Genomic DNA, 72,089 nt, shown 5'->3' on the forward strand with positions numbered 1-72,089 from the left:
GGCTGCGGCAAACGTGTTGCATTTTCGATTCTAATTGGCAACCACGAAATGCGTGGGTGCTATCTATGATCGTGTGATAGCGACTGGCGCCAAAGTTGCGACAAGCAGTGGTTTCATTTTCGCTGCGTGCCTTCTGACTGTGCAATAGCGAGCCAGGTTTATTCAGCAGCAGATGCGGTGCTCAGCAGTTTCATTTCAACTCTGGACGCAGGCCACGCGTGTGCCTTCGGAATTGCGTGGGCGCTATGATCGTGCCTTTAGCAACAACGGTCTCATCCAGAGCGGATGCAGTACTCAGTAGCTTCATATTGACTTCGGGCAGTGCACACGCAATGTCACACAACTCAAACATGGTTGAACCTGTTGAAGATGAAAAGCATCAGCAGTTATCCGCATGCGGGCATAAAACTTGCTTGCTAGATTGTGATCAACTAAGGATCAGTTGCTGGTCATTTTTCCAGTGAAAAATTGATCGTCACGTGCATACAGTGGTGTTGGTGGTGGTGGTACATAATAAGGGATGAGTTCAAGCACATTTCGGCTTAAAACCCTTGGGTCTTTAGCCGCGGTCACATTGTGAACGAAGTCGCGAATGGCGAAAATTGCGGCTTTTACACTGCTCTTATGCAAAATAAGGACTGGAATTGCGCATTCATCAAAAAAATGAAAATGCATTGATGTATAATAGACACTTGTTTATTGTTTTCTTGATACTTTCGATAATTTGGCATTTGGTTTATTTGGACATTTTTTCCAGTCCCGTGAAATCCGAATTAACGAGCTTTTACTGTGTATATACTCACATACACATATGCATGCACTCACATTTGGGGGTGTTTCCCCTCTTCCCAAAATGAAATCCTGGCTATGCCCCCCGCCATTGTCGTATCTCTTTACCGCCCCCCCCCCCCATTTTTTAATTAGCTTTACCCCCCCCCCCCTTAATTTATCATATGTGATACAAGAATCTGTAGTTATGCCTTGTTCTGTGGAAAAGATTTGTTTCATCACAGAAAAACAAATTCCATAGCAAAAAGAAATGTTTGCACCCTTTGTTAGCACTATTATAGGCAATAAACAGGTCAGAAAATAAAAATTCCAGTGGTCGTATGGATAAAAATAGCACGGGGCCTGCCTTCTTGCAAGAGCTAATAACAGCAGCAGTTACAAATAATTTTCAGACACATCGGAAGCAGTTTCTTTTTTCTCTGCTTTTTTGGAAGACAATGCAAATTAAAAGCTAACATAAAGCCAAGGACTATAATTGGTTTTGTCTAGATTTTGAAGATCTCAGTTAGTCGATCAAGGATGTTGTCATCAGATTTTAAAAAAATATTGTACTGGTTAGAGCTGGGATAAATATTAAATGCTATACTCAACTGCATGCTGTGTCATATATTATACATGACAACTTTGACTCATTAAGTCACAACCAAGCATTTCCTTACAAAAGTCAAGTTTATTTAGACATATCTAGTTCAAACATGTAAAGGCTGTGTGATACATCAGCCATTTGGCTAATGCATATGATTTATCAACAGTGCATGTAGAGCAAGTGTCAGTGAGTGCAGGAGATCTGCATTTGTGGACTATAATTTTGAGTGAAGTGTTTGCTAACGATGTCCAAGGAAGTGTGATTATGTGCAGTACCTGTTGCAAATTCTTTTTAGGGCACCGACTATCGATGCGTGAGGAGCCCTCAGCTGGTGCTGTACATTTTCTGTGTAGTACACACATACTTTTCTTGCCATAGGGCAAACCTGTCCTACCTGGAATCTCTAGGTGTTTTCAGTTGACGGTAAGTGTAGGAACGGAATGCACTCATGATACTGCCTTTTGCTTATGAACCTTAGTATGCTGGCTTTCCTAATGCCTTCTATCATGTAGCAATAGCTTGTTCACAACTGTGGCTCCCTTGGCACCAGCGCTGTAACATCTTGCTCTGTTCAACCATTGGCTTTTTCCATTTAAGTCAATAAAACCAGGTACATCACTGAAAACCAATGCTGATGTACAGAAAATGACAAGCATCTGTGAGAGGACTGCTGTTCGGAAGAAAGAAGATCCTTGAAAAAGCATTAGTCTAAGGTTGGTCAGTGCTACGAAAAATAATCTTCCAAGTAATGTAATTGAAGATTAGCTCAGGTAAGACTACCCATCTTATTTGTGTTTGTACAAAGCAAGTAGGTCTTTCCACAGCTCTTGGCATAAAAAGATTACAAAACCTTTGATAAAAACTGAGCAACAAACTGAAAACAGATCAGGAAAAGGTATACAAGGTATACATTCTGCCTATAATATTAGCTGGTGTTTTGTGTGACTGTGTGGATCTTGTTCTGGTCAGTAGGTACATTCTTATGCTCTGCTTTATAAAAATCTCATTCACCTCTGTAGATGAATTTTGTACATGCTATCCATCTTGCGTATAAATTATCATAAACACACTTTAGGGGAAAATTGTCATGATATTTTATATGCAGAATTGTCTGTGCACCATAATCTTTCCAACACATTCCTGTTTGCCATTCCCAGTTTCAAATGCACACCACTGTACACCGCTTCACTGCTGACACAGCTCATTTTTCCAGCAGTACTCTGCTCAAGTTACTTGACTGCAAGAGCAAAGCTGGAGCTGCAGTTACAACAGAACAAGATGCTAAGGAAAGTGCTCTGAAACTTTTAACACAAGATGATGCCAAAGGTTTCAGATATCTAGCTTATGCAAAGTCGTTAATATGGATATCTACAGCCAAGAATATTTGAGTCCACTTTCAACAGTCCTGCCTGGGTGGAACTGTTGTCTAGCACACACTTCTTCATAGCTCAGCAACTTCTGCATGAAGCTTATGGAAGGTCACCCATATACAGCAACCAGCCAACACAGTAGTTTGGATAAATAGAATGAAAAGAACTGACACAGTAACATGACCATCTGGCCTCAGTTTGTTGGGTTGTGGAATTGGAAGTTAGCCAGGGAGCATTCTACGTGCTCAGAATGGCAGTAATCGTGGTGTTCAAGCCAGTTTCAGGCAACAATGTCACTTGCCTTGCTTGCGAGACATTTCAACATCAAGGGCATGGTGCATGACTGCGGCAGCTTGCACATGGCTGTCATTGGTGAATTCAAGAGCAGTCAAAGGTGGTTGATGTAAAAGGAAATAAAGTTTAATAATACTGTTGCAGTACTGAAAAACCTTGACCATATTCAGCCTATATGGCATACCTGATTACTGATTGCATAGGTGCTAGTTAGCCATACAAGAACAGAGTTTCCTTTAAAGATGCGAGAGAGAAACTTGTGTAAACATAAAAGAATAATAAGGCCGCTGAAGGTTTCAAACTATGGTATAATGCAAAAAGACAAAAAAAATGTGGTTCGAGTACCTGCCCCATTGGGCCCTTCATAAACTAGTGTCATCTCTTGCGAGCAGAGGTAGGTTCAAAAACGAGGTATATTAAGCTAAGAATGGGAAGTACCTTATCAGTAACATTTGTCCTCTTTCGTGGGTGGTATGTAGTGTTTACCCATAATTTTATATGTTCATTGCAAGATCATGCATACAGAATGAAAGGAGGGGAGGTGCTCCTGTTCAGAGATCCTGAATGACCCTAAAGTGGTTTCACAAATGTGTTTGTATATCACTACTCGCCAAGTAAGAATAGTATGTAGCCACTTAGAGAGGCGAGCTTTAATATTTTGACAGTGGGATAGATGGGGCGCTTGTGCAGTTAAGAGCTTTTCTTAACCCTTTGTGGTCTGAAACCCTTTCCCACCTTCCAGTCCGTTCTGGTCCGAGAGTAAATGACTCAAAGCTCAAGTAGAAGACGTTTACTTACTCTTTTACAGGTGATGCATAATGTAGTGAGAAAACGCATGCGTGAATCAACCACGAAAGAACTTGTCCTGCAGTGCCCGACCACGCACTGTTGCGGCCATGTTTTGTTGTCTGGCAGGGGCCGACAAGTACTGTCTTCTAACCTTGTCCAACATGTATTTATCTGAGCTTTTCAAATGCATGCACCTTCTTCCATTCATCGATTGGCATATTTGCACAAGTTTTTTCAAAATTGAAAGCACAATGGAAGCATCACATTTATCTACGCTCTTGTGACGTGGTAGGACTTTAGCTGCACTTGGGGCATAACAACTGGGCGTTTGTCTGGCCGAGTGGATGCACTGTTGTTCTGCCTATCGAACCGGTTCTCTCGACATAGATTTTGGAAGAATTTGCTTGAGGGAAGCTCGCCTCTCAGGCACCCTACTTACCATTTGACACTTATTGCCATCTGGTGCAAGGCTGCACATAGGTAATTGAGAGTGGTGCCACACCTTATAGCAGTGCCATTGAGACTAGGACACCCATCATATGATTGTAAGAGTTGCCAGTGAACACATTTCTTTGAAGGCACACATGTTCTGGGAAAGTATAAAAGTGATCTATGTATATTAATGTGTGAACTATATGCATTAAGGAAGGTGGCAGTCATGTGCACCCTGTAAAGACAACACCCTTTTCAGTGAAAAAAAGACTGGCTTTTTTTGTAGGGGATTAGCGAGAGAGACAACATGTCAGTTCATTTCCAGCTTCATTCTCTCTCGTGGTGCAGTGGACACCACACGCACTCTTTTATCTGTTTCCTTCTCTCTTATCACTGCAACGTGGAGTAGATGGTGCTGCTTAAAAAGTTGAACACCCCAGATGTCACATGCAGAATAAAGTGTTTGGTTTGTTTCAGTGGATATATGCATACTTTACACACAAAATGAGTAGAGATGTATATGTGCTCTGAGGGCACTTCCTTTAGTTTCATGTGCTTGGCATTTTTTTTTAAACTAAAGTCAACTGAAAACTAGTTTTTGTTCTCTTCTGCTATGTTTAAAGCACTGGAGAAACCAATAATACCAAGTTTTCAAATAGCCCAGCTTTCTGCATTAACTGCCTGCAGACCAATCCTTTAGCAAGTGTTTCTACATGATGTATTTGCCCTATTCTCCCCAGAAAATGGAGAAGATGCTACTTGGCTTGAATATTAATGGCAATATATATTCAAATGAGAGCTGCTGTGCAGGATAAGCTTGCACATATTACTTCAAAAGCTATTAATGGTGGTGCTCAGGGAACCTGCAATCTATTTGCAACCAGCCATGTAGGACATTGCAAAAGAAGTGTATTACACATTGTCAGACCAGCATAAGCAATGGTGTGCATTTTTGCAAGTACTGCTGTGGTTCACCTTGCATCACACAGCTTTATTGGTTCTTTGGAGGTGTAATGAAAACTAGCTGCGCATAAGTGTTATTGTTTGTACATGCAACAAGCAGTATCATTTTGAAAGTTTATTGCGAAAGCTTGCATTTTGCAGGAACACTGATAGTCAAGCTGCAACAAAATTATTTTTTCAACCACACTTCCCTTCTGAAAGCTTTAGATACTCCTCGAATGTTGCGTACTTCCTCTAAGTTCTCATTACTGTGAAAACATCTAGCATTATATTACTGAATTTAAAGCACTTGCCTAATATTTAACCTGCCTTGTTAAAGGGACACTAAAGAGAAACAATGAATTGGTTTAGATTGATAAAGTGTGCTCGGAGAACTCTTGTGTAATTTATTTCACCACCATAGGTTTATTATTAGAGGAGAAAACCCAAGTTCAAAGTTTCATTTTTAAATTTCGCGCCGAACTTTGTAATTCGTGACGTTAAAGACTTCAATGAGCATTTAACGTATTTTGGCGCCACTGGCTCGACGAAATTTCCACGAACTCGTTATGTCAAGTCTCTGGCCCTCTCAGAGGACAATGTACTTCGATTTAACCGATTAGGAACTACGTAGGCCCAAGCAGGCGCCGTCAAAAATATGTGACGTCACTGCAAATGGTGCGGGAATTCCAAGGTGGCGTCGCCACCTGTATTTACTTTTTGCGCGTTTTCTCGCTTATTAAGCGTCTTCGCGCAGAAAGCGTGGTGTTTTTGGTATCGTGGAAGACTACTTTACTAATGCGAGAAAAATCGTTTTGCTCTTTAGTGTCCCTTTAAATTAGCTACATCTATGCCATATAATATGGCACTTAGTCTGATCACATGTTTCTTTTCTGAAAAGATGTTTGCTCCACATAACTGTTATAATTGTGAATGAATAAACCGTAGTAGTATGCGGTCTACCAAGAAACATAAATGCAAGTTCAGAAGTGTTTCTTATTTTTCATATTGTTGGGCTGTCAGTCTGTCATGTCAGGAAGAAAGTTTTAGTGTGTGACAGTGATAACACCAGATATTACAAAAGTGCAGACAGCTGGGCTTGTTGGTTGCACATAATCCGAATTACAGCGTGAAAAAGCACAGGACACACACAAAGGAAAAGCACACAGCACTGACTCTCAACAATTTTTTATTGTGAAAGCAAATGCACCGCCTGTATATGCCAAGTTCACACAAGATAGCCACTCCCATTGTACCGCGTCACGGGTCATAGCACAGATAGGCACCCACAGCACACCAAGACAAACTACGAAAATCGACTATGTAGGTATTCCATTTCCTTGAGCGATAATGCAATTGACGGGATGCTGACACAGTGCTGACGCATTTTTTTCACAATAAAAAAATTGTTGAGTCAGCGCTGTGTGCATTCCCTTCCTGTGGTTTTTCGCGCTGTTATTTGGACCAGATATTAATTTCTTCTCATTACGTGACTTCAGAAAAAAAAGCGCTTGCACTATGCTTGCTTTTATGTTATGCTGCTTATTTCTGCTGCTTATTAGGAGGTATGTTGGGCTACTTCCTCCACCCCATTCCTACAGGTACAGAACTGAGTAATACAAGGCACTTTTTTTTCTCCTCAGTCTTTATGCTGCTATAGTTGGATGCAACTTTAGAAGTCTGCGGCATTTCCTTCTCAAAGGCGGATGCATACAAGCCTGCACTAATCGTTGTGAACTCCAGACTAACGTCATGAGCCGGACGGCCGGTGACCCCACCTTCAGAGACCATAGCCGAGTGCATGAGCGGGACTATTTCTTTAGTCACAGAGGTGATCGGCTGCCACGCTTCGGTCATTTGGGTGGAACCTATCCGGACTTCTAAAGTTGTATCCGACTGTAGATGTGTAAGGCCCACAATACTTAGCATTAGTCTCACATTTATAGCAGCATGCTGACATGTTTTTATGTGCTGTTGGAGATTTTACCATATTGTCTCTGTTATTCTTGTCAGAAGTTATTGGGATAGCAACTTGATCGATGTGAATATGTTAAAGGAAAATTTGTTTTATACTATTGCCGAGAAAATAGGTTCTTTGTCAGGAATGCTGGGCTCTTACAGTTGGTTGATAAATCTTTGTGCTGAGAATGTGATTGCAGATTCTTACAGTTGTTTTTCTTTTCTATGTACATTTGGTTGCCATATGTTGTAAATTAGTGACATTAAATTATTAGATATCAGTGCACACACACAAAAAAGAAGCCACTACTACATAAAGTGCTCAAATGACCATATTGCTGTACAGCTAGCACCTGTAGTTATTTCCTGCATTTATTAGTGCTTAAGCGAGTTATCAGTCTGTTCGTAGGGCTTATGAAATTGAAGGCATAGTGCAGATTCCACTTGACTAGAAGTCAGTGTCACAGAAATGTGCAGCTCTCCATGCAAAATTTCTTATATATGTCTGTTTTCATGCATTGTAAGCATATACAGTATTTGTTGTAATGATTTGTAATTTGTTTCATTTTTACCTCTCTCTTCTCTTGCCACATCGTTAACGTTTTATGTATCAACTTTATCTTATGTTGATTGAGCCGTGAAGAAAATTTGATTTTTTTTCAAGCAATATTTTTTGTTATTATTACTGTGGTTGCTATTTTTGGCAGGCATTCTGAGGGCACCTTGGTTGCCCAGAATTAAATATTTGAGAATTAAGACAATCTGTGAAGTCACAGACAAAATTTTATACTGTGTTGTTGCATTCCACACTCGTTGGCAGCTTCCATCTGACGTATTATTGCTTCAAAATTTTCTACAGAGCGTATAACTAGCACTTTTGCCAGCATAATTATACTGTCTTGTTCTCCAGCTCCTTGAGCTCTTTTTATAAAAACAATTAATAATTGTAGCATTAGTCCACTTGCTCATAGGCTGTAATCCTTGGTGAATAGGATAATGTCACGAAACAGTCAATGTTTAGGAGCAAGTCAAAACTTACAGCAATTGAAACGTACAATATATGTCTAGGCATATCAGGACATACAGACCTTGAACAAAGTTTCATATCTTGCAAATATACTTCTAGGTATTATGTTTGTTGCTTTACCTTTTATAAATGGAATAGGAACACAATTTAAAGCATTAATAGTGGCTTGTCTAGGTTCATAGGACCATGCATTTAACTATGCAAGTAGTGTGGATCTTAGACACTTACTGCTTTACAGTTAGAAGAACCAACCATTACGAGTGCAACAGCAGATGTACCAGTGATGATGCGGTTTATATGTTTTTCCTTTGCTTTGAGTCACCTGTAAATGTATAGTTGCAGGTCCCCAACTTACACTCTGTTGAAGTAGTGACATAGTGTTAGTGTGTCTTGGATCTGTTTGCGTAGCGAACAGTCTCTTAATCTGGATGTTTTTGTGAAGTGGCCTTTGTCAGTGATACAGGGGCTCAGTAAAAAAAAAAAAGCCAGTTTTGCTCATTATGCAAGAATTTTATTACACATCATATAACAAAATCTACACTGGTTGCTGCACTGAGTAAAAACAATTTCGTTGGCACATATGTGCAGTCTCCTTTTTTGTTTCTAGTATATTAGTGAAACAAATTATCAAGGAACATGAGGGTTATCTTTAATGGAGATCAAAATTTACAAAACTGTTTTGCATAACAGAAAAAAATGCACAAAAAGCACGATTTGCTGGGCTTTGACATAAAAAATGCAAAGATGGAATGAAAGCAACTCCATCAGTACTGCAACTTTTCAGACTAGTGTGCTTGTACCACAACAGAAGCCAATAAAACTAATGATGTCAATAGTTGTTTACTTGATGTGTTTGAATTTTTAACATACCGCAGCATCTAATTAAAGCATGAAATATGTAAAGCCCCCCCCCCCCCCCCAAAAAAAAAAAAGTGGCTAGCACAAGTGCTGCTGAAAAGATTGAATTTTAGTGCCATTCTGAAATACTGGCTGCTGCCTTAAAGGGGTCATGAACCACTTTTCCAAGTAATGATCTAATGACCTCAGTATCGGAGTTTACTGCCTCCCGAATCGATTGCCACAAAAATTTCTCGAATCCGTCAAGAAGGAGCGGAGTTACGGGGGTTTGGCGCACGCTCTCAGCGCTTTCTCTCTTTTCTCGTGCCGACGAGCGCACTGGAAGCTAGACAGGGAGGGATGGCACGGGAGAAAGAAGTTACGTCAGCGCGCGTCATGAAACGCGATCGCTCTCCCACTGTGATTCGATATGCGCGAGTGCGGCTACCGTATAAAGTTAGCAGACTAAGGAGTGCGGCGCGGGCAAGTGGCGGCACCCCGTGGCAAGCACATCTCATCCGGCTATCGGCCAATAAGCAAGCTATGTCTCTTGCGACGTAAACTGGCAGATCCGCGACGTCAATGTGCAGGCGCCCCGCCCACCAACGAAAGTGAGAACCGGCCTCTGTTTGAAAAGAGGGCACCTGAGGAAACGGCAACCTCGCGCTCCTCTTGTGGCCTTTACGCGGCGCGCACGACTGTAATATTTTGCAGAGCAGTTCATAGCCGTGTCAGCTTTCCGCAGGGTGTGTTTTTTCAACAAGCCCAAGGGGTGCTTCATGACCCCTTTAAGAATGCATGCATGATGTAAACGCAAATTCAGACGTGTTTGTTTGGGGCTCATGGCACGTGACAGTGAAGACTCATGCGGGAGAACATCACAAGCTGACACAAGAACTGTGAGGTATGAAACAAGCATACTTTTACATGACCAACCAGAGCTTCAGTTTCTTTCATGCGCTTTGCAATGACCTTGGGAAAAAAAAACATCTTCGAAATACTGCTTACAAAGCACACTCAGCACAAATTATGAATCTGTGTTTTGTACATGTGAAACAAAGTGATGCAGCGTTGCATAGTTTCAAATGATGAGGCATTCATGCTGCACTTAACCTACTGTAAGACAACAGTCTGAAGTTAGAAAGGTGAGAAGTATGGTACTGATTGATGCCCCCTGAGTGTGACTACCTAATCTGCTGCATGGCGGTGAAAGATGATTAATGGTCATGAGTCACTGGAACATTTATTCTGCCCAAAGACTGTCGCAGAGGACCCTCAAGCACACTGCTCTGCAGTAATGTCTGCAAATGAGGCCCCTTTTGTTGTTGTTTTTTTGTTGTTGTTTTTGGCAGCAGGGTGGCAAGTTTCGCAGGTATATGCTACCACTGCCTGTCCAGACTGTCTTTCTCCTAAATAAATATAACAATGTCACAGCATATAAAAGCCTTGTTCCCCCCTGCCTGCAGGTAGCAGAGATGTAGCACAACAACAGCCATTACAGCTAAACACTCTTACATATACACACATTTCATGCACACACTTCCACATACACTTGCACACACACACACACATGCACACTTACATACACACATTAAAGTATTGTACTTGGAACATGCAGACGAAGCCTAACGATGCCAATGGGAACAGCCATAAGCATCGGTTGACTTGTGAAAACTGCACCAGCTGGCAATGCTCAAAGCTTTGCACAGACGATCGGTTTTGAGTCTTTACGAACTTTGCCAAAGTACTAAAGATGGCTTTTTTTTTCCAGTCCATTCGTCTCAGTTGGGCTGCTGTTTGTCGGAGAATGCATTCCACTGTGTTCAGTGAACGCGTTTGCTGTACAACACACAATTGGTCCCTAGGTTCAATATATTAGGCTACTACGCGTGCACTGTCCTTGTAGAGATGCAGTCTGAGTGTTGAGCGGCCCAAAATTGCTGCAGGCTTGCTTGCAGAGGCTGGCAACCTGAAAGAGACACTTGGCAGTCTATGTACACTGACTACAGGATCCCGGGCACCACTGGCACGCACTCCCGGCACGGTTATATTGCACCAGCAATGTGCAGATGGCATGGTGGCACTGTCCTCACGTAGAGTTTGCGTTGTCGGCAGCAGAAGTGTCTACCACATTGTTTCTGTTTGCCTTCTCCTTGGCACTGTAAGAATTGTCACTGTAGTCAACATGTTGGTAGGTGTGCCTGTCTGGGTCCTCGATAGGTACCTCTTCATCTTGCTCATCATCAAAGTCCATCAGCTCCTTTGAATAGGGACACTGGAGGCACCTTTCGGAAAAAAAGAGTACACTGTGTCAGATGCCAGTAAATCTCTTATGCACATATGTGAGCTTTGTGTGTCAGGGTACTTGCATTTATACAAGAAAGGTCTGACTAGACTACTAATACAGCTAGTACAAGCACTACCAGTTCAATCAAGAATTGTGCCCCAGACGTGTCACCGAATTGAATACTCAACAATGCTTGCAGCTCAAAAGTGCGGCTGATATGCTCAAGCCAAAATTCTGCACCTGCCAATCTTTACTTATAGTGCTCAAAAGTGGCCTGATTGAGTAGTTGTACTAGCCCTTCACTGGTTACAGGACATAGTACCAGCTTATTTGTTTCTTCCCATTTGTTAAAATGTATATTTAATGTAAATTCTGCAGGGGTCCTGAGCCACTTTTCCAAGCAATCAGCGAATGACCTCTCTATCAGAGTTTATTGCCTCACGAATCGATTGCCGCAAAAATGTCTTAAATCCATCAATAACGAGCAGAGTTACAGGGATTTGTGTCACATTTTAAGCACTTTCTCTTTTCTCTCATCCCGATGAGTGCTGGAACCTATACAGGGAGGGATGGCATGATGGAAAGAAGTTACGTCAGCGTGCATCATGACCTCGAGCGTGCGTGATGAAACGCGATCACTCTTTCCCGTTGTGATTCCCGAGCACACTGTGTGGCTGTGTAACGTTAGCAGACTATTGTGTGCGGGGGCGCGAGCACATGGTGGCACCCCGTGACATGAAGCGCATCTGATCCAAACACTGCTCTTGATTTATGTTGGCTATTGGCCGGTAGTATGCTATCTGCTGTTCAACATCAAACAGCAGGCGTTGGCAGCTCCAGAGAGAGTCAGCCCAGATCTCGGTATGAAAAGAGAGCCCCTGGGAAAATGGCAACTTCACGCTCCGCTTCTAAACTCTCCTTGCCATGCACGACTGCAAGATTTGGTTGAGCTGTTCATAGCAGTGTCTGCTTTCCACAGGATGCGCTTTTTCAAAACCAAACCCAAGGGGTGGTACAGGGTCAAGCTCATCTAAGGTGAACACCTCATTAGTGTTGAAGACCTTATAAAAGCTGATGTTTAATGTATAATCCGGAAAATGATCATTTTGTTTATTGACACCATGGTTAGTCATCGTATAATGGACATTTCCTTCTTGAAGTAGAATAAATGTTCTATAGTAGGATACAACTTTAGAAGTCTGCGGCGTTTCCTCCTCAAAGGCGAATGCACACAAGCATTCACCAATGGGCACACACTCCAGACTGACGTCTTGAAACAGGTGGCCCGTGACCCGCCTTCGGAGAAAATTGCCGAGTGCATGAGTGGGACTATTTCTTTAGTCGCGGAGGCGATCGGCTGTCGCGCTTCGGTCATCTGGGCGGGGCCTCTCCGGACTTCTTAAATTGTAACCAACTGTAGTTTCACCAGCTTGAATACTAATAAGGTGTTCACCGTAGACATGGCCGACCTTGTACATGACATTTAACTTTTAACTGCTGTTGTATGAATGTTCAAGTCACTGCTGACACTCCAAGGATACAGAAGTTGAGGAGGTTTTATCATCATAATTTTTTCATGGCCAAGTGACTGTTATGCTTATATCTGGAGTGACCTCTAAACTTGTTACATGTATGATACATGTTAATATTACTGAAGAATATCCAGAAACCAATGTTCAGGGTATTGTGGTATAAACTGTTTTAAGCTTAAAAAAGTCATTTTTACAACCATCATCAGAGACTCCAAACCTTGTCAATAGCTCATACATAACTGCTTAAATATTTGCCAACAACATTCTAGTTGCTGAGAAACACAATTTACAAAACCATGAAACGGTAACCAGATGGCTGGTGTACTTCATGAGTGCTGGAATTCAACAGCTTGCCAAATGAACTTTCTTGTTTATCAATGGGCATGACAATAGCAATTCGCAGAAGCATTAATCACAGACAAGCATACCCAGAGTGGTAGAATTATCAGCTTGAGTATAACAACTTATTTAGCCTCAACTTCTAACCACAATGATCTCGTTTCTGCTGCATCAGAATGAAAACACACCCAGGTAAGGAGACTCTGGGGCGTGCAAAATAAAAGCCAGCCTTGAAATTGAAAGCCTTCCAATATGAAGTCCCTCATAGTCTGTCACAGCCTTTGGACATAGAACAGTCATAGAACGGAGAAAGCATTGAAAATGCTTTTTTTCAGTAATCTTCTCGTCCAATGTCACGGCGCCTCTTTTTTTGGTCTAGATGATGAGAATGCCATCTGTGGCTGTTACATGCTGAGAATTTGGAGCAGTTACTTTCCCATCTGTGGGCTGTCTTATTAATGTTCGTTGTCTGTTCGCTGTCTTATTAACATACAAGACCCGGCATGACAGCTTTTTTTTTCCTGATTCAAGTAATAGAGCAGGATATGAGCATACTTAGAGACTAATGCAGCATTTGTAGTTTAGCATAAATGCAGTGAAAACATTGACTGGGCGAGCAAGCTGTAGAATTCTACAGAAAGCGTGTTTGATGAAACTGCACCTCAAAATATTTTTTTGTGTGTGTGCGCTTTCCTTCCTTTACAATGCACACTAAATCACATTGGACCCAAAGATTATTTGGAAATAGGCTCAATGCAAATTGCTGGTTAATTTTCTCAGTGGTTACTTAAAATACCCTCACCACACAACCTGCATTATTATCCTTAAAAAATAAGTATTGCCAAGCATTCAAAGCACACCGAGATATTATTAAAAAAAATGTGAGCCCCTTCTGCCATTGCACATTTTGAAAGCCAGTACCAAGCTAAGTACACCCATGAGCAAAAGTATACGGACCACGGAAACACAATTCAAAATTGCTGTCTACGCCGTTTAGTCGCGAGCCCTCTGCTGTCAAGAGCATTGCTTTGTCGGAATAGCTGTCAAGAGCATCACTCATGGAATTTGTCAGAGAAATGCTCTCGAAGCAGACGGCTCGCCACTAGACGGCGCAGACGGCAAAGGTATACGAACGGCAATGGTCCGCATACTTTTGCCTACAGGTGTACATGCAGTGACAAGTAAGAATTAATGACGTTGCATTTGTTGCATTATTTATTATGCTTACATATACTGCAGCCCTATTTAGGGCTGTAGTAGGAATGGGAACATTATATAATGCTAGTAAGACAAAGAAAAAAAAAGAAAATACTACTAATGTTAAAACAAATACACACAAGAGAACAATAATAGAAATGAAGTAGTTTACATGTCACTAAAACGCTCTTAAACTGCAACTATAAAATCTTTTAGTGGTAAGGAGCGAATGTTACCAGGGAGGGAATTCTAAAGCTCTACTGACCATTGAAAAAAACTGAATTCAAGTGTATTAAATTACATCATCACAAATAAATGAAACAGAAGCACAAGCTTCAGAAAGCACTTATTAGAAATATAAGCAAGAAAAAGAAAACAACAGAATGGGATATTTAAGCCATGTCATTTATTGAACCTGCTGCCCTTATATCCAGAAAAATAACACTAACCTGCTTTCATTAATTCCATAATTGATGCACATGCTTCCAACACACTGGCAGCAACCATCGTGGAACCACCTGTAGCTTGAAGCTCCCATGGAGAGGCACGACTCTCTGCACTTGTTCAGTGACATGCACTGTGACATGAATGCCACAGTGCAGTTCACCTGTACATCCTCCTCTTCAACTACTTCTGATGTATTCCCATTTGACACCACTGTAAGAAAATATAAATACACAAATCAAGACCTCAAGCACAACTGGTAGCAAGCTTGATGTAATGCTCAGTTTCTCTGTTTTTATTGAAGGTTACTGGTCACCAGTAGTCTGAAAAAGATACCTTATGTTAAAGAACGTATTTCCATCAATTTTATTGCACAGTGTGTCACATACAAAAATGAAGGGTAAAGGTTTCAAATTACTGCAATTTAAACAACTAGCGAAGTTCTGTTTTTAGGTTGGCAAACATTTATCACAGATGCAAGAACAGCACTGTATGGTTTGTTTTTAGCAAAATGGGGGTTAAATTTTTTTATGCTTTCTATCACAACAGGATATGCTTGCCCCAATGATGGAAAAAAACAGTCTTGTATTGTGGTAAATACATGCATTTATTATGTAATCATTCATTATGAAATGTAGCAGGACACGGGTAAATGGTACTGGCCAGAGGCCCTGCAACACTTTTCCATGTAGCCATGGGATGGCTTCATTAAAGTAACTTATTGCCTCACGAATCGAACACCGCAAAAATTTTTATAATCCGTCCAGTACGAGTGAAGTTACAAAGATTTGTCGCACGTTGTAATTGCTTTCTCTCTTCTCTCACCCCGACGAAAGCGCTGGAAGCTAAGCGGGAAGGGGGGGCACGGAGGAAGAAGGTACGTCACGCGCGCCTCCTAACCTTGAGCACATTCTTTTTTTCCTTCGAACACGTGGTGTATTGTCAGTGCTATTGCACGTGGGCGAGTGGCGGCCTCTCGCGGCGGCCGCAATAACTACCAAGCACGCCATGTTCAAATTGGCCAATCGCGTGGAACCTGCCTGTGACGCCGTAAGCATAATTTTTTGTCGAAAGAAGAGGAAGCGCTTTTTAGCTGGCTGCGAATTTATTGTAAATCCCAGGCCGCGTGCTGCGCTATAATGTTTGGCTCGTGTGTTCTCGAGAGCCTTGACTACCGATCAGCAGCGTTTTCTGACCATGCTGAAAAAGTGTTGCAGGGCCCCTTTAAGCTTGCTCATGACTTATTTTTAAATTTAATGCCACATGTACAGTTTTCAGTGACCTGAAGCTAATGAAATTGCAATATGACATCTGTAGCTTCAAAGAAGACGAAAAGAAAATCAACAAAAGGGTCACAATTTACTATTTTTGTTTTACATTGTTCATTTTCATATAGCACTGCTCCACAACAAAAAACATTGGTATCAAGAATGTGCACTTAATGGCTGCACGAGTTGTTGAAACTTTCTGAGCCATTAATGACATCATATCCTGCTACAAATACATTTGACTGTGTGACAGCAACCTAGAGCCAAGGTGTGAGGCATTGTTGTAATTTTCTTTACCAATGTATGTCTGTGTCTTGGGCATGAGACATGCACTACACCACACATCCTAATGAAGGTGTCACATCAACAGTTTGCCAATGCCCAACTTTCTGTTCTATTGTAAATAAATGTCAAATGCATTACTGTTGTCTTGCAGAAAAGAGTGCAACGCTTTTCTAGACCTGTGGTCAGAAAATGTCACTTATCTCATAGGTCACATAAAATTATAAAGCACAGGCAATTTGCCTAGTTTTCATAGCAAACAAGTTCTGAAAAATTTTATTGCTTAGTGTGCTAGATCCTGCTCAAAAGGAAATTTCAAACAATGACTCGTTAAGTATGTTGTTCCCAATTTAACAATTTCTTTGAGAATGTGCCTTTATGGTCAGGCTAGTGCTACTCTGCCATTGGCTTTGATTCCCTAAAAATCGCACTTTCTTACAATTTTGCTAGCTCTTGTCAGAGGGCACAGTGGAGCACCTGATGTAATTGTATTGCTTCACAATAAGTCAACTAGAATCTGGGGGCGGCACCCACGAGAAGTGAGATCCTTTGCTAAGGGTGGAGGCTTCATGCTTCACTGCATGCAAAGCATGAAGTAGAGTCATTTTTGCTGGATTTTTAATGAAGCCAGGATTTTCCTCCTGTGGGAGCACCTATGATGAAAGAGGCCCTTCAGGGATGAATGGTGGGGGTCAGGTTAATATTTCAGAGGGACAGCTCCCCTCGTTCCCCTCTGGCGACACCTCTGCTGGATAGCCTGGTGAATAATGAGAAAGATAATTGGATAGGCACTACACAAGAAAAACTAAATAACATGTTTCCGGTGAAAGCTCGCCATGTTGCTTGCTGTGCTTCAAACATTTCTCCTGCATCAGGATTACTACCTCTACACACTCCATAAAAGTAAGTACAATCACATCACATTTCTCTGAAACACTTCTTGTAACATGAAATAAGTATGCGTTGTTGTAAGCAGGCTTGGTCATACTGCTTTTCAGATCACCTGGTCAAATTATTGTTCCAGAGAGCTTGTTTTCTGAACCAATAATTTCAGTGATTGTTTAGAAGAAACATAACTTACCAGCTTTCAGCTTGATATCTTTGTCATGCACAGGGCTGTACAATGCTGCATGTACAGGAAATGTGTAAGACCGCCATCTCAAGGAACGGTCAGCTTCCTCTGTAAGGAGGGCAAATAACCCATGCGTCGGGTCTGGCAGATCCTCGATGTTGGACTTATGACTTAGAGAGATGGTTTCATTTTGTCGCGGGCACATCTCTACAAGAAAAAAAAATACACATAATGAAACGCTGCAGTCTCTGGCAAAGCGAAATTCCTATCTATAGGAGCAGGATTTCTGTGTGTTCTGATTTAGCAAAGATGACGGAATATCCAGTGGCTTAAAAAAATGTAATTCTGATTATGAAGCACACTGCAGTGGGGGACTCTCATGGTGTCTAACGTGCACCCAAATATAAGTACTACATGGGTGTCTTTGCACTTTGCCCCCATCAAAATGCAGCTGCCATGGCTGGGAATCGAACACAACCTCGATATTAGCAGCACAATGCCATGGCCACTAAGCCACCACGGCAGGTGGCTAAAATTTGACTGGGGCACTCCACTACAGTAACTAATAAATGAGGAGTGTAAATTGGGACATACACAGTCAAATAAGACAGGACAGCGTGGGCCCCATCTACTTTGCCTGTGTACGTCCCAATTCCTGCCCCTCATTCAATAGCCGTGTTTGACCCAACTAGCCCAGCAACAAGTACTCCTACTACAGCAACCCTCAAAGCAGATGGCACAGCTTTGTGACATAAATGTTGCGCATGAGAGGGCTTACAAGAATAAGGTTGCGTTTGGTTTCTTTTGGAAGTTTTTTGAAAAGGAAATGAAAAAAAAAAAACTTAGGCATGATATGATCATATGTTTTAGTACACTTGCAAAAGATTATCCTATATATCAAGTACAAATTATTAATACTTGTGATGATGGACATGCACTGGTTCATAGAGTTAACGTGTACTCACTTATTCCTGGCAAAAATAGTAAAAGTAGGCAAGGGAAAGAGAGGCTGAAAGGGCTTACTACATGCTGTTTCTAAGACAGTGTGTTAGCAGTATAACGAAAAGCTTTTATGACATCCGATTTAAAATTCTACAGCCACAAGACGTTCTTTACAATGATTACATTTACACACACACATATATATATATATATATAGGAAAAAGGTATACGCTTCGGTCTCCGATCGAACCCTCGACAAATAGGTATACGCTCCTAAAAAACTGTTCATTTGTCGACGGTTCGATCGATCGGAGACCGAAGCGTATACCTTTTTCCTATATATATAATATAGGAAAAAGGTATACGCTTCGGTCTCCGATCGAACCGTTGACAAATAAACTCTTTTAGGAGCGTATGCCTTTTTCCTATTTATTTTACAGCAACCGAAGACAGACTCTTCATAATATATATATATTATATATATATATATATATATATATATATATATATATATATATATATATATATATATATATATATATATATATATATATATATATATTTGAGGCTATTTTTTATACTCATAGAGCTCATCACGACTTGCTTTGCAAAACTGTTTGTTTTAAATCAAGGAAGAATCTGCACAAACAGATTGTGCAGGCTGGGTCGCCCTATACCGCGACAACACAGCAGTGTTTAATGACATTTTGGAAATATTACCGTGATGTTTAAGAAGTACACCCAAATTTAACCTGATCATCTGAGCATTCCATCAGCAAACTTCCCAGCCTTAGTTTGGCGTTGTAGATACGATGAGTATGAAGAACCTGCTACGACTCTAGTACCTTAAATTCTCACTTATTAAACAAAACATGTGGCTTACAAAGCAAGGTACTTCGCAGAAGTCTTCAGGATAAGCCGAGTGCCAATTTCTTTACTGTTAGAGCCCTCTAATATAAAGTCTTTCTTAAGAAGAAGACCAAGTTCAGTCGATTAATACTTAAGCAAACCACATTGAGCTGGTTGTGCATAATTGTAAGATTATAAATGACTACGAATTTATATACTAGATGCCATTCCTTGCCCTCCTACTTTTCCCAGCTTGGGTGGGGGGTGGACAGAAAAGTGGTGAAGTGGCCCTTCACTCCTCCCCTCCGGTTCCTCCAAGTAAATAGCCTATACGTAAACTGTGTAAGCTCAAATTTTCCTTGAAGAAATGTGGGCGATTATAACGTTAAACTACCCCGCATTGTTTCCTTCCATATAGGTCGTTAGCTGTTAATGATTGGTCGAAATTTTCTGGGTCATGCTCACAGCACCTTCTCGTAAAACGACGCAACACATGATGCGTAAGTGATCCACCGCGTAATTACCACGTACGCATGACTGCGTAAAAAATAATAATAATGAACTATTTTCAATACGGCGTATTGTTTGTCATTGGTTCTTTGCTATTCGTCAAAAATTTTCAATGTCCCATAAAATCGCCTTCAATCGTTACGCAATGTCACAAGTCTGCGAAAACTCGCGGCGTTGAAATGAAGTGTGCATAATAAGCAGCTTACTGTGCTGCTGCTGAACAATAACTCTTTTTTTTTGGAATAGCCAGACAATGTCTCTTTATGAACATAATTTAAGAAGGCTGCCCGCCAATCACATTGGCAGCGGCTGCTTATAGCAGCGGGCGAGATGGACTCATATGTGTATGATAGATACTTTCAGTTGTAGTATAACGATGCTGAGCTGTTTTTGCACGTGTACAACTTTCTGTGAACTCATCGCTGCAGAGAGGTAGAGAGAGAAATGAACATTATTAGGAACAGACACAATCCTTTGCAGGTGGGCAGTCTTCTTAGTCCAGAAAACCGTGGACGCTGATCATCTCCCTGGTGAGGAGATCAAGTTACGGGACAAACTTGAAAGCTAGGCTCCTCAATGTACTTGTTAATTGTTGTAATGCCTTGTTACAAGCCGCCACGATAGCTGCAGGCTACCATATGATAAGCCAAGTGAAGCAGGCTAATCGGAGACTAAAGTGGGAATCTATTTTAGATGTCCTGGCTAGGCACAGCTAAAATACTGGACACTTCTGCACACTCATCAACTCACAGAAGCTTGAATACAGAGCAGTCGCGATGCTGTTCGTTTTCAAAGAAACTGAATTTCCTGAAAAAGGAGAGCGTTTGATCGGGCTATAAAACGTTTACTGGTTCCCGCCCATATTCGCGTCGCGGATTACCTAAATTTCAGGCCAGGCAGGACACGTTAAAATCATGACAGATTGCTGTAATGTTATAGAGCCCCTGCTGAGCGATAGCCTCCTCTGCAATGCTCGAGCGCAAGACGCACAAGCGTGGAATAGGCAGCCCGCACCGCAGGTAGCCTACAGTGCGTGGTCATGACACACGGAGGACAGTCTTCACCGCAGAATCGGACAAATTTTATTACAACATTGCGTTATTGCTGCGTTCAAGTAAAGCTTTGCCTGACTTGTTAGTTTCCCAGACTGCAGCCGACAATGACCACTGTCGAAAGAGGGGGGGCTCCGCCCCCCCAACATTTCTCAGTGGGGGGGCTAGCGCCCCCCTTGCCCCCCCGGTAGATACGCCTATGTTTGAAAGGTATGTGCCATAGAGAAATGAAAATATTCACATAATGGTTGCCTTCACATGAGTGGCTTGGTGGTGTTGCTTCAGGTGCATCCGAAAAAGGGTCATTCCATGCCAAACGTCCCAGCCATTTTGGCAACTATCTCAAATCTATTGAAAAAAAATTGTGCCGATTTATTACGTTGAAAACAGTGAATTGCTAGAATATTTAGGAGAGAAAAAAATTTTTGGTCTTGTGGGTGCCTTCCAAATTTACCAGAATGTCATCTGGGTGTTGTTTGTAAGAAAATTTATTCTGAGAGTATTGTTTCTTGTTTTAATACCAAATTTGGTTTACATATTAAGCAAAGGTGTTTGTGTAAGCTGTTTAAAGCTCAATAATATTAGTAAAATTTTTCTGCCATATACGCCTCCAGGAATTTCGCCAAAATGTTCTATGTTTGCATTTTTTCCATTGCGATATTGCGCCTTGTATGAATATACGAGTAATGAATACTCACTCTACAGAAGGTATATTTTGCGATAAAAATATTTTCAGACCCCTGGAGTTTCTAAACATTACGTGAAAAAATCACGAATTTCAGAAAATCGTCGTTTTGGTGCACATTGAGACGCGATTTATACCACGTGGTGCTCCAACTAAAAATCGGCTTTATACCTCAATCGAAAGCATCTAAAGAGTTCTTATATGGCAAGTTTTATCATTACAATTTTCGTTTTAAGGAAGAAAATAATTTTTGGTGTTCCCCATTGACGGCAATTGGGAATATCAATGAGGAAGCTCCCATGTGACCAAATGGGGAGATAGCCATCAATGGGGAACATCAAAAATTATTTTCTTCCTTAAAACGAAAATTGTAATGATAAAACTTGCCATATAAGAAGAACTCTTTAGTTGCTTTCGATTGAGGTATAAAGCTGATTTTTAGTTGGAGCACCACGTGGTGTAAATCGCGTCTCAATGTGCACCAAAACGACGATTTTCTGAAATTCGTGATTTTTTCACGTAATGTTTAGAAACTCGAGGGGTCTGAAAATATTTTTATCGCAAAATATACCTTCTGTAGAGTAAGTATTCATTACTCGTATATTCATACAAGGCGCAATATCGCAATGGAAAAAAATGCAAACATAGAACATTTTGGCGAAATTCCTGGAGGCGTATATGGCAGAAAAATTTTACTAATATTATTGAGCTTTAAACAGCTTACACAAACACCTTTGCTTAATATGTAAACCAAATTTGGTATTAAAACAAGAAACAATACTCTCAGAATAAATTTTCTTACAAACAACAGCCAGGTGACATTCTGGTAAATTTGGAAGGCACCCACAAGGCCAAAAAATTTTTTCCCTCATAAATATTCTAGCAATTCACTCTTTTCAACGTAATAAATCGGCACGATTTTTTTTCAGTACATTTGAGATAGTTGCCAAAATGGCTGGGACGTTTGGCGTGGAATGACCCAAAAGTGGATTAGGAATACAATTTGGTGATGGTATTTGAGTTCTTTTGAAATCAGTTTTGTCCTAAAGTAAACATGAATCAAGAAACAATTTATGGGGATATGAAAATTGCAAGAAAGCTCTAGAGAGCTGGTATTTCACATTAAAACTGTAAATGCTGGTAGGTATGCTCTTAATACTGCCATGCAAATAAGGATCATAATGCTATAAAGCCTAACAGGAAAGGTGCAATGCTGAGGTTGCCATGTTTAGTTTCATTTTGATGTTGTGCTGCATGTGAATCTTGAAACAAAGATGCATGTTCCTATTTACTTGCCAGTAACGGTGGTCATTGGCAATAAAGAGGAACATGTGTGTGTGTAAAGGCACAGCTGCACTCCTCCTCTGCAGAATTTGTGAAATTGCCTTCATGTTCTTGAGATTCCCAAACTTACTTCATTATGCTCCCTCCCCCATACACCTTCCTAATGATTTTAGCACAACCACAAGTGAGGAACACAGTTTAGGAAGCACTATCTGAAAATACTGAATTAAAGGCACACTAAAACTTGTTTGGCAGAAGCATATTTGATGTTGACTATACAACATGACTATACAACATGTGGAAAACAGAAAAACTATGTGGGTCTGTGGACCACATTGAACTCACCTACACAAGAGCAGCATTCAGTGTAAAGATAGTCAAGGCAGTAGAAACAGTCTCTGTTGCAGGTGACGTTGAGTTTGTCACACTTGCACGATTGTGTCAACATGCACTTGCTCACTATGGATGCACATATGGCTTCATTGCAGGCCAGGCTCAGGCTCAAGGCACACGCCACGGCCACTGCCAAAGGCAGCAGCACCTGCTTCAACATTTTGCTCTGCAATGTACAAAAGGTGAGCTGTAAGAGCATGTACAAATGAAATATGCAGTCTGCACATTAAGCAGTGATATGATTTCTTACATTGGAAAACATTGCAGCATATAAGGTGACACAATAGAGTTCATCTCTAAGTTCACAGCTAAGTTCAGATGGCTCATAATATCAATGGCACCATGATGTGATAGACAAGACAGTGCAGGAACAAAACTGAAGTCGACTTCATCTGAAGATTACATTAGTTTCTATTTTGTTGATTTGGTAAAAAGTATAGTGTTTTCGTAGGTGTAGGCAACCACGAGGTAATCATGGTGGTAATACTTGTTGCAAGCACATGTTTTGCTTTTTAGGGACCAACTTGGAAGTGGTGTACCATGGTGCTTTTACTGTCTCTTTCTGTGTCCTCGTCTTATGTAATGCACAAACATTTTCACTCCTCATCCAATTTTCACAAAAGTTTTCTCAGCAGGAAAACCATAATAAACATGTATTTCTTTGTTGTGTAGGCCTGTAGCATGGAGATGAGAGGTGTGGTTGTAAGCAGCCATCACCAGCAGAGTGCACCCTTTCATGCTTTAGCCTTAACCAAATTACGTGGCTTTCATTCTGGAGAAACTTCTCTGGGCATCTGCTCAAGTATGGAGCAGGCAGTCTGGGCACAACATTTCATCTGGGTCAGCAAATGTCACTCTGATTGATTGACATTTCGAAAACCACTCCATGAAAGCAACACGATTTGCCACCAGGTCTTGCTGCAGCATGCCTAACAATGAAGCTTGGGACAGTGAGGAACAGTGCCACTTAACCCTCTAAAGCTTTGCAGCGACATTCTACATTGGTATTGGTACATAGCACAAAAAATTTGTCTACATACACCGTGGCTTCAAAACTGTTGACGACTGTAATGCAGTGAGAGCGCACATGTAAAGCAAAAATTCTTGCTTTACTTAGCAATAAACAAAAGGATACACAAAAACCCTTCCATAATCGGTCAGTGAACTCTTGTAAATAAGCAAAACTAAACACCTTGCCTTACAACATTTTAACTACATGACTTGCATGGCCCCAAACAACTGCTAATTATATGGCATTATTTTCTTATAATTCTGAACAGACCAGATGTGCACATAAACAGCATGGATGTGCACATAACTTGTAAGTGGACATGTGCATGCCAGCAAAAATATCTTCCTTCAAATAAAAAGCTGCTTCCTTTCTCATGTTACTTAGCGTTTATTGTCATGAAAACATCATGCAGATTATTATTTACATTAACATAACTTAATGCTGGATGCTCAGTGTTTTATCGCTATCCCATGTCAGTTTTGTATTTACATCTTGCAAATGTTGCCTGCATGTTCTGTACTTGGCTGTTTGCATTGCCTGCTGTCACAGAAAACCTACCCACGCGTTTCGTTTATCGAAGCAGCACATAATTTCGGCAACAGAAATTCGCTTTTTATTTGATGGCACACCAAGGTACAGCTACATTGCAGTTCTGCAATTGTCGAGATGACAACGTGCATACATGCTGAAATGCTGTATGCATTTAAGATATTAGGATGCAGTATTTGTCACCGGGATTTACATTGTAAATCACTTTAAATAAGTTAACATTAATAAAATCGAAGCACCTAATTGAGCGGTTGACATTGATTGGTTTCTGCTCCCGTCGGACACAGGAAAGTTCAGTACAAATACGCGGTGGCTTCGCAACGTTCAAGCTGTACCCGTCATTAGTTGCGTGTGAAAAAGAAAAGGCGAGGAGCAGTGGTCGCACGGTCGTCGCGTGTTTACCACCGGTAACCTATATTGCGCGAAACCGAACAAAACACGGCCTTCGAGCGCGTTGGCAACGAGTGCACGACGGACTCGGCCATGCGCGCTCGGCGGCGAAGTCCGTCAACTCTGGTCCGAGCCACGTCGAAAGCCGCCTAATTTGAATGGCGGCGGCGGCGGCAGCAGTTTATTGGGCGGCACGTGGTGTACTCGGCGCCCGGGCCCCGGCTTACCTGCTGGCAGCTAGTCGGCCGGGGCGGGCCGAGCGCGGCGGACGCACGCTGGCTCGGGCGTCATGGTCTCGGCGGCGCGCAGGCAGTTATCAGGCGACGCAACTTGAGAGAGGGGCGCAAAATGGAAAGTTGAGCGTCCAGTGGTTGGACGGAGCCAAGTGGGCCGCGGCCAGCCGCATGCCTCGGCCGACGGGGGAGGGCAGCAGCCGAAGGCGCGACTCCCCCTTGCGTGCGGACGAGTCCAAAGAAGAAGGCCCCAGGCAGTGCAGGTGCAGGATTCCTGCGCTCCCGCCCCTTCGCCCCCCTCCCTGCACTCGGTGGCTTCCCACAGGGGTGGTCGTTCCCAATGTCCCCAGAAAGAGCCGGCGCAGGAATGCGCTCAAAGAGGCACAAAAGCAAAGCGGCACAGGTGTTGATTTCGAGGCAAATGGTGGGTCCATCTCGCCCACATTCCGACCCAACGAAAGCTCGAACAATTAGTCGCGTGCATCTACCGGCACCACTTCCGGCGCACTCAGGTAGGTCTCTGTCAGCACGCCAGACACCGGCGCGCTCCCAATTAGATTCGCCACCCCCCTCCCCCTTTAGTAGATAACGGCCTCTTCAGCGGCGTCAAGTGGCACGCATTCGGCTCGCACGTCCTTCACACTCCTGCGCAAACACGCGGGGCCGCATTGTTGTTTTTTGTGAACCCCCTCGCGCGCGCACTACCGCTTCCTCTCAAAAGCTCTCGAGGGCCGACGACAATGATCGCGCGTGAGGGTGATGGAGGTGACTGTTCCAGGGTTGTTGTTGGCCTTTTTTCTTCTCTCTCTCTCTCTCCCTCTCTCACGCCGGAAAGCAAGGAGTTGTGGTGCAGGAGTTTATCGGTTATAGGTCCGACAGGAAAGAGTTTCATTTTGCGCGGTGACCCCGGCTGCATAAGTTTATAGAGCCGCAACTCCGCGATAATCGTTGTTGAACGGTTATGTCAGTCTGCTTGCATTCAGTATATCGTTGTTTTCGGCGTCGCTTTACGGCAGCCCGCCGTGAAGATGTGAAAAGCTTTCCATCACCGGTTTGTTATCCCTGGCTAGTATCAGGTTCTCGCGCAATATAGTTCTAGTTCAGTTATGGAGCTGTAATTCCAATATGTAATGATTTCGGGTAAACCTCTTCCGAGACGGTGACCGCCTCTCGCATTTTGCTGATAGGCTTGTTGCCTGGTCTGAATATTATGGTTCATCAAGTGGCGTACGTCTGACAACCTGGCTTGAGGTTGAACCCTCCAACTCGTCGTGCATGCGCGCCTATGATGAGACCGCGAAATATATTTCATCCAAAGTCTGCTACATGAGGGCGTCGTTGCCGTCGCTACCACTGTCATCGTTCTTAATCGTGCCGGCTCATTGCATGCGTATACCTCGTAGACCTCTGCTCAGAACACGTAGTTTCTTTTGATTTCGTGTACTCTCTTGCAGTACACGTAACCTACAACTCGCAGAAACTGGCATAACCGCAGGGGTACCGGCCGACGTACCACTTGTGGCAGCATTACGTGCAGCCGCAGACCCCGAGGTTATCATAGCCCACTTGTTGCATAAGATCATTCATCACCTCCTTTAATCTGTCTTGTTCTTCGCTCATTTGTGATATAAAGTGCACTTTACAGCGGGACTTGTGCGTATACACGGTCGCAGACATTTCGCATCATGCACTTCGCGTTTTCTCCGTCACGTGGCGGTACAGCGTGGTCACAAAAGTGCATATAACCGCTCCATCCTATTGCTATATAATCCCCGCAGGAGTTCGTTGAGCAGAATGGAAAAGGCTTGGCATTCGACAGCATGCTCAAATCGTGTCAAGCAAGTGGCGAGCGTCTGAAATTGGACAACCTGCATGCTGTTCAAGACGAAAATAGCAGTCGCGTTTGCCGTTGAACGTCTTGTTCAAATCCTAACGCTGTCGCACTGCTCCATCTGCAAGAAGTATGTGTGCGCTCCACTGATCACTTCAGTGGGGAGGGTATGCGCCATGAAAAAGTAGCTCCGCGCGCGGCCGCTGCTGTCTCGGGGCTACCATTGCTAAGAAAGTCGTTCGTGTACCGCTTCCGACATTGCTGCACCGTACAAAATGTAGAAGCACTTCTCACTTTCTCAATATCTGTACCGCCGTCACTGCTATACAGGTTGTTGATCTCACTTTGGTAGTGGCTTTTAAACTTCTGAATATACTCTACATAGCATAACGTAGCGGAGGTGCGCGCTTTTGAGCACGTGACGATGAAGGCGGAGTACACGTGCTTAATTCGTTGCTGCTCACGTATTGGCAAGGTGCCCGCATATTTGGTGATGCTACATTGCCCGTCGGTTATGCGCATGGGCATCGTGAATAGCTCACCTGGCGACGAGTGTAGCATTAGAAGAGGGAGCAGATACGCACTCAGGCTCGCACGTATAGTTGTGACAGGTTCGGTGGAATATTCTAGAAGACAGGGGCGTAGCCGGGGGGGGGGGGTTCAACACGAAATTTTTCAGTTTTGCTTGCGTATATATACATGCGCACATACAAACGCACGCATGAACATACATAAAGTATGGGTGAACCCCCCCCCCCCCCCGAAAAAATTTCTGGCTACGCCCCTGATTCTAGATTAGGTATACGAACACTTATTATACTAATTTACTGCGATTCCGCACGATATTCTAGACAAGGTACGCGAACGCATATACCGTATTCATTTCCGGCGATTCCGCACGATGGTGCCACTCGCCAGTTAACGCAATAGACAAGGCGTGAGTGGAGAGTGGTCACATGAGGAACGGTTAGCTTTGTGGCTTTCATTAGTAAGATCGAATGTGCATCACATTATGAGAGACAACTTGTACAGTTTCGTTTCTAACATGCGTATTGATATGTAAATATAAAGAAGGGCAGAAAAAAAAACCTAGTCATATGTAAAAAATAGGTAAAAAACCTATTAGGTAAAACCAATAGGTAAAAAACCTATTGATATGTAAATATAAAGAAGGGCAGAAAAAAAAAAACCTAGTGCGCGCTAAGATTCCAAGGCAGTTGCGTTTGGAAGGCCCACATAATCATGTCTCTTATGTGTCAAGAATTATGTCATGCAGTTTCGTAACGACCTACTTAGCCTCCCTGTTTCACTTATTGCGTAGTTGACAAATCAGCGTGACGAAGAAACATGTTAGTATAATAACCTCAAAAAATGTTTCGACAAACGAACTGACCTTGTAAACCTGTGCACACGTGTGTGGAATTGGCCGACGTTATGAAAGCTCCCTCTTTTTTGTCGCATGTTTACAAATGCTTACAAAATGTGACAAACCCAGCTGAGCCATGCAGCAAAGGCAGACAGGGGCGCAGTCTTGGAGTGGAAGGCGGAAGCGTACCAGTTATCTCATTTTGGACAGTTTGGTTAAGCGAATAAGATTTTGAAGTTCTGGCGGGACACCTCTCTCGAAGTAATACAGTTATGCACATATTATGAAACGTCCCTTTTATAACGCTCTTCTGAAACCAAGGGTGGTGTCCAATACATCGCGCTTAATATTGAAGCCACTTGGAACGCTTATTACCAGCGGATTTGTCGGGAGTGGATTTACCCACGTAAACGTTATTAGAAACTATACGATCTTTCATGCAACAAAATAAAGATTACGACGAACAGGAATGAGTGATGCCCAAGGTTAGACAAAGCCAAATACGTGTCAGTGATTGAAGAGTGACTCAATGAAGAGTGTGACTCAGTAATTGAAGAGTATGACCTGAGGTGCAGTGGCACCTCAGGTAGTTGAAAGAGAGAGGTGTTACAATCATTACACATTACGAAGTGTCCCTCCTTTTTTTTCTTTTTTTTTCATTGGAAAAATCTCGATCACCTATAGGGGGAGGGGCTGCGGTCACCCTCACCGTCCCAGCGCCTTTGAAGGCACTTGTGACGTACAGTTAATGCGAATTATTATTGCAAAATCAGTCTGAAAAGTTATGTAAAGTTTGCATTCGAGTCAAGGCTAACTTTACATAACGTCGATGGAGGGGCAGCTTTATGTTTGTTAGGGCGATGGTGTCGTCTACTCTTCTGATCGATAAAGTTTGTTATTGCTATTACTACCTCATTATTATCGCCTAAAACTTACGGACTACTTTTAAGCGTCTCATCTCGACCCTGAGCTTGATGAAGCCGCCTCAGCACAAACCTCTTTGTCATGGTGGATGAACGCACGGCCATTTCTGGCAGCCCAATGGGAAAGAGAGAAAACAAGTCAGTGGTTATGTTATGATCTGAAGCCGCTTTTGCAATGCTCGCATAGCTGGCTAAAACCAGTAATTATATTACGACATTTTCTTCAATCCCTCATTCAATCCCTCATTCGCAGCCGAGGTGTTCTATTTTCGACTGCGGAAACTCATCTCGCGTGCTTGCCGGGAAGACTGACACTTGGAGGAGCCAGCCGACCATCGCCAATGCGACCTTCGACGAATAAGAGAGCTCGTAACTGCGTGGGTGAAGGATACGTGAACCCTCGGCCAGGGAGAACACCACAGTGTAAGGCGGCAGCACGCGCAAAAGGCATTCCTGCCATTCTCTCGCCCAAACGTCGTTTTACGACGCGTGCGTTGCGCATTCCAGCAGCCGGCCATCATCGGAGGCGGGCGTTTTCGCCGGTGTGCGGAGCTCCGGCGTGCACCAGCGGTCGCTGCCATCACGGATGGCCGCACGAGGAGATGGACTCGCCGCCGCTGTCGCCGCCACCAGAACTCGCCCCGCCGAGAGGCGCCCGAATGACATTGCGCGGATATATCGCGCATTTCCGGCGAGGACACCAACTAGTTCGCGTCCCCTCCTCCTCGGCCGTCGTGGCCGCGGCGGCAAGGGCGCGCAAAACGGCCCGGCACGCGCTGGCCTCGTTCGCGCATCAGCTTCCTCCGACCGCGTCACCTCGAGCAGGGGTCCGCAGAGCGAGCTTCCTAGCGCCAAGCAAGCACAGCCCATCGTCGTAGAAAGCACAAACTTTCTCCACAGAACGGCCCGCTGAAACTACGAGGGATCACGCTCTAGTGCTGCAGATGTCTTGCGACGTGCGGGAGAAGCTCAAATCGGCTTTCCGGTACCTCCACTTTCTGTGTGTACTATGGCAGTGGATTATCTCTCTCTCTCAACTACCGCCGCTGCCAGACGGTTTGCCAACCTAATGTACTGGAGGGGGCAGAAATTAACGGATGTCGACTGTTTCGTTTCAGTTCCATGGCGGAGACGGTAAGCTTGGTGGATCGAAAAACGGTAAGGACCGCAAAACGTCTCGTCGGTCGTTTATATGGAACCATCCGGCCCCGTAACTAGCACATGCTATCACCAGTGCTTCTTTTCTTAATCCGGTTTGTCGATCCCGAAACGCAATCTTGGCGTAGTGCCCATCAGATCCGATCGTGCACTGCAACAAGGCGGCAAACCGGGAGCTGACGTTTTAAATAAAATGGCGCGCACTGACTCGTTTGTCTTTCTTCTTTTTCCTCCTCGCTTGCGTGGTTGAAATACCGCATGCTCGTGCCTCTTGCAGCGTGCGTGAGCGTGTGTTACCTTCTCCGTCGTTCGAGTGCCACTCATTGCGACACGACATCGCCAGTGATCTGATTTCAGGTATATATAGTTAGGCTGCTAAAGTACATCAAGCCGACGTGTTGCATCAAAATAATTTTACGTCTGCAAGGTATTGACCACGGTGTAGGCCCAACAGGTTCGCACTGTTCCGATTCAATGTTTCGTAAATAATGAGACGTCTGGTGAAAAGCATAAGTGAATCGACGGCGTGCTGGAAATCAGCGTAAACGAGATGATTGATCGAGTTGCGAGCGAGTTAATGCAATAGCGCTCGAATTTCTCGCTTTACATACATAGCGTGTCGCCAAGCCACAACCGCACGTATACACACGCCACGTTCCAGAGTTGACAGCCCGAACACGCAACCCAGTGGACGGGGAAGGGAAGTTTGAGGCACGCGTTGTACATTCATCGTGACTCCTCAGAGTGCTTAGCACAAGGGAAAAGTCCCTAACTGCGTGGAGGTTTCCGTCTGCACATGCTCCGATCAACTTGGACGCGCTTACGGTCTAAACAAGAAGCATGAACACCGCTAAAGTTGAGCATTGCAAAGCCCGGCCGGTAACGATTACAGAAGCGATGAAGCATATATTCGCTGGTAGAGTGCAATCTTTTTTTTTTTTTCCCTGCATGGTGGCCGGGGTCGGCGACGCTGGTGTGGTTAATAGAATCGTCGTAACGCCATACTGCCCTTGCAAAGTACCTACAGCTTTCATCGTTGCCAACGCAGACTAGCTCTTCAAGGTGGTTGCCGCTTGTGTCACATTGTGTATAGGACGGGTGCGCGAGGACATACGCATGCGCGTCAGTTTCATTTTGACCGAAGGCGTGGGAATGCAATGGGCAAATGTCATCGCCGTTGACGTCGTGAGATCGATGGAAAGACACCGCCGTATTTTCAGAACGCGTGGTGTAACAGAAAGAGGGGCATGCCCGCGAGGGTGAAGCGAAAACATGTTTCGGGACGCCGAAATTTGCTTCGAGTCTCTCACCGCATACATGCTGCTGTGGAGATCGACCACGTCGGATCTTGTGATTCAACACATTTTACGGCTTAAAAAAAAAAGTTTCACTTGTAAAGACACGTTCACCATGCGTTCGTCATTGAAATATTCAGCCCGTTCGCCTTGTTGACTCGTGAAAGCTTCGCATACACCGATTCCCAAGGTGTGCGAAAAAAAAAGTGAACAAGTCAGTTCTGCGGTTCATTCATAGTCCGACAACCTAGTATAATGGGCATAGCGGCTACCAGAACTTACTCTGTAGTAGGCATTTATAGATTTCAGAAGCATTGCACCGAAGATGTCGCACGGTGCATGTCGGGCATTCAACGTTCGAAGCCCTTTCTAGCAAAAAACTCACTTTAGCCTCATTTTGCGAAGGTATACAAGATCAAAGTGGTTAGTGGATTTTCACTAAAGAATCATTATGACCAAATTCTGCAGCAATTTAGTGAGTGGGGCACGCTCAGTAACACTGACAGAATTCAGCGGGCTGTTTTGTTTTTTCACTACAGAAAGTTTCTTGGAGCGAAAATTACGTTCTATCATTAATTAGTGATGCATTTGTCATGAGTGCTGTAAGCATATGAGCTGTGCTTTTCTTTAGTATACATTTCGCTTCACACAAAAAAAAATAATAAACTAGCAAGCTTGCACAAACTATATATATATATATATATATATATATATATATATATATATATATATATATATATATATATATATATATATATATATATATATAGTTTGTGCAAGAAAAAAGCTAGGTCAGTTTTACCTCCGCACCATTCAAAATGGAAAGATTTAATAGGACTGACAATTGGACTATAGAAGTGTTCGTATTTACGAAATGGCGCCACGAAGTAAGACAAAAACACGAAGGAGCACAGGGAAACGTAAGCGTCGGCGTTTGTGTTTTCGTGCGCTCCTTCGTGTTTTTGTCTTACTTCGTGGCGCCGCGTTTCGTAAATATCAAATGGAAAGATGTTACTGAGTTTCGCATACATGCATAATATGACGGCTGGAATGCTGAAGCGTGCCTGAAAACAAGTCAGTGCTCGTCGGAAACGAATGACATTCTTCTATGTTTATTCCGGGAGGATATCGTTCTAAGATAATTTCTCATCTCCATGGCTTGCGGAAGCAACCGCAAGACGCCGCTTGCAAGCGATGCTATTACACTGTAGCCATGCAGCTAAGCTCTAATAGCCAGCCTGTCACTCCATACTTGCCATGCACACGTGACATCATCCTCTAATCGCCTGCCTGTCATACGTGCCATATCACGCGACGTCACCACGTCACTGTCCGTATCCCTGCATGGCAAGCGCTGTTTGTACGCAGCGCGCACAGTAGCGCAACCACGAAAAGAGAACCAACGACAAATATATATGTCGTTTTTAACTGAAACTCGCTGCGAGGCGCGTGCGGTACAAGAGTCGAGCGTGACTCTTTTTGGAATCAAGCTGGCGCTTAGTAAAGCGAGCACGCTGTCTCTGCAGTGTCACGGCCGCTGGATGAAAAAGCCCATTCGGCGGCCGTGGCAGTGTTATCGGGAAAGTAATAATGCTTGTTGGGGTTTTACGTCCCAAAATATGATTATGAGGGACGCCGTAGTGGAGGGCTCCGGAAATTTCGACCACCTGGGGCTCTTTAACGTACACGTAAATCTGAGCAAACGGGCCTCTAGCATTCCGCCTCCATCGAAAATACGGCCGCCACGGCCGGGATTCGATCCCGCGACCTTCGGGTCAGCACTCGAGCGCCATAACCACTATAGACCACCGTGGCGGGTCCACTGCTATCGGAAAGCGCTGCATCTATCTGAAGGTGAAAATAACACGTAAAAAGGCGCTGTTTAGTATATATAACGAGATCTGCACATGCATACAGCGCACAACTGGATCACGTGAGCAACGCGCTATTACGGGTGCGACCGCAACGGCCGGCGCACGTGACGCCGATTTAAGTGTCCCTCGGTTAAACGAGCGCTTTGCAGCTCGGCGCATGCAACGTGGGCGCTGCAGCCAGAGCTGGCAAGCATGCAGCGCCGGCCTTCGGCAAGGTCCGCAGGCCGGTCCCCTCATCTGCATGCCGGCCGCGCTGTCGGTGGCCGGTCACGTAGGCAAGAGGCCCCTTCGTTTGCCTTTTGTCCACTCGCAGCGCCCTGGTTCTTATCGCCTATATTTACGATGGTGTTCAATTACTCTCTCCAACATGCCACTTAAAACGGACAAGTGGACGGTGCGGTAGCCGCGACAACCACGTTTCGCTTATGAACTGCTTGCACCATACACCTCACACCTCGACTGCTGACCCGCAGGTCGCGGGATCGAATTCCGGCCGCATTTTCGATGGAGGTGAAAATGCTAGAGGCCCGTGTACTTAGATTTCGGTGCACGTTAGAGAACCCCAGGTGGCCTACGTTTCCGGAGCCCTCCACTACGGCGTCCCTCATAATCATATCGTGGTTTTGGGACGTTAAACCCCAACAGTCAATATTACACCCATCCCCTCAGTGATGCCGGTGAAACAAACTGCCTGAGGCATGCGGCGGCACCCGGTAACATGTGACGTTTTGGTCATGAAATGCCATATTTTCGTTGTGTGTGCATACCAGTGACTCGGCACTTAGAACTCGGGACGAAGCCACAGAAGTGCCTGTGACCCTGGGTTTGTTTCTCTTTGCAATGAAGTGTTCAAAGCCATGTGTAGTCGCTGTGTTCCAAGGCATTGTTTTAAAAATATCTTCCGCGGTTTTACGAGTCAAAACCACGATGTGATTTTAAGACACGCCGTAGTGGGTACTCCGGATTAATTTTGACCACCCGAGCTGCTTTAACGTGCGCCTGAATCTGCGTATGCGGGGGCATTCCGCCCCCGTCGGGATGCTGTCGTCGAACCGGCGTCCTCAAGCATAGTAGCGCGACACGTGACCTTCTAAGCTACCAGGGCGGGTGAGGCGTTGTTGTGCTATCCCCCCCGCCACGCGCACACAAAAGCCACACTTGGGGCGCCATGTACTTGTAAAAAAACCATAATGTCGTTCGTCAAAATCGATGAAGCTTCGGGTGTAAATGCGCAGCACATCTCAAACACTGTGAATCTGTGGATCTACACCCGTATATATTCGCATTCTAGCCGAGGTATAACGAGTAGTGATATAACGATGAAAACATATCACTTGTTGCTGGCTAGTTGGTTCATATATCTTATTGCGATGTCTTACCGTAATCTCCTCAATGCGTTCTACACCGTTAAAAAGAAACGCTGTGGCGCCTGCTGAAACAGTAAATACAGGAAGGACGGTGTGCGGCCTTGTTAAAGACATTACCTGTCCTCACCATCGAAGTTCTCTCAAATTCGTGACAGTTTCTCAATTTTGTATTTATAAGCATTGTAGCATTTAGAAAGTGCATCGCAAAGAACCATGCCGTTCGTGGTAAGATGGCAGTATCCGCTGCAATCCTGCTATATAATGTAGCTGCAAATGAGTCCGTAACTGGAATAATCGTTGAAGTTTTTCTTTTTTTCCAAGCTGGCTTTAATTTATCTTACTAGCTTACACTTAGAAAAGATAACTTAAGTAACTACCCGCCGTGGTGGTCTGTTGGATATATGGTGCTCGACTGCTGACCGAAGGTCGCGGGATCGAATCCTGGCCACGGAGGCCGCATATTCGATGTAGGTAAAAAAGCGATCATGTGCTTGGATTTAGGTACACGTTAAAGGACTCCAGGTGGTCGAAATTTCCGGAGCCCTCCCCTACGGCGTCTCTCATAATCATATCGTGGTTTTGGGACGTAAAACAACAATTATATTAACTTAAATAACTAAAAACTTAGCAACTTATCTGAAAAGGTTTCACTATTTTTATTTTCTTGCTTAAGCATAATGTCGGTTTCTTTTTATACTTGTATTGAAAGTTCATTCTCAGTCGCAATAATACCAAAATGCGGTGTCGCCGGTTGAGGAAAAAAGAAGGCAACATTAAAAAAAAAAAGAAAAAGAAAGAAAGACTTGAGACATCAGCTGCGATTGGTGTGGGACTAGAATTTCTATGACTCGCCTGGCGATATTCTTACGGCAACCCGACCGTGCGCAACGCTTCTGCCAGCGGTATGAACGTATTCGCTTTCTCTTTAACCAGCAATGCGACGTGTTAGATTTCTCGCACGTAGCTGATGACGTGTCTCGTTACATTCGTTTTTTTTTTTTCAGTAACGAGACCAATAATCGGGAGAAGGTGCCCCTTTGCGCCCATATATTCTTTCAGTTCCTCACATCGCAATCTTGAGCTCATCCTTATTGTTATTCCATGTACATCTCGAGGACCGAGCCATGCTGTCTGCAAAACCGGCCTCTCCAGCCTGTTACTAAACCCATCGCTCTTGTTTTTTTTTTTTTTTTTTTTTTTCGCTTAAAATGTATCGCGTCGTTCTCTTGCTTCGCAATATTATCGTCGCCTCGAGGGTTTTATTGAGTAACGCCTTCAGCCCGAGAAAGACACGGAAGAAGCGCACGCTTTGAAGGCTTTAGTGTCAGCCTGCATTTCGCAGGATAAAAAAGAAAGAAAAACGGTCGCCGCTGTAACTGCCATCGCTAGCGCAAACGAGTAGACTGACGACGCGCAGTGCACGTGGCCATATCGTCTAGACCTCCCCCGCTCTCCTCGAGCTGTCACGCAACGCCGTCGAGAAAAAAAAGTATAGTTTCACGCCATCAGCAGTTCACTTCGAAGAAGGCTGCGCAGAAAGGCGTGAGGATTGCGGGCATTCCTCAAGAAGCACGACTTACAAAATTCGGGAGAAATGCTGCGCGATGAATGCCATTCTTTCTTCCTCGGACTTCGACCGCGCGAGCGTTATTCCTGAGAAGAAGAAATGGGATAAAATGCGCGGTCGATCTTTCCGTCTTCAGCAACCGTCGCATGCCGCACGGAACAAGGTAAACCCGAGAACAAGCGTAACGCGATGCCGCCACATACCTGCGAAGATGCAACGCTGCAGCTATAGGCGTCTTCAATTATACGAACGGACATGCTACTGCGGAACGAAGCATATCCTCAGAGCACGGAAGCAAAATCGACTGCCGCTATAAGGCTCCGGGAATTAACTGTCATTCATTTTTATTGTATGTTTAACCTCTCACTTGCTCGTTCGAATTAGTGTTGCGATTGCTCGGGAAATGCATGCTTACACTATTGAAACTTTCCCTATGCGTTCCAAGATTCCAGATGTTCTCCGTATAAGGCTGTTATGGAAATTTAATGGAAGTTATATGGGATTACATATACCCCGTAAAATTATACGGAAATTACGTGGAGTTATTGGAATTGCATACGGAACGCTTCAACAGGGTATTAATGAAAATGTTTTAAATTTGATCAAACGTCGTGGTTAGCAAGGACCGACAATATTGTCGACGATGTAATTTTTTCCGTGGTTGTTGCAGCGGGAGCTTTAGAATACGCGAAGCCCCGCCACGGTGGTCTAGTGGTTATGGCGCTAGACTGCTGACCCGAAGGTCGCGGAATCGAATCCCTGCCGCGGCGGCTGCATTTTCGATGGAGGCGAAAATGTTGGCCCGTGTAGTTAGATTTAGGTGCACGTTAAAGAACCCCAGGTGGTCGAAATTTCCGGAGCCCTCCACTATGGCGTCTCTCATAATCACATCGTGGTTTTGGTACGTTAAACCCCAGATATTATTATTATTATTATTATTATTATTATTATTATTATTATTATTATTATTATTATTATTATTATTATTATTATTATTATTATTATTTAGAATACGCGAAGAAAAAGTTTGTCTTGCTCCGCCCACGCGAGCGCGCCGAAAGTGTGGGCATTGAAACCTACGTCATCTTCGGTTCCTTTGGCAGAGCCGTGCTGCACTCCGACGGAAGTTTCCCGCCGCTTACTGATCCGAGCTGCAAGAGCGCTGTTTATGTGACGAAGGCTCAAGTAAGTAGAGCGAAGCTGTATAAGTTCTGCAGCTGGATTACGATAGCTGGAAACAGCCGAGCGCAATTTGAACAAACGTCTCTCGTATCTTCAACCGTGGCCTCCGTGACGTGCCGTTGCCGGAGCTAATCGACGAAGCCACGCTTCAGCAGTGCTGCACTTGCAGATAACGCGGCATACCGAGGATGACGTCACCGCGTTCGCTCAGCATCTCAAGAATCCCTGCGGCCATAGCCGTTTTTTTTTTTTTTTTGCCAAAAAGTGCTATTTGCGCTCACTTTTGAGAATCTCGCATCGATGTTCGAATTCAGCAGAAATCAAACTATCCTTACACGCTCCAAAGTCCTTTTTTTTTTCTTTCAGAAAGTGCTTCAGCATCCCTTTAACGAGCATACCTGCTGACGTTGTGAAGGACGCGCACCTTATAACCGCAGCGCGCGTGCCACGTGCATGTCCGCACGGTTTTTCCTTCTTTTCGTTGAATTACACGGGACGCGATTACGGGTGAAAGAAATTATATCGATATAGTCACGTTGTTCTTTCGCAGTGAAAGCTTGCGTTCAACGAAACGCAAGACAGCGACCCTCTACAACCAGACAACCGGCGTCAGTGGCTGCGCGTCGCAACAGGTTCTGCCATTGCGAGCTGCCGTTTAAAGTCGAAGAATAAGGAATCATATTACGGAATGCTTGTATAGAGGCTTCCCCCCTCCCCCCTCCAGCGAGGTCTGCTGAACTGACGCATCCAAAACAGAAAAGGCACAAAAAGCGAGATCGGTCTGGGGCGTTTTGATAGCGCCAGCGATGGTTTAATTCAGCCTGGTTTCGCTGTGTAACATCTCTTGTGAGTTAAAGTGTAATGAGAATTACCCAATACGAAATTAATATAATTAATGCAAGGTCGTGGTGTAGCTCGTCGTCAGTTTTTACGAGCGTTCTGTACAATGCACGCACGCAATGTAAAAGGCAGCTAGTATCGCGAAGTGGTGTTGCTTGCAAGGGGATTCGACTATGTAGTCTATACTCTACAGCACATTTTTATGCAGGTGGGTGACTTCGCGCAAGTGACTTCGTGTATTTGATTAATTTGATGGTGCCGGAAATGTTGTCCACTTTCGTTTCCCAAAACATCTGCAGTGATTGTCATATGAAGAGGGACAAACAGTGAACTAATAATTCTGACAACAGTTTGGTGTCAACGCCTTCGAATCGACGAAAAGTGCAGCGGAAGTGTTAAGATGATGGTAAAATGTATACACAAGTGTACAGCTAAAACGAGGTCCCTTTGCCCCAGCAGAAACATATCAGGTGATGAGCACATACATCACCGCGCTGCGACTCGCCGGCGCATATATCTTCCCATGTAGTCCACTGCAGCACTTCATGTATGGTCGTACTAGCGATGTGACAACATATATACAGGAGCAGTCAGCGATATGAAGCACGACATGCGTGCGTTGCCCTGATGCACAGGTTTCTTTTTCTCCCTGATAAGCAACGCACCCAAGAAAGACGTCATGGTATGATCCCCGCGCGCCGTACGACGGCTTGCTGTTAAAAGCACACGAACCTCAGCCGAGATTGCAAACTTATTGGTCAGGTTATACTGCAAGACACCTTATTTCTGTTCCCCTACGCTTCTTTTAGATTTCGGGCGAGCCACTTTGAGCAAATGGACCGTATAACTTCAGCTTAGTGTTTGGCTTGTACTACTATGACAGAATGGTGAAGTCCGGGGCCCTTGGTTTTCACTTTCTGCCTTCACTAAACGAAGCTCGGGCGCGTGGAGAGTCGCGAACAGGATGACCCTCGGTGCTGGCTTCATAAGCCATGGACCGTCGTATTTTTTCGCCCAGCGTATCCGCTGCCAGAGAAACCGGACCGGGTTCATGCTCGCGCAGCCTGTCTCGCATGCCTTCCTCACGCGGCGCTGCAAATGCGGCGAGAGAGAACTTGGACGAAGGCCGGGCGCCCGTCAAACGCTCCAGCGAGCAGCAAGCCGTGTTCGCGGACCGAGCCCATGACGGACGGCTTGTCTCGCGTCAGCGCCGGCGCGTCTCTCGGTAAGCCCCACCTGTCTGGGAACCGACCGCGGATCGGCGGAAACGCGCGCACGCGTGGATTACGCAAACGCCCGTGCTGCACCGAACTACGGCGCAGCGCAGGCAGACGTTTCGCGCACTGCGTGACGCAGTTTCACCGAACCGAATGATGCGAACGCTATAGGTTAGCGAGGCACGAAAGCGAGCAGAATCTCCACAACTTGTCGAAAACAATGCTTCCCGCCTGACGCAAGATGTTTATCGCAGAGGGGGACTCACAAGCTTTCTTCTGCTCGCGTACGTGCGAAGATCGCGAAGTTTCAAGGACAACGTGTATCTACTGTTTGTCTGCTCGACTGTCTGTGACCGCCACAGTCGGCTACAGAAATCACAATCGTAGCATTTATAGGAAGGATCAGAAACTGTATCTTGGCGCTTACGAATTGTTGTTATTTTCATTCATTCACTGTTCGTTACTTGCGTAAGAAAACTTGTTCAACTGGCCGACCACTCTTACGTTTACTGTTCATATATGCACAGAAATAAAGAGAAACCACCTCCCTCCCTCTTCCTCCAGAACAACGACCTCAGCTCACGCGTCGCGTACCCGGGATTGAAACTTGGGCATGGACTGATCTCTTCTGGCGGCTGATTCTGTGACAGGCGCTATACGAAGGTCGAATCAGCAACTGTCGCTGTAAAATTATGCAGCAAGGAGCAACAATTACAGGCGGCATTCCGTCACCGCAATGTGCGACTTTTTTAAACACCATCAAAGCAGTTCTCAGCAGGCCGGTAGCCGGGGGGGGGGGGGGCTGGGCGCACCCCCCCCCCCCCGAAGTTTTGGTGAAGTAGGTGTTTTTACCAAAAATAAGTAATGAAAATACGTGTTTTTCTCAAATAGTCGTGGTTTTCAGCAAGTGCCCCCCCCCCCCCCCTCCCGAAAAAAATTTCTGGCTACGGGCCTGGTTCTCAGTGTATGGCCGAGTTACGATGGCGCACGCAGTGCAAGTTATTCCGAGTATCTTGCCACATGCGCTTCGACAGATTGCTGTTCGTTTCGCTGCACCCTTCTTGCCCAAAGACGCTGCCACGGAGTCGCAAGGGTTTATCGAGAGAGAACAGACGCACTCGGCTGTCGGTATGCCATACGCAAGTGGTGCCTGCGTAGAGGGCGGTTGCAGGCGCGCACTTGGGAAAGCAAACATGCCACGCGGCTGTGGTGGTTTCGCCATCTCGACATGCATGCCGGCGTTGCGCTCCTCTTTTTTTATGCTTTCTCCCACTTGCCGGTGGAGGACCTCCGACTGAGAATGGAAAGTCGGTCGATTTGAGCCCGCATTTCCGGCCGGCCCGCTCTCACTGCGCTGGAAATGACGCTGCCCGCTCGGACGCATGCACCGACCTTGCGAACGGTACCAGCGAGTGCGCGCACTGCTCGGCCAGGTCCACGATCGCGAAGGCCGCGCGGAGTTTGTGGCGCCCGCCCGTGGAACACTTGGAACGTTACCGTTCCACGGCACGTAAAGACTTCGCGGGGAATGAAAATATATGGCCTATGTCGCGTGCACGGTTTCTGTGTATCTATCGGTGCATCTGCACCATAGGTCGGCAAACTCACTCATGAGTCGACTCACTCAGACTCACTCAGACTCAGATCGAGCCGTGAGTCTGAGTCTGAGTGAGTCAGGCTGAGTGATATTTTCGTGAGTCTGAGTCCGAGTGAGTCCGCTTGAGAAAAAATTAAGTGAGTCTGAGTCCGAGTGAGTCCGAATGAGGAAAATTTAGCTGAGTCTGAGTCCGAGTGGGCCCTAAGGGCAAAATATATTTCATGAGTGAGTCTGAGTGAGCTCCACATTTTTTTGCCGACCTATGGTCCTATCTACTGAACTTCAGCATTACTATCAGCCATATGATGACTCACGTTTATACTCACGTCTACTCACACATACTTCAAAGCACTAGCGGTCATACGCCATCTCAATATTTATTGATCAGAGGCGTGAGTTACGGAGGGGGGCGAGGGGAGGAGGGCTTGGCCTCCCTCTGTCAAAAAATTTCATGGGAGGTTCTTGACAAAATATCCCGTGTGAGTCATCGCTTTCGATAAAAATGTCCTTATACTGCATTGTAACCATTGATAACACGTATTTGAAGGTATGAGATGAAAACGCGCCAAGTAGAACACCAGTTATTTGAGATAATGTTGTTAAAGAGCATTGACACTATGGTCGAAAAAGTAAATTATATGCTGATGGACTCATGAGTCGACTCACTCAGACTCACTCAGACTCAGATCAAGCCGTGAGTCTGAGTCAGAGTGAGTCCGAGCGAGCAATATTTTGATGAGTTTGAGTCCGAGTGAGTCCGGCTGAGAAACATTTCAGTGAGTCTGAGTCCGAGTGAGTCCGGATTAGAAATATTTTGGTGAGTCTGAGTCCGAGTGAGTCCCAAAGGCAAAATATATTTCATGAGTGAGTCTGAGTGAGCTCCACATTTTTTGCCGACCTATGATCTGCACGCTGATTAATGAGCGCGAATTGATTACTGTTTTTCTTTTTTTTTTTTCATGCCACGCACGCATGGCATATAACTTTAGATAGCATCAGTGTGAAACGGGACACTTAACGGTTGCACTGTCCAAAAATAGTCTGTTGTCGAGGCAAATCGCTGTTTCAAGGGAAACGCCACAGAAGGATCCGGTGCACAGACTAACAACTGGCTGTTTCTTCCATGGCAAGAGCGTAGAAGCCGCGGCGTGTAAAAATGAGGCGTTACTAATGCAGTAAATAGAGTCGCTGTTCTGGTTTTGCCTTATCGGCATTATTTTTGTTACCAGTAGCACAGACAAATTCTTTTCGGGGGGGGGGGGGGGGGTATGTTCGTGCGTGCGTTTCTATGTGTGCGTGTATATGCAAAATTGAAAAATTTCGGGGGAGGGGGGTTGCACCCTCAATCCACCCATCCCCCCTGGCTACGCCAGTGTCTGACATTACTGTTTTGTGTACATCTTTGACGTGCTTTTGCGAAAATAAACAGTTGAAAGTTTGCGCACATACTCGCCCTGTTTTCTTTTTGCTTAATCCTTCGTGCGTTTCGCTCAGCGCAACTACATCATACAGTTGGTTCCAACCTAAGAAAAAATGTCAGTTCTGTCCACAGCCCTCTAACGGAGAGATTGCATAAATGCTCCCTCCAATAGCGCTTACTCATTTTTGTGACGTCAAGCACTTCTCGAGTGTTTCAGATAGTTAATAATTGCTGGGGTTTCATGTCCCAACATTAGGATACGATTACGAATTTACGAGGGCCGCCCTTTACAGATAGTTGACTTACTCATACAGACACATGTTGTGTCGCTGGTTTTATGTCAGAAACTTGAACGTCCTGGTAATTAAGTAGTAACGACGAACCTTTAACTCGCAATATGCATAGTATTTACATTGGGCGAGAAAAACTTCCGGTTCGAGCGGAAACCAGGTAGCACGACTGTCTTTGAAGGGAAGATGCGCCGCGGTTCTGTGGGCGGAGTTAGCATTTTTTTTTTCTTAGGTTGTAACCGAGTATAGAACTGCCGGCTATCTAATCTTCGCTCGCACGGATTCCCACAGTTCGCGGGATGTGCATAAATGTGTTTGTAAGGTCTGCGGATTATTCCTTTTTTATCTCCTTCCTTACATTTCTATCTCCCGTCAGCCCTTACCCAGTGCAGGGTAGCAAACTTGATATTTATCTCCGGATAACCTCTCCGCCTTCAGCATAACATCTCCCGCTCTCTCTTTGTGCAATAGAAAAAAAAAAATTTTTTTCCCCGCCATCTTCTCGCCGCTGCACTGTGAAGTGATCGTTTTGAAGTACTATCTCGAAATAACAGGCGGGTCGAGAATGGCGCCACGTGCGCCATAGGACAGCTGAGATAAATTCGTTTTGTATATCCGATATTTCCGCTTTTGCGATGACGTCGTCAGCGAAGAGGATACGAGGCGCGCTCCTTGGCGAGCTCTATAGCTGCAGAAGTGGCGCGCCCACGTGGTTCGCGCACTAGCTCCACGTCATCGCACAAGGTGGTCGTGCGGTATGACGACTCTCGTGCTGCGGGCACGTGCTTCTTCGAAGCGCACTCAGGCACGGCCTCTCATTGAGTTCTCCAGCGGCCACGGGGCGCGCAGCCGGGCTCAAATTAGAGGCGAAGGTCTCTCGACGAGCCTGCACGCACTCCTTCTCTTTTTTCTTTTTGGCGAGAAGCGTCGGCCTTCGCCTTTAGCCCAGACAGGCTCCGATTGCGCGAACGGGGCAGACGTTGGAAAATGAAACCAATCTTGCCGTCCCTTGAAGTCGGCGTACTTGAGGGGCTCCCGCGACGCGCGTGCTCCGAGCAGCCAGCATGGCCGCCGTGCAATATAGGATTACTAGGGCAGCAATCGTGCGCGCCTTTTGCCGGCCACGAAGAAATAAACAAGTGCCTGCCTTTGAACAAATGCCGGAAGTGCGCAGATGCACAATGCCAACAAACACTCGTGCAAGACGTCTAAGGAGTCCAGCAGCCTCGAGCGAAAATAAACGCCCGGCGTACAGCTTGCCCGCTGAACAAAGGGGCTGTGTTTAATGTAGGAGCGAAAGTGTGCGAGTTGATGAACTCGTAAAACATCTTGTCCAGGCGGCTGCACCATTCACCGTAAAGTGCACGTGCATAGTACTATATATGCTATAGGCGAATAGCGACGCTCGTGAACGTGTGAGCCGATGGATGAATACGCGCCCGCATCGGCCGCTCCGTGCGCACTGAACTATGTACCATACCATAACGCGAGTTTTTTTTTTTTTCCCTGTAAATAATAGTTTTGAGAATGTACCTTGGGCTGTATTCGGAACCGGAGAACAAATGTAACGTGATTTTTTTTTGTTTTTTACATTGTCCTCACAAACCAGCCGCGATTATTATGGCTGCACTGGAGTGGGCGGCACATATAGTTGATAACGCATCGCCTATGCGGTGGCTGAGAGAATGCTTCTAAGTGGCGAGTATAACGTTTGGCTATGTGACTCCGCTTAAAAAGGTTCAACTGCCTGAAGAAATCGGATACTCAGTGGTGGCACGGCGTCTCGGTATATAAACGACTTGCAGGTGGCGAAAGAAGCGTAGTAAGACGACCACATGTTCGCAGACAGAGATCAGGAATTGAGTATATGGTGACGATGAATAAACACAGGTACTCGTGTTGTTTCTGATTCTTTTGCGTGCTGTCTCCTGCATCCTGGATTATACGGCTGCCCTTAAAGGTCCTGAGCTCGCGTTACAATCGTAATACTAAAGTACTACAGTTTTTGCTTTTCCTTAAGGGCACTCCCCCCCCTCCCTGGACGTTATATTCATAGTCGCTAATGATCGTGTAAACAAGATCTATTCGTGATTCCCCAGATGTCAATTCCCTTAGCTAATACTCTAAGACTCATTTAACGACAAAACACAAGTGATATCAGAGACGCCGTTGTGGAAGTGTCATGATTAATTCTGACCGCCTGATCGAGAACACCCTATCTATGCTACAACCACATTCTCGCTGCGCGGCTTGGAATTGAACCCGTGGCCTTGGCTCTGAACTGAGGTCCTAGCTCTGTAGCAGAGCTAGGACCTCAGTTGAAACTGCTATGATTACGCGAGGAAGTAGGAAGTGATGTAGGACTTCAGTGTAACAAATAGCGGATTGTGGGACGAATAATCTTCGTGTCTCTTAAATTTCTAAAGATCGAACCTCTCCGCCATGAATCAGCACCGCGTCTATATAGGCGGAGCCGGAAGGGTGTGTGTGTGTGTAGGGGGGGGGGGGGAGGGGGGGGGGATGTTGGCTCAGCGCTGGATTTCTGTTTTCGAACTGTGCTGCACCAGCCGGCCCAAATATCTAGCCACCCATTTAACGTGTGTCAATTGCTGCCCTTTTCATTTTCCCCATTTTTCTAATGCCGCACGTTCATAGTACGACGTGCATATTCTAACTAGTTGTTTTCTTTATTTCTCATTCTATCCGGTTATGTGAGGCTACCTTACCCAAATATGTCGAAGGAAATTTAATTAATGGTCGTGACTTGCTTATCTCAAGTGTCACTGTGGTGGATAGTTGGATACAGCTTCGGTTATTGGCCGCGGAACTCGGCAGCATTTGGCTTTATGGACTTTATGGTGACCCGATAAATGCCGGTGCGCGGATGATGAAAAAAAAAAAAAAAAAGTTGAACTATACCGGTGCTAACGCGGCAGCAAGTTGGATAAGCGGACTATTTGATTGACATTCATCTTGAGAAATTATTAAACAGCAGTGAAAATACTTAAGGCAGAGAAACCACACGACAAGGCGCTTACACGCTATACTGAAGAACTATACACACAGAAAACCTCATCCACTCCTCGCCCCTAATCTTGCACATGCATATTTTCTACACAACACACCGTTATGAAATAGGAGAATAAAAGATAAAAAAGCTCGCCATACGCTTAGCAGATATACCGAGTAGCAGGTACCATTTTGTAAAATGTGATTTTAATCACTGGTGGTCGTTTACATTTGGTGCGTATGTGAGTGAGCTCAATAATGAGATACTGTTACTGGTGAGTGGTTATTACTGCGGTGCGCACACACAATACAGCTAGACATTTTCTTCGAGTAATGGCCACTCTGTGAACGCACGCGATCGACGCTAACGTCTGCTATTACCGTTTCGAAATACAGTTAAAACTCGATCTAACGAAAAAATTTCCATTCCCCGGCAGGTGCCCATAGGGTTCAACGTTGTCATCCTCCCCAACTTAACGAAACTATAACTTGGCTCCAAACCCGATTTAACGACGCTTTTCCTGAAACAAGTGATCACCATTGCGGTGATTTCTTTCTAACTTTTGACACAAACGGTTTCTTCGAGCTTGTACGCTTTAACGCTGTCGGGTTAAAACGCGACGTCCACCACGCTGTGAAGACGGTTGGCCAGCAAAGCTGTGCATGGTATCACCTGATCCGATGAACCAATGTGAAGTAGCCTTGAACGATTGAGCAAGGTATTACATGAAATGATTGACAGCAATATAATTACATGCGCTGTATACCATCGTGTTCGCGCTGCTTTTCGGGAGTCCCAACTGTGCGTGGCCTTCCAATAACTCTGTCATAACACATATGAAATCAGTAGGTAGACGCCCGCATGCATTCGGGTCATTGAGTACAGAGACTAGACGCGCATCTTTGTGTCCCCGGTTTTAGGATGGAAACCTTTAATGTAATGGCTGATTTCAGCGGGAATAACGTCAACAACACGAAGGCAAAGTTAACACTTTCGTCTGGAATATGCAGCTTTTCTTTGGTAATTAGTGAAGAATTTAAAAGAACTTATCAAAATCATCTATTCTTGCATGCGTAATTTCAACGGAGAAAGCCACTTTTTCGATTCAATTCCTGGAATAGTTAGTTTTCTGTCGATGTCTACGCAATCGAAGAAATACCGGGATCCGAGACATGCTTCGCCGTGAAACATTCGTGTGCCGTGCGTTAAAGAACCCCGGGTGATCAAAATTAATCCCTAATCCTTCACTACAACGCGATCAGATCGCAGTTTCGGTAAGTAAAATCGCAGAATTTAATTAAACTAATTTTTAACATTACGTGTACTTGTCGAGCCACACGTGAATCTTCATCGAAGGCTAATCCACTCCCGAGTACGTAAGGCGCAGCACCAAGAGAAATGCGCCGCGCGGAAACGCCTTCGAAACGGGAGAAAGTCCCCGGAAAGTCTGGCTGTTACGCTATGTAGTTAATCTCCCCGAGATAGACGGCGAACAAAATCTTGCCGTTTCAACACTGGTCTTCCCCCTCCCGCTCTGTCCTAATATTTCGTTTATTATATATGTATATATTTTTCTTCCACATAAGTCTTGTGTATTTGCGTTGGGTGTGAGATATTTCCAAGGGAGGCGGCGAACACGCAGACGTCGCGGGAGGAGAGGGAAGGGGCGCACAATTGAAAGGCGCGTGCTCGGTTTGTTGTCTGTCTCCGCCGCAGACGAGCGGCGGTGTTTCGCAAGGGCTCCTTTCAGACACTTGGTTTCGCAACATGAGTCGTCGGGGGCAGCTAAAGAGGAACTTGGTAATTGCGCACGAGTCTGCGCAAAGGCGCCGCTGCCATGGCTGCGTTTTGCGCGCAACGCGATGCCGCCACTAATTGGCGCGCATATAGGCTTGCTTTTACGCTGCCTCAACCGCAACGCGCTCGGCGGCGGGGCCGCCCCATCGGGAGACTCACTACATGCCGAAATACAACCTATATATGCTTCCAGTGTACAACAGCAGCCGTGGCACAGCTTTGCGGATAAGGTATTGCGCTGCTATAGGCTTGAGAAAGCAGCTTCGATTCACGGCCACGGCGGCTACATTTTGATGACGGCGAAATGAAAAAAAAAAAAAGAAAATGGGGAGTTTTCGAATAGGGGCCCCAAAGAAATAGCGTCGAGGCCACTGCGCATGCGCGAGACCCAAGCAGCGTTTGTGTTTTGCGTTGGGGACGCTATTTCTCGAATTCAGCGGCAGCCCCAAAGCCTGCCTCAAAAGCTTTGCGTCAAACAACATGACGGCACCCACTGAAGCGACTGCTCTTGGCCAAGACTATAGAGTGACCTAGAATAGGGGGAGCGTCCAAAACGCCGCAGACTCTATTCGGAAACTCTTAGCTCCTGCTTGACCCAAAGCGAGCACACGAAAAGAACTTTGGGGCCCCAAACCTTTGGGACCCCTATTCGAAAACTCCCTTGTAACAACAACATCAACGCGCCCGTGCAGCATAGGTTTAGGTGCACGTACGTTAAAGAACCCAGGTGGTCGACATTAATCCAGAGTCCCCGATACACGGCGTGCCTCATAACAATATTGATATTTTGGCACGCAAAACCCCCGAATTTAACTTAAAATTCAGTTTCTAGTGAGAGAGAAACGATAAGAAAATATTTTCAGCCTGTCGATTCCACGTCGTCGGCATGAATAAAGCGTGCCCCGGCAAACTTTCGAACGCCGATTGTTATACAAGCGAACTGTACCACGGTTGTCGTAGGCTGTACAGACTGCTAGACAAAATCGATTGCTGGAGCGGTGTACAATAACGATAAATAGTCAATTGGTGCAAGCTAGTTTGAATATTGGCGATTACAAAAAGCTTGTACGCGTGCACGCATACAAGCTTGCTATAATTTAAACGACTTTCTTATTGAAGTCTTAATAACGAGTGTACCGCCGTGTTTTCTGAACAAGTGCGCTACAAAAATGAACTGCTTACTCGCAAGCATAGCTCCCTCTTTTTGTGTGTGTGTGTGTGAGAGAGAGAGAGAGAATAAGAATAAAAGAAAGAAATGCTTCGCATTTAAAAGGCGGGGAGGTTAGAGAGGCAAAAGCATACGCTCTGCGTCTCGTGTAAACAAGGTAATTAAGAACGTCTCACTTATCCTCGGCAGGAAGAAAAAGAAAGAAACGGCAGAGCTCTAACGAAAGGCGGCCACGTGTTTGCACCGCCGCGTGTTACAAGGTGCGTCACTCTTCGAAGCGGCGCGTAACCGCCGTCAGGCGTGTGCATCATCATCTGTCACCGCCGCTGCCGTTTCACTCACGCGTGGCTTCCGCCGAGCGGCTGTACTCGCGAGGTCGCGAAAACAAAAACCCACGCACGCCTATGACACGTTATGGAAAACATGATTACGCACAGGCGGGTCCCACACGCATATCTTACGAGTGCACGCCGAATCGTGAAATAGAGACGGAGCCAGCGGATTTGCGAAATAAACGCGGGTTATAACACACAGACTCTGCGACACGGTCATGACGACGGAAGCAGTACAATATTTCGAAGAAGAATCGTCCGACGGCTGTAGACGTACGTTTTTTCACGCTTCCTGCATATCCATCGTCGTTAAAAACCAACCGACAAAGGCTAATCATTTGGGATTGCTCAGAAAGTGATTTCGAGGTACAGGAACACAATTGGAGGCTTCAGATGCAGCACGTATACTTACAAAATGCCAATCCGTTGTAGAAATTTGCCTAACGTAAATCGTTGCTGTCGAATAAAAAAAACGCAAAAGCAATGAAAACCTGCTACGCCTCCAGCAACCACCCAGACGCCTATCCTCTTGTGATTTTGTCTAACCAACTTCATTCCTAACAGGCTGTTAAACGTTTGCGGTTCTGCCGTGTACAGCAAGCAAATACAGTGTCGCAAGAGACTGAACAAACCACTGTCAAAGTAACAAAAGTTCACGTATACGCTGAATTTCCGTGCGCACTTTCGCGTGTCTTGCAAGAACGAGGTAAGAACGTATGGAGAATGTGAGCGACCCTTCTACGGAATAATTAGTGCGCTGAGCGCATTACCCAACGGGAGCACGTGGTTCTCATTGTGATGAAAGCCACAGCACAAACAAAACACGTGGCATGAATGCACATACGTGCACCCGACGGGGCCGATGTTAGGAACACGAAAGACGCCAGGAAACTTATAAGTGAGCAATGCATTGGTTGAATGGATGTGCGAGTGCAACGTTATAGTCAAGGCGGACAGAAATAGCATTCACTTTTCTTGACGGCTTACGTCGTGCGCTTGCTTTGTTTCCTTATATTCAGCTGCGGCTCGTATCTTGTTTGAGTCCGCCGATTAATTTACGCACCCTTTGATGATGGCATGTATGCTTACACCACAGAATAAGACCCACGCGCTGCAGAGCAACAATAAAATTTCGTGACACCCTCAAACTAAACAAACATACGAGGCCGTAAAAGGAGGAGAGCTGCCAGCCTGTTCGAATCAAAGCATGCGCAAAGACGGCTGGTCAAGGCTTATCAATTCATCGACCTTTTGTTGAGCGTAATATTGGAGACGATGCATAGAAGCAACAGGACGGCGGGAAGACAATGAATAGTCGAACGACGCTAACGATGCGCACTTTAACTAGAACGGTAACAAATGTATCCAACACATATGTTTGTATTCATGTAAGAAAACTGCGTTCACGAAGCAAGCACAACGGCGAAAAAGCTTTTACGGAAACGCCGTACGCTGAAGACGCACGTCGCGCACCGTGGCACACGGTTTCGCGAAACGTGCACGCTCTTGGTTCGAGGAAAAAGGAGCAAAAGAAACGCTCCCATTGCTCTGATCTTCATTTGAGAAGCAAGAAAATTCCAAGGAAAATCAGAAAGTTTGCGGACGTTTGCCTCAGTATCAATTGTATTTTCTTGTTAACGAGTCGAAAGGGCACCGAAGCAAAAAAAGAAACATGAAGACATCACGAGGCGAAAAAAGAAAAAAAAAAGGAAAGGGATGCACAACTACTTTCCTCAAACGAATAAAATAAATAACAAAAACATGACTGAGATTCTTCTAATAGCTTCCGCCGGAACACGGCGAATTCACGCCGCATGGAGTTCGTTTACGTCTCACGTGTAAGGACGTTGTCTGTTCGGTCAACAACAAAAGAAAAAGGTCAAATGTACAAGTATCGGCTGCACCGAAGGGGGAAGGCGATATATCCCAGGCTGAGCACAAGGTGTTTTCACGCAGCAGCGGCAACCGGGCGCGCACGTGAAGCAGCATTTCCAAGCTCCTCTTCGAAGCCGCAATCTCACGACCAGTCCTTTCCGCTCTGGCAGCAGCTATTCGATGGGGCCCCCACGGGACGTGACGAGTCCGACGTGGTTATGGCTCGAGAAAGCAACCTTCGGAAGAGACTAAGAGCGAAGAAAACGTGGTGGCTATTTTGGGCGCGCTCGGCGACCCCGGTGGCCCCAGCCTGGTCCCAGGTGTGTGTGTGTGCGTGTTGGGCGGTTCTTCGCACGAGACACCGGGCGAGCAGGTCAGAAGAGCGAGGCGGCAGCCTAATTGCGGGCGGATCAGCGAGAGCCGCTTAAACACTTTTCCCGCTACTCAGGGGCGTCCGGAAGACCGCAATTAATGTGTGATTCCCGTAATCACTATAATTAATGCTTGCGATGCTCCCGCCCAGCGGCAGCGCCTAAGGAAGGGGTAAATTTAATTGCTATATTTCCACGACGTTGCGAGGAACAAGGCGATGACAGAGCCGCTGAACGGCACTCTCCAATGAGAGAGCGGTGGCACGCGTCCGGTGTGGCGGGGGGGAAGCGCCGACAGACACCGTGCAGTTCTGGGGGGAAGCCGAGGCCACGAAGGCAAGAGGAGAGGGCCACACGGCACGCGCTTGGGACGTACAAGCGCCGACTGAGCACCGCGCGGCGGCAGCAAGTGGTGTTGCGAAGGCTTTGCCTCGCTGCAAACAATGGGCACACAATGTAAATGCGCGCAAGATTCGAAATCAGGTGCGCACAGTACAGTTCCATGCCGCTGAACACTGGTCTACGAACACTTGTTCGTATGCATTCGTGTCATTTAGTGGAGAGGAGGCAAAGGGCAGAGAAATAACGAGGGATCGCTAAAGATCTGAGATCTCAGAACAGGAAACGAACATTGAATCCCTGCATAGCTACCTGGATCACTGCAGCCGTGCGAAAGTCGCGGAAATCCATTATACGTCGAGCACATTCGAGAAACTTTGCAATACAAAGGAGCAAGCAACAGGTAAACGCTACTGTGGACCACACACAGCGTATCCGTGCACACGCCAACCTAAACAGCATCCCCGCTGCGCACACTTGCCGGCGAACGCGCAGAGAGACGCTGCAAGCCGACTCGTCACACATAGGGAGCGCAACACATGAGCGCCCGCTGACATGCCTGGCTACAGCACGAGCTGGCCAGCAGCCAGGGGCATGTCTGCGTCGTCGTGCGAGGTACTAGCGACTCACCTGGCGGTGCTGGTGCAGCGCAGGCTGGCGGCCCTCATGGCAGCAGCAGCCCTCCGGGAGACAATGGCACACTGCCGCCGCAGCTTCGCGAGCGACTGGCGCGTCGGTCGCCAGGCCAGGCCGGGCCTCTTCCCGTCAGGCTCGTTCTCGGAAGGATCCGGCGCTCCCTTTCCGTCCGGCCGCCGCTTCCATTGGCGGCGCCCCGGGGGCTGCCCGCACGGCCGCCTGCGGGCGGGGCCTGTTGGCGCGCCGCTGCTGCCGCCGCAGCAGCAGCACCCCGGGCGTGGGGCCGGGGCCACTCGCCCTGTGCGGCCGCACTCAACGTACCTGTGTCCACAAAGATCAAGCATCTTGCCAGACGCCACCGCAACTCCTGCGTCATAGCTCTCTGACTGCGCGGTTCGGACTTGTCAAGTCTGAGAGCTATTGCGTGGGGGATCTTATATAGCGTTCGTGAACGAGTTCGTGTTCAGTTTCTTTACTTTGTCCTATGCTGTACTGAATGAGCACAACGGGGAAAAAAAATGTACAATCCATAGACCGAGTCTCTGCTATCGGAGTGCTTCCTGTGCCCCCTGTGGTTATTTGTCCTGTTGATGAGATAGATTCCTTTATGCTCTCCGTCTGAGCCAACGGCAGTGACCACAAGGTCTACATAACTCCTAGGGCGAAGAGGTTCATAGTGCAAGCAGGTGCACTGGTTCGTATCAGTATGTTTGCGTACTGGTTCTCTTCTCGTCAAGCGCTGCATTATCTGGCCCAGACTCGTGCGCCATTATTCACCCTAATCCACGAGGCAACTATACCAGCCTATGAAGGACGTGTCCATAAAGAGCTACATTCTGCGTATATTACCCTACTTCACGTTGTTCGCACTTATTGCGGCATAAGCTACAGTCGCCTACGACGCCGAAATGTTGGTAAAGCAGTTATAAAAGCGACTTAAGTTTATTTTTCATTTGCATAGTTTAAGCCAAGCACCAAGCAACCTTTACTTGATTATGTTGTTTGTAGATAATTCTACGTCCTTCGCGTGGTGTATCGTTGATTCTTGCACTGTATACAAATTTGCATCCATACGCCCGTTATACTGCGAACTGGCCTCCGCCACATGCCACAGCCAGCTATGATCGCTGGGGACAACAGTTACCACGAAACACACACCCATCATTATGCCCTAATCGTAATAAAAATGTTCAACATGTTATGCTTTGTTGACGTAAGCCATTTCTGATATTTCTGTCTCTTTTCACAAGTTCTGATTATATAATTGTATAAACCAATATTTGCGTTTTGCAACAGCTATGACACTTGCACTGATGTGCAAATTGCCTGTTGTATTGCAGTAAACCATATATACCACATATAGGCCACTTGACCTGTACAGCTTTTCATCAAAGGAGCCGCCGATAATGATGATGATGATATTTATTAGCAGCCCCTTTTAAATGGGGTGTCGACAAATTGTCACCCAGCCTGTTGGTTTTCGTCGGGTTTTATTACATCTATTGCAGTCTAGCATTTTTGTCCACATCTTCTTTTCTTGCTTCATTCAAGCATCTATTTCGATATTGTACTGTTACCTACACTTGTAACCATAGAGTTTCCGAATATTTGCTAGAGGGAACTCTGGCTCTGCGATCGCTCAGCCACCATGGGAATGATGTGCAGTACACAGATTTGCCTAGTATTCGTACTTGCGGGCTTAGAACGCACTTGTGGTTTTGTTTATTGTTGTGTTTTGGTTTTCTTTCGGCTAAAAGAATGGATCGTTGTGAACTTCGTGACCCGATTTGAATTGGTGAGCCTAAAAGGTCAAGGTGGTGAAGCGGAACTGCTCAACGTTCACCGATCTTCATCTTGCGACAAAGCAGCAGCAGACAACACGAAGCCAAACGGAGCCGAAAGAACGAAGTTTAGACAAATCTGTGTATTGCCCATCATTCCCATGCTGGCTGAAGCGCCATGCATTGCAGCTCCCATAGACACTAGCGCTAGCGGCAGAGTTCCCTCTAGTAAATATGGCAGGAAACTATGCTTGTAACTACTGCGGTCCTATCGACCTCTTCCCAGATGGTTGTTTCTTCTTCTTCTCTGTTGTTTTTTTTTCTTTTTTTCTTTTGGCTTATAAGTTATAACTAAACCGATGTTGATACATTGTCCATCACATACTAAAATGCGGCTGCATCGGACCGGAATTCTACCGTATTTGTTATTCAAACAAAAGAGTTTGCGATAGATACATTCTGAACCTCCCAACACACTATATACAATGAGTGATAATCGATAAATATATGCGAACATAGAGATGCCTGCTCCTGAGATAGAGGCCACATTTGAAGAGGCTGTACTGTTGCCTCTTCTTTGGGAGCACCTGCACGACGACAAAGCCCTGACAAGTGCTCTCGGCGATGGATAAACTTTATCACTCCAGCCTCCTACAATGCGACAGCACGAAAGCCGGTTTTGTATTTTGCCGTGTTGTTGTGTACACAATATATATACATATACATAAAAGCGCTTGGGTTTAGTGGCATATGAAACGTCGTTTCGATGTCGAACTCATACTGTACACACGTCTATTCCGATAATCTGGTCGAGCCCAGTGATTGGATGTGAAGCTGCGGATCACATAAGCAGACAGGTACCGAGCATTGCTTTTTTCCAGCAGAGAAACTATAGTTTCTGTGCTGGAAAAAGCGATGCTCGATACGTTGCTCGTCACCGTGCTTGAAGGTTCTTGTTCCGGTGCACGTTCGTTTATTAATTTGTGTGTTAGTGCGAGCTTCGTTATATGTCTTACTGCACACACAGGATGTGGTCTTTATCGGGAGTGCCGTGAAGAGTGGGATAATGTTCCTGTACGTACATATGCTGCAAGATATGGTGTCGTCATATGAGCCTGTGCTGCACCGGCTCATCCTCCTCCTTCATTGGAATTGAGAGAGAGGGAGCTACGTATACGTAAGACGACGCACGCTAAGGAAAGCTGCCCCGCCATAAACAATAGCTTGTTAACGATAGCGTGTCACTTCCAGCGTTCTTGAAACTGGTCAGTAACTTTTGCGTGTTCGACGTGGATAATAATATCCGGATTTGTTATATCCAGGTTCGAGTGTACGTCGATTGTACTTAGACACAGCTGTGACACTTTCTCACTGTGAGCTGTCACAGCTTTCACTGTGAGGGCTTCTCTATCGCATTTCTCTTTGATTACGTCTCCATGTTTTTCTGTGCACTTGCTTTCCTACTCAATATAGTATAGGTACATTTTATTTTATATTTTTTTTCATATACTGCAGCTCTATTAGGATTATAGCAAGAGTGGGAACGTTATATAATGCTACAAAGACAGCAAACAAAAAAGCAAAAAAAAAAAAAAACTACTTGTGTAAAATATACACGCACAGAAAGAACACTGATTAAAACTGAAGTGATTTACATGTCAGTAAGATGTTCAGCAATGGCAACTGAATATTCCTTTAGTGATGAGGACCGATTATTACTGGGGAGAGAATTCCAAAGTTCTATTGTGCGTACGAGCAAAGAAAGGTGTTATGTTCAAGGTGTGGAAGCTACGGGTACAACTTTAGTTAGCAAATGCGATGAGGTTATCGTCAAAAAGGCCGGAGGAGGAGTTGATAATTTCATATAAAAATATTAAATCTTCGATCTGATATCGCGAGAGTCGGGTTTAACATTCAGTGATTGTAAAGCTATATAGTGTCGGTCACAATATTAATGAGAACTAACAGACAATAATGCCAAAAAAAAGTATAGGAGGTGTTATTTGTAATAATTGGAATATAAATGTGAAGAAAGAAAGTGGACGAAAAGATAACTTGCCGCCGGCAGGGACCGAACCTGCGACCTTCGAATAACGCGTCCGATGCTCTACCACTGAGCTACGGCGGCGGTCATCTCCCTGTCCACTTTATAGGGTATATATGTTCATTTAAACCTAGGAGAGTGAGTCAGCGCCGATCGCAGCCATGGCGGCGAGTGTGGAACACTCTTTTTCTGCCGTTTTGGCGTCACGTGACGCCAAAGCTTCCGCATTTCGATGGGACGAAATGCAAGAATGCTAATCCAGTAGATTATTAAAGTTCATCTCTGCGCACGTGGTCGAAATTATTCCGGAACTCGCTGCCCCAGTACATGCGTCGGGGGGTTAAACCCCATGAATCAGCCATTTTTATGGCTCACATTGATAGCACGTATACTAGTGAACAAACATAGTTTCTGAGCTACGAGGTAGTCCGGCGGGACTAACATTATTCCGTTTGCCGTCATCTTCCTCAAAATGATTTTTTTTTTTGTAATATTGCAAGCTCCAGTTCAAGTTTGTTCAAGGGCTATTATATTTTTCGTTGAAAACTGTGTTACGTAGGTTTACAAGACTACATGCAGTCGCATATAATCATGAGCTAATTAATTTCGTTCAAATGAACACGTATCCTGGCCTAAAGCGTACTTTCTTATGCAAAATTATTCATCACATTCAAAAACGTCGCGTCCAATAGCTTCGAGCGCGCACTTAGCTTGCTTACGTTTTCCGCGTTTTGTAGTCGTGAAACAACAACAACAACAAAAAAAAAGAAAAGCTCGAAGTGAGCGCCTGCACACGCGCGTCTTATCACCATGCACACCCTCATTTTCTCAAACTGGGTTTCATAAAACTGATTAGTCTAAACGGCCGAGTTATGGCAACTGCGTGAAAGTGACGAGGCATCACTGTAACTGTTGACTGCTGCTAAAAGCAAAAGTAGTATATAGCTGTCGTTAGCCCGGCGGGTATCTGCTCCATCACTTCTATAACTTCACAAGGGTGCTTCCTTTGGCGTCCGCCAACGTACACCAGTACCTGTTCACTTTGACCCAATCGGCCGTACAAGTCGATTGCCTTAAATTAAGCAATATTTGAATCTTTTGCGTGGCTGTCGCGCAGCGAAACGCTATGACGCATTATCACTTTTTTTTTTTTAATGCGTCGCTTTGGCGTATTATCCACGCATTATCCACAGCGGATAAAAAAGGCAGACAGACCGCGTTTTTTCTCGCCGTTTACTGTCAGTATTGATCACCAACTAACCCAGTCGGCCATCTTACTTTGCTCTGCAGCTCTGAACCGCGACGAGAGAACTAGGAAAAATGTAACGGGCTGGAAACGATTAAAAATGATGTTCTCGAATGCTAAGTGCATAATCTGCACTCGAGAATGCAGCATTAGACCATTAATTAATAATATGTCCAAATAATTTCGAATATTAGTTAAACAGACAAAAAATTAAGCCATGCAGTTTGCGGAAGTCGGAAGAGAACACTAAGTGGGTCCTGTTCTGCCATCAATTACCGCGATTTTGTTTTAAAGCCTGATTTATGTTGACTGGGATATCCTGTGTCGTCATCGTCCTGGATCTGTGTGTACGTTAACCCTGACGCTGGGACACTGCTGCACGATTTGTTCCCGCAAGCAGGCGACGCCGAAGGGCACGGAAGCTTCGACAGCGGTGTCCTCCCTTCTGTTTTATTGTGAGAGCGAGCAGCCGTTGCATAGTTTCACGATAAGAAGGTATGCGTTGTGACGTCAAATCGCCTCTTTAGCTTCGCAAGTTGCGTAAAGTAACCCTCGTCGATGTCGCTCGTATGTATACGCGTCTCGTTGCTATTCGGCTGACTTGTGTTCAAGGACGAGGAATGGTCTTACGTCACATAACTCTCTCAAGTGCTATCACGAGACACGTGTTTAAGCAGCGTTTAAACGGTTTCCGCCGCGGACATAGAACGGGCGGTAATATTTATTTATTTATTTATTTATTTACAACAATAATGTTGCGGGAGATTAGGGAAAGAAGCTGATCAAACAGCTTGAGGGTGTCCTGGCCACCCTAAAGTCCCTAGATTTTTCGTTTTTAAAATCTAGGGACTTTAGGCCACCCTACACGTATGTCAGCGTAAACGGTGGCAAGAAACAATAACAACAACAAAAATGCACTCATAATATATTGTACATGACTCATTTCCATGCAAGAAAGAAGCGTGCTTGCATGGACAACATAAAGAAACTCTCAAAAACGTTTCCTTTGAGAGACAACGAAAACGAAACTAATAGACGACAATGTTTTGAAGGCAAGTTCATGGCAAGGATATTGTGGAAAACAGTGTCCGTAGTTCTTCAAATGAGGTTTCTGTAATGTTGAAAAGCTGCTCTTTACTAATTCTATTTTGCAATGCTGGTAGAATTAACCGAAGCATTTGTTTACCGTAATTAGTGCGACACTTCCTAATTTGCCACTCTTCTGGTTTGCGTATATTGTACTTTATTAAGGTGGCCTGTAATCTTGCTAGAGTTTGTAGAGTACTATTTTTTTTTCATTAAACTAGATTTATACTGGCGACATAGATTATAGTTAAAGATGGACTTTACCGGAGCAATGCTGTGCCTTATAAAGAGACCACTGGTGTGTGAGAGGTGTGAAACCCTGCATGCTAATGGAATCACACCTTTTTGTAATACTGCGCGCTTGTCTATGTTTTCTTTTGTGGTAGTACCCCAGCCTAGCAGTCTATAATTAAGTATTGGTACGAAAAGAGCGTTATACAGGAGCATATTGTTGCTTGTAGGGCATTCGAAAGAGACGCGGCGCATCGCACCTATTGTACTGGATAATTTACTAATTAAGTTATTTATGTGGTCATCCCATGTCATGTGTTCATTGAAATAGGCGCCTAAAGTTTTTATTCACGGTACAAACTCAATATCTGCGTTATTTAATGTTATTGGTTATTTATTATTTAATGTTGCATTATTGAGCCCAACACACCTCTGCCGTTCTTTCGAATAGCCGGCCTAATTTTTTTTCGCGCAAGCCCTAACACGAACGTTGACAAGATAGAGCCTTTTTAGACGCGCTCCTGCTAAGTGTCTCGGAGCAAAGGGCAGCCGAGATGAAAACAAGGCCCGTTACGACGGACCAACGTGAAGGGAAGTTGAAAGCGGAATGTTTCATAACAATAAGAAGCCTCCTGGAGAGGTGCGCTGTATAAACGTCGGCGTGCCCGTATCGCGATGCGGCCCCTTTAAAACTGCCGATAAGATATCGGGCGCGAGGGAAACGCTTGTGTACACCGAAGCCACCGCACTTGTTGCCGTCTAAAAGCGCGAGACGTTGTCTGTCGAGTGTCTGGGAAGGGAATCCGGCGCGGTCCGGTGCTCTTGAGGTGCGAAGAAGGCGGAGGGAAATCGCGACCCGACGCACAAGTGGACTGTCGCAGTATAGAGCACGCCGCGCAACACTGCCGGCGGCGCGACCTGAGACCCGCTGCGGCCTTGTTGTGCACAAGGCCTGCTTTGCGCAGGACGCTGTATCGACAGCGTCGGCGAGTGCTCGACCAGGGTCATTGTACAGACGTGCGGCTTTGATGGGTCAGCTAGCTGCCCATATCCGGGATTGCGCTGCTTCGTGCGTGCATTTAGCACGCATCTGCAATAGAAGTCCCCCTCTCCAGCTGGAAAAAGCAATAGTATTAGATGGTTGGCCATGTTAATGCGGTTAGCAATGTGTATCTTACACTGGGTGTGTAATTGGTGACGATATACTTTACTGTCGCGACGCCAGGAACGCAGGGATACATGTTCTTTACGCGGCAGTATGTTTCACGTGTTGTAATAACCATTCTGAAGGGTGTCACATGCATACGCAGTGACCCAATATTGCGCACAGACTAAGTGGCATACATCCATGTTGGTCCGACGGTTGTTTTCGAACTTGGTTCCCTCATCACAGTGGCCTGATGCTCAACCGTGCGTGCTCTCAAAGAATAGACCACTATCTACAGAAATACCCAAGTGGGCGGGAAAGTACGGGAATAATAACCATATTAAATAAATAAATAAATAAATAAATAAATAAATAAATAAATAAATAAATAAATAAATAAATAAATAAATAAATCTCGGTTTCACTTTGTTCAACAGCTTGTTTGCCTTTCTGTTTCGCTCGCGTCGCGCAACATAACCGTATACCAGGTTGAAGCTTAAAGTAGGGCCGTATCCGGCGACCGCTGAAAACTCGGCCCAGCTGTGCAAAGCGAAGTGGAAGCATAGCATCGCCATGTATAGTATAGTATAGTATAGTATAGTATAGTATAGTATAGTATAGTATAGTATAGTATAGTATAGTATAGCAAGGGATGGGACAGGAAAGTGAGGGTGAGGAGTGGTGTAAGGGTGAGGAGGATGAAAAGGAGGAGGGGATAGGGTAAAGCATAGCATAGCCATTTCTAGTGTAGTATAGCAAGGGGGTGGGAAAGGGAAGCGAGGGTGAGCAGGAAAAATAGGAGACGGAAAGGATAGTTTAGCGGAGGCGCGTTCGAGGTTGGAGACATGCGAGGGAAGGCCACCAGCTCCGCTGTTTCCTCAATCTTCGCACCACTAGTACGTAACTGTTGGAATTTTTTTTTATATACAGTACAGATTTTTAACGCGACAGCGTTAAATAGCTCGTTTCGTAGAAATTCCGGTGTCGGCGTCGGTGACGGCGTCGTTGGTTGTGAGCGAAAAATCAACTTGTCCGGGACTGAAAAATCGAGAAAGATGCAAATAAAATAAATACTAAAACTCTTAGGGTTCGAGTGAGAAGCGAACCGAGGCCGTCTGCGTTGCAAGCAGGTGTTCTACTACAGAGCCACGTTCTTCCTTGAAACTGCTTCGAAAAAAAAAAAGAAAAAAACACGATATGAATGTCATGTTGTGGAAGGAGTCTCCTTAACGCATGTAATACTGCGTGGCGGAAGTGTAAAATCGCGCCAGGCGTCAAAACATGTGAATTGCGCAATTGGGTGTTTTAAAGGCCCACCAATTACAAAGCGCTCAGACATATTTAATCATCATCAGCAAAAGCATCAACAAAGTGAGCAGGATCGCGTGGTGCCTCACGGACGCGTAGTGGGCCCTTCGCTGATTCGATAAGGTAATAATTATGGCGTAGTGGGCACTTAACAACTTTACTTGCAGTAGGCATTCTAGAATACTTTGAAACGGCCAATGTTATGCGCACAGTCGTTCATTTCCTTACGGCATGGTTGCGACACACACCGAGAACCAAGTATAGGCTAACAATTGAGAAGGCGAGATGCACGGGGTTCGATTAAGCTATCGCGTTCTACTTTTGAAGGCGAAGCTCAAGCGTCGTCCAAATTTTTATTTTTAAATGCTGTATGACTGTCAGGCTCCTATCGTTTTCGCACATGAACTCTACGTCAAGGTGGAAATACTCTGCCGCAGCTAAAGTGACATCGAAGTGACTATACATAACTTACAAGTGACGTCAGTTCCTGTCTTCCGTCCGCCATCACCGAGCACATACGTCTCAGTGACCGCGCTTTGTTTACGTTCGTGCGCGGATCGTTCGGCGTAATAGCGTGTTTTGATCGTTTGCATTGCGCTTATGACGAACGAGAATCGTTCAGGACATTATGCAGCCTGCAGTGTCGTCAGTGGTGTGGCACGTAATGGTTGAAACAACTTCGCACCAGTCACCTATAGGCGCTCTTCGCCGCCTGAATTTTGATACGCTCAAACTGCACAGATTTCGTCGCTGATGGCTGCATAAAACCATGTCCCTAATAACATGTTTGGCGCCCAGTCGGGGTTCGTTTCACCGAAGAGTTATGAGGGCCTCCCGATAACCAAGGCGCGATCGTTGTGTTCAATTCGGTGCTTCACGTTTCGACAAAAATTGACCTCGCGCATAACTCCGTGGTGATACACTCGGCGAAAAGGTGAGGAGATTCGGAAGCATAACTTGCCTGTTATGTAGTCGCATTTTCGATGGAGGCGAAAATGTTTGAGGCCCGTGTACTTAGATATAGGTGCACGTTAATGAACCCCAGGTGGTCGAAATTTCCGGAGCCCTCCATAATCATATCGTGGTTTTGGGACATTAAACCTCAGATATTATTATTATGTTATGAAGTCACATCCGCACACACAAACGTTGTTCAACGTCTGAGGTTCTTCCCGTTTACGCGCGCATAAGCCATGTGCTCCGCTTCTCGGACAGCTCTTTCGTGCGGTCGCACGGGTTTGTGATCACGTTTGGCAATCAGTACACGCCTCCGCGTCTATAGTCTTTTTTTTTTATTGATTTACACTTATTGTGCAGCCGCCAAATATCGCACAAATCGACGTTGCGATGTGCAGCGTTGACGGAAAATGTGAGAGCCGCACAGCTTGAGTTGGTGTCGTCTGCTGTCATGTGCTCGGTAATGGCGGCGCATGCTACGAAATCGTACCCCAGACTGAGTACCGCGGTGTAACATAGTTGCAAGTTATGTACAATTAACAAAAACTTGTTTATTAACTTCTAATTCATTTGAGGGCAGTTTATATGGAAAAGCTGTAGGCCGTCACAATTCGTAGCATACCCATCTGTTATTATAAATCCCAAAAATTGCATGCACTTTGAGAGATTCGTCATCTTCTAATTTAAGTGGTGATATGGGAAATGCGGCCGCTCTGTTACATCAGACCGGAACTACCCTTGACGGTGAAGTGACGAAATTGTCATCAATGATCGCTGAAGCATAATCTTGTCAGAAAAACTGAAATACACAAGAACCTGTCGCACTGGGCTGTAGTGGTTATGGTGCTTGATTGGTGAACCGAAGGTCGCAGGATCGAATCCCGGCCGCTGGGGTCGCAGTTCGATAGAGGCGAAATGCGACTTATAAATCGCAATTCGGCTCCATCGAAATGCCCCCATAGAAGTTCACGTTGAAGAACCGGCCGAAATAGCCCTCCATGCACTACGGTGCCTCTCATAATCATATCGTGGTTTTGGGACGTAAAACCCCCAACAATTATTATTGAAGTACACAGGTAGACCACTTATTCTTTGCGTGCGATGTGCGGTGCTTATCTGTTTCTTTCTTAAACTACATAAGCATGGCGCAAAAAACTCGTTCGCCTGTCTGAAGCGCCGCAGTGGCTCCCCACGAGTTTTACGCTGTACAATGAAAGAAAAGATGGGACTTGAGATTTTCTTGCCCACAGCGCAGAAGAAACAGATATAAGCACCAAACATCACACGCAAAGGCAAGCGATGGTGACAACAACTCCTTCATTTATTTTCTATTTCAATAAAAAAAAATATATAAGGCGATCCACTGGTTCATGTGAGATGACTTACCGCTTTCCCCGACAGGATATATGCCGCGATTCGCCTTATTTAAGCTATTCGATTTTTTGAAGAAATGATGCGCTTGAAGGTGTATTTGTTGTAGTTGGGTCTTAGTAGCACTTGCGTTTCATTGCTCGAGTCCACAGAGAATAGAGCCATTAGCCAGTGCGCTTGTAACATTGCCTGAACACAGGGAGAATTAAGGCGCCGGTACAAGAGAAAAGCAATCCTTTCTGAGCGCTCCTACAGCTAGTGCATCCACATAGTGCGAACCAGGGGCGTAGCCAAGGGGGGGGTTGGGGGGGTTCAAACCCTCCCCGAAATTTTTCAGTTTTGCTTGCGTATGTATACACGCACACATACAAACGCACGCACGAACATACATAATGTATGGTTGAACCCCCCCCGAAAAAAATTTCTGGCTACGCCCCTGGTGCGAACCTTCAGACTTACCGAAAACTTTCGCTATAGTTGTGCGTGTACTACGTTATACGAAGGCACGCACTCCGAAAGGAGTGAAGTTTTAAGGCTTCGCATTGTATAGTCCATTGTCGTTCTTCACGGCCTGTGGAATAGCCTGGAGTGTTTAAGGAGTCCGACGAAATTTTTATTTTGCCGTTGAAAATAGCCGTAAACATAAGCTTGTGAGGATGACGTACGCATCGAGTTGCGCGAGAGCACAACCAGCGACCACCAACCACAAAAACGGTTGAAAGACCCGAAGAAAGCTGTTCGCTTTAAAAGAAAACGGGCTGTCAAGGTTTCTACCAACGGTATATAGTCATGTATACTTCAGCAACGCAGAATTTATAGTATATGGTCTGTATCACTCGTTGGCATCGACCTTTTTATCCGACAGCAAGCGCCCCACGCTTTCGTTTATTTCGATGGCACGCGCACAAGCCGTTCAACGATTGGTACCAAACGGAAGCGCGAGCCAAGCATCTGTTGGCCAAATAGTACGCGTTATTTGTAAAAACAGGATTTTCCAAACGAGCGCCACATATCATTGGCGTATTTGCGAATACGGTGCCGAAGTTACTGCAGTAATTTAGGCACCGTGTTGGATGAATTTCCGGTAAGTCATATATATTCACACCATGGCAGTGTTTAATATTCAACTGATTATCCCACATTGCTGCAGCATAGAAAGTGTCATATCAGGAAAGGTATACAATGGAATCGAAGTGACTTCTTTTCTTCTTCTGTATCTTGTTCTGTTCTGTATAGAAAAGTATAGATTAGAGATTTAGGTCATGACCCAGTTGGGGAGCTTGGGGGGATTGGAAATATAAAATAAAGCGCAAGCATCATAACTCAACAGGGCTGGTGTGCGGTGCCGGGTGACAGACTATCTCGAAGTCACTACGCTATCAAACTATCCATGGATAACTATTACTTATAGTGCCTTTGTTGTATATATATACGTATGTATATAGGTACAAATCTCCAGAATCTGTATATTTTTGTGGGAAATAAAATGATTTGAACTATAGTTCTTTTTAACGGCATCCTCTCCCACTGTACTTTTATTCGACTATGAAACGGATATCATTCTATGAAAAAGATTTGGCGTACTCATTACGGTACTATTTCTAATCATGTGCTGTATTTGTGGACTGCATCCCCGTGAAGGGCATGCAGGCAGTACATTCAGCGGTGTCGGGCTTTTTAACGCGTTAGATAGCCCGTGTCGCAGAAATCTCGGTATCGGCGTCGGCGGTGTTGGTCGTGAGCGAAAAAACGCGACGGATGCAAATAATAAAAAAATGGGCCTGAGCCTAAATCAAACCCAGGCCTTCTGCGTGACACTCGGGTGCTCTACCATAGAGCCACGCCAGCGCTTGAAACTGCTTCGAAAAAAAAAAAAAACGATACAGGCGTCATGTAGTGCGAATAGTAGCATTGCCTGGCCGAAGCGTATGGAGTCACACCAGGCGTCACACCATTTCAAGTACGCAACAAGTGGGTGGTTTAAAGGCCCACTCATTTTAAAGCGCCGAGGCATCTCTTAATCATCATCATCCGCAACAGCATTAACAAAGTGTGCACCTGCGTACTATATAGGTGCGCATATCGCCTTACGGACGCGTATAGTGGGTACTTCGCAACTGTACGTGCAGAAGACATGCACACAGACGTTCCTTTCCTCGCGGCACCGTTGAGGCGTCCATCGGGAAGCGAAGTCTGGCGATGCGAATGAGAAGGCGATGCGAACGGGTCCAGATTACGCTATCGGTTCCTATACTATTAAAGGGGAAGCTCAAGCGTCCTCCAAGGTCCCTTTTTTTTTTCTTTTTTTATTAATGAAAGCTAGTGAAGAAATAAATCACTTACGAGATGGAGGAGGAGGCGGGATAAAGATAAGCACAGACTGTGAAATATGCCTCGGCGTTCCATATAACGCCGAATAAATCTCAAGATTGGCCACGATACGAATGCCACGCACCGAAACAAAAGGAGCGCGGCCTGGAGGCGAGATGTTTTTCTGTCCCGAAAGACCCGCGAGGAGGCAACGTCGCGTCCTCGATCTAATCGCAGGCAAAGTATCTCGACCACATTATGCGCCCCGGCTTGGCTGGCGTGTGACTTCGCACGCTTCGTTGCGTGCGGCGCGGTGATGGCTGCGATACGAGGCCCTTGGCTGGCCCCCTCGGCTGTGCCCAGGGCCACCGTCGCTCCCGACGCGCGGCCTCCTCCTCGACGACGTCACCACGCCGCCGCGAGGCCTGCGTGCCAGCCGTTGATTCACGCAAAGCGCGCTCAATTATCTGGCCCCTCCATGAATGAGCGAGTCGGGCTCATGTCGCACTGCTGCGGGCACAACGCCGCGCACGCGCGGCCACTCCGCAGCTCGCTGCCGATAGCGACGCACGCACCGAGGGCAGGCTTTCATTCTCGTGCCCCACGTCACTTTCTGTCGACACCGGAACGCAGCCAAGCGACGTATGAAAAGCACGACAATGCGGGTGTGCGGCCTCCGGATGCAGGGCTGGGCAAAGATACTTTGCAATTGTGTCGATATACGATACAAGATACTAGCAGAAGAAATCTATCCTATACTACACTCTCCAATTGTAGCTTAACATAGTTCGATACATTAGTTAATTAATCATTTCAGTTCTACTGTAGGGTCTGTTGCAAGTTAGTAGTTCGCTTGCAAAGCTTTTTCTCCGACATTCATAGTTTCTTCTTGCGCTAAAGACAAGAACGGGGACGGAGAGATGATGACAACTTATTCCATCTGTTGTGTTCTTCTCTCTCTTCCAATTATTATCTTTAGTGCAAGAATAAACCATGAACAGCCACCAAGTATCGCTCTCCTGAACTTCTCTACCACAGGTATAGGCCTCCTCAATTTCGAATATCCTGTAATCCAACAGCACATCATATTTTCATTGCGTAACCATCTACGGCGTAGGGAGGATTTCATATCAACTCTGCAGGTGCGATGCGCAATCGGCAATTTTTCGCTGCCGTGTTTGCAAACGGCACAGTGCACTCTTCCTGGATTCCGGTCATAAATTGGGTTATGTTTACTAAGCGTTCGCCTGTACCTTCATGTTTGTATAGTCCGTAATAGGTTGCACATGTTCTATAAGATAAGAATGTTGATAAACCGATCATGGAACGCACTATACTTACTTTTTTTTATTTCTGGGCATTAGTAAACATCGTTAGATACAGAAAAAAAATGCGCGACATATGTACATGCCACCAGTTTGCTTCAAAGGGGATCCTATATCATCGTCACCATGACAGTCGTATTTTGTGTCACAGCGATGGTTCAATGTGCGCGTCACTTTAAGTAGTTGTCGGTTCACTAAGACGTAAATTTGGGCTAGTTGGTCTTGCATAACAGGTGAACCACAGCAGGGGCGTAGCCAGAAATCTTTTTTCGGGGGGGGGGTTCAACCATACATTATGGATGTTCGTGCGTGCGTTTGTATGTGTGCGTGTATATATACACAAGCAAAACTGAAAAATTTCGGGGGGGGGGGGTTTGAACCCCCCCAACCCCCCCCCCCTTGGCTACGCCCCTGAACCATAGTGCAATTTCGACAACGGAAGAACAGAGGAACTACAGAAAACAATGAAATAGCCCCCCGGTGTATGTTGTTTCTGTGTTCGTTTCTTGACAAAATTGTGGTGTGGTCCACCTTTCATGTTTGAAGGTTAAAGTTCGCAGTGGAGTAGTACGCAGCGAACTGGTGCTACTTTGTATCCCCCGGACAAAGAAATGGTTTGTTTGTTTGTTTGTTTATTTGTGTGTGTGTTTGTTTGTTTGCTTGTTTGTTTGGTTGTTTGTTTGGTTTACAATAGACAAACAGATAACAGCCGATAATGCTTTTACCATAAGATGATCGAACTATCATTTGCCAAATGTCCGCTATTAGCCACTCTCACCTGTACGGTAGAAACTACCAAAAAGTACGTTCGAAAATGGCATGGGAAATATTGAAGATGGCTTCTATTCGGCATCGAACTCCTTCTGTTGAGAATGCCGCGGAAAAAATAGAAAACGATTAGCAACTTTCGAGATAATTGACTAAATGACGCCAAACAGCGAAAAGCAGGGGCGGCCGTAAAGAGTTCAATGTATAATTAGAGAAATTAACTCTGAACTCACGCATTGTGTCGGTATAATTTTCTTCTCAACAGACCTGTGCGTTACGTTTACGACATAGACTTCGACCAACTTCCCAAAATCGCCATGATGCTTGACGGGGGGGATGTGTCGGCAATGGCATAGGAAAGTTTAAATGCATGAGTGAGGTATAAAAAGCGTACCGGATTGCCGTGATCTAGGGCAAGCCAACCGCATCAAGCACCACAGACTGAAATGAAAAATGCCAAATTTTATGATAATTCAAAGCGCCGAACCGTATACTGCATGCTTGAACACATTCCAGGGTGCTTCGTTATCCGCATGAGTTGTTAAAGCAGAAAATTCGTCGATGATCAATATTTATCTGTAGCATCTGCAAATGGCGTAGAAAATATTCACCATGTTTTCTTATCCTGCATGATATGACATATTTTATTCGCTCGTCTGGATATGTAAGACTAAAAGGATCTTCCTCCAGTGAACATGATACTGCATGAAGCATGAATTTTGTCCAAACCGAGTGTAAATGCTTCGAAACAGAAACATGTAAACAAACAGAGCACAAAAAAAAAAAAATATCTCACAGTTCATCTGCATGGTTTCCGTTTTTTTTTCTCTTCTTTCTGGACGTAATTGAGTTTAAATTTTATGCGGTTATATTAGGGGGGCTGGAAATCGCGGTCAATTTTTCAAGTCACCAAGAAAAAAATTAAAAAGAAATATTCTTTTTAATTTTTTTTTACTATTCGCGTTTCTAAAATTTGTGGGTGTTTCCGCAGACTTGCACGACTTCATACGTCGCATTGTCAGTGTGCCATTTGGCGGCCGCATATATAACCGGTGTCCGAGTGACGTCTACGGTCTTTCGTTGGAATTGATATGTTACATCCTGTGTTATGACAGACGCCGCAAGTGAGGACTGAGGGGTATTTTAGATCACTGGGGTTCTTCAATGCGTGATGGAATCGTACTGCATAGACAACTACCTTAAACTACCGGCTATAATACGAACTGGAATGAAATGCAAGAGGCAGTTTTCGAACAGGAAAAAGAAAAATATGCATCACGTCATCAAAGAAAGACGTCGTCCTTGATCTCCAAAAACACTGAGAAATCCCATAAATAACTAAACACGTTGGTACTGAATGTAATAAGAAAATAACATTCGACCCGAAAATCCGGATGGAAATATTGCATTACAGGGGGTTATGTTATGGGGCTGCTTTGCCTTACACTTAGCTACGGCGTAGTTTAACTGCGATACGTGTACGGATGACGCCAAGCGTTCGTCAATGAAGTCTGTTCACAATACAAAGATTTTGTCGCGGTGGCGCAACGGAGTTCTTTCCGCGAGCGGAAATGTTTTTCCTTATTTCCGTTCTCTCGGCGGGTTGCGCAAAAGCTCTGAAGGATTTGAAGGGTATCAGTACAGCTTCACGTGTGGCACGTTTTCGCCGTCACGCTATATGCTCGTGCCTAAAGAGAGGCGCCTGCTTTCAGAGCCAGGGCTGCGGACTCACCGCAGAGCAGTGAAGCTCAATGACAAACACACACAACAGTGAAGAAACAATTTAGACACTTTGTTTCGAGCTATTATCGTTGATGTTCGCCCAGTGTATTTGCGCAAACTTTCTATCGTTTAGGGCTGAATGTGGGAACTTGCCTGACGACTATAGAACTTGCTTCTCTTTTGTGGACCCTGACTGGGGTTCGTTTTCCTTTTAATAAAGTTGTTATCTCTCTCTCTCTCTCTCTCTCGTTTTCCGCCGTTTATATATTATGTGCCGTGCTACTCGTCCAAATTAGAACACGTCACTTCTACATCCTTTTATGAAATATACTGCTTAAAAAAAAAGAGTAAAGGAAACGCTGCTGAATTGCTTTTCCCAGTGACACCAGAAAATGCGGCATCATTTGACATAATTCACTTATTTACCGAACAAAAGATTCTGCATTGATGGTGTTCAAGACCACGAGGCGGAAACGGGAAAAGGGGGGGAGGGGATTGGCGCAATGTCTTCGCAAATTTTGCGTTTGCATTTCATTGCGAAGAGCTCGCACGCGTGGAATATATGTACTGAGTCTGACGGCCAAGTGCAGAGTCCTGTCGAAGCGAAGTTTTCCGAAGCGGTGAGACGAGGGGGACAAAGCCGACCTTTGTTCCCGGAGACGAGGGTCTTTCAACATCTGTTCTGGCTAGAAGGGTAGCGGTCATATAGCAACAGGATTCTTGTATTGTGCAGCAACAGACGGTGGCTCGTCGAGTGCCGCAGTCTCGGGGACGTAGAGCAGGAGCGCGATCGCTCGTCGGTCAACGTCAGCTTTCTGTAGGCACAAGCCACGTTGCACCCCGCTGCTTGAGGGAAAATTTATTGAATTACTTTTCGTGCATAATGATCAAAGTGTGGATATAATTGTGGCTCAACAAGATGAGATAGACAATGACGTACGAGGAAATAAAACGATTGATTAGACTATCCAGAAACGCGTGAGAGTTCAGTTAAACGATAGACTTTTGTTACGACGTAAATGGGGCTGCGGTTCCTGCAGGGTCCAAGTAGAGGAACTTCCTACGACCAACGCAAAAGATGTCATACTTGGAAGCGACGTGCCCGTACATGTATTAATGTGCAGGCCTTCTTTTGTGAGGCTTAACGAACGTAAACAGGATATTCTTGATGGTTTAAATATTGGAGCTGGCGGCAGGAAGTGCAGATGCGTTGAAGGATTCTCCCACTGGTACAGGGCGGAAAGCTATAGCGCGAACAACGCATTCGGTGGAAAGAGGGTAAATGCGTCGTCTTGGGAAAGAGGGGCACGCACTTTTTGTCGTCGCGGCACAGTGCCTCCACTATCTCGATCTCTTGAAGCGTGAACACGCGAGCGCGGACCATTTAGGCGCTATCGGTCTAGCGGCCTTGGCGTGAAAACAACGTTTCTCCGCCCGCGTCACCGCGTCAGCAGCCGCTCGTGTCGGCCGGCCGCCGCTGCGCACAGTGCGACCGGAGCGGAAATGCGCTGCGCGGAAACGGTTGACGCGCGCTCGAAACACGGACGGCCCAGCAACACTGGTCCATTCGAAGGAGTCCGCGCAGTCCGTACCGCCGCTCTCTTCGGATCGGGAGCACGAGGCAGATGACTCGTAAAATCAAGGAGGGTTGGGATACGCGGAGTTATTACGGGGCGAATGAGTTTGAAACTTCACTGTTGATGGCCAGCGAATATAATACAGCACATGCGATCCACTTGCAGCTCGGGTACTAGGTATTCTGTACATGGACATATTGGGCACTTGGCCAATTTGCTACCTTATTACAGTCCCGGGACGTTAACATCGAAAAGAGAGAGACAGAAATGAAAGAACGAAGAAAGGGAAAAAAGGGACTTTGGAGCATACAGTGCGATTCGGCCTTTTCATGTGGATTACCGGAAGCGGTATACATTACATACACGACTAATTGTTCACTCACCCCATTAACGAACTTTCACGAATTAACTAAATA

At 45.3% G+C, this 72,089-nt stretch overlaps 1 protein-coding gene across 2 annotated transcripts; it reads right to left on the reverse strand.

Annotated features, from left to right (window-relative positions):
- Positions 1 to 8,677: 8,677 nt before the first annotated feature.
- On the reverse strand, positions 8,678 to 52,983 carry LOC119378454 (twisted gastrulation protein homolog 1-A). 2 transcript variants are annotated; one of them, XM_037647596.2, is made up of 5 exons: positions 52,795 to 52,983; positions 23,114 to 23,327; positions 17,456 to 17,653; positions 14,830 to 15,037; positions 8,678 to 11,310 (listed from the first exon to the last, which is right to left on the reverse strand). In XM_037647596.2, the coding sequence occupies exons 2-5, from the start codon at positions 23,319 to 23,321 to the stop codon at positions 11,115 to 11,117; spliced, it is 810 nt and encodes a 269-aa protein (XP_037503524.1). In that variant the 5' UTR covers positions 23,322 to 23,327; positions 52,795 to 52,983; the 3' UTR covers positions 8,678 to 11,114. The 2 variants fall into 2 exon arrangements, with proteins under 2 accessions (XP_037503524.1, XP_037503516.1); XM_037647588.2 differs by lacking the exon at positions 52,795 to 52,983 and adding an exon at positions 25,340 to 25,524.
- Between the last annotated feature and the right edge of the window lie 19,106 nt (positions 52,984 to 72,089).

Source organism: Rhipicephalus sanguineus, chromosome 1 (assembly GCF_013339695.2).
Source record: "Rhipicephalus sanguineus isolate Rsan-2018 chromosome 1, BIME_Rsan_1.4, whole genome shotgun sequence".
In the NCBI taxonomy this organism is placed as follows: Eukaryota; Metazoa; Arthropoda; class Arachnida; order Ixodida; family Ixodidae; genus Rhipicephalus; species Rhipicephalus sanguineus.

What these genes read in the sequence shown, in the direction of transcription:
- LOC119378454 (XM_037647596.2), bottom strand. Translation starts at nt 23,321, where the DNA reads ATGTTGAAGCAGGTGCTGCTGCCTTTGGCAGTGGCCGTGGCGTGTGCC. An exon ending in AGATATCAAGCTGAAAGCTG is followed by an intron (nt 15,038 to 17,455) that starts GTAAGTTATGTT and finishes ATTTTCTTACAG; the next exon opens with TGGTGTCAAATGGGAATACA. An exon ending in TATGGAATTAATGAAAGCAG is followed by an intron (nt 11,311 to 14,829) that starts GTTAGTGTTATT and finishes TTTTTCCGAAAG; the next exon opens with GTGCCTCCAGTGTCCCTATT.